This window comes from Coloeus monedula (genome assembly GCF_965178545.1).
Source record: "Coloeus monedula genome assembly, chromosome: 4".
NCBI lineage: Eukaryota > Metazoa > Chordata > Aves > Passeriformes > Corvidae > Coloeus > Coloeus monedula.
Window position 1 is genome coordinate 62,935,901 of NC_138784.1, and position 72,089 is coordinate 63,007,989.

General features: G+C 41.9%; 2 protein-coding genes across 2 annotated transcripts; one reads left to right on the forward strand and one right to left on the reverse strand.

Annotated features, from left to right (window-relative positions):
• Positions 1-1,323: 1,323 nt before the first annotated feature.
• SYPL1 (synaptophysin like 1) lies at positions 1,324-5,592 on the forward strand (the record flags this gene model as incomplete). The annotated part of the gene is made up of 5 exons (XM_082279863.1): positions 1,324-1,395; positions 2,082-2,200; positions 3,364-3,568; positions 4,399-4,587; positions 5,476-5,592. 5 exons carry the CDS (start codon positions 1,324-1,326, stop codon positions 5,590-5,592), a joined length of 702 nt encoding a protein of 233 aa, XP_082135989.1.
• A 14,950-nt stretch (positions 5,593-20,542) lies between these two features.
• CDHR3 (cadherin related family member 3) lies at positions 20,543-55,127 on the reverse strand (the record flags this gene model as incomplete). The annotated part of the gene is made up of 19 exons (XM_082280368.1): positions 20,543-20,856; positions 23,566-23,614; positions 25,015-25,046; positions 26,490-26,503; positions 27,874-28,046; positions 30,605-30,849; positions 32,305-32,476; positions 34,135-34,361; positions 34,966-35,064; positions 35,168-35,309; positions 36,774-36,942; positions 37,208-37,397; positions 38,732-38,880; positions 42,435-42,539; positions 42,644-42,738; positions 44,396-44,481; positions 46,754-46,922; positions 51,597-51,799; positions 55,058-55,127. The coding sequence occupies 19 exons, from the start codon at positions 55,125-55,127 to the stop codon at positions 20,543-20,545; spliced, it is 2,703 nt and encodes a 900-aa protein (XP_082136494.1).
• Positions 55,128-72,089: the final 16,962 nt, after the last annotated feature.

A 72,089-nucleotide genomic window follows, 5' to 3' on the forward strand; every position in this document is an offset into this window, starting at 1 on the left:
ACTTTGCAGCAGCACAGCTCTAGGCCAGCTGAACATTGGCTTTGCTACCGTTCTCACAGGTAGTCCCCAGCCTGGAAGCTTCCCCCTGTATTCCTACCCTAGGCTGGTCTCCCATGTCTTATTCACAGCAATAACATCTGTCACAGAGCAAACTCAGTCAGGCCCCCAGCCTCCATAGCCCTGAGCAGTCCTTCCTTACCTGTCAGTATCAGGTCCATAGAACACCTCAGCTTGTCAGCCCCAGGACTGGAGAGCTGCAATCCCCTCAGCAGTTCCATCTGAGCCAAGGGAGAGCTGATCCTGACAGTGCTGGGACTGGGACCCCCAGCACACCACCACCACCACCACCACAGCTGAGCACACATCTGCTGTCCTGTGGAGGTTACTGGCCCCCTTTGGCACAAGCTGTTGCACCCTCTAACTACAGCCAGGATCTGGACTCAAAGCCAACTCTTCCACTGTCATCTCCTCAGCACCTTCTTCAAGGCTGCCTGGCAGTAATAATGGGGTTCAGGTAGTATGTGGGACCTTTGGCCAGGATCTGCTTGCAGATCTTGCTATAAGTTGCCAGATCAGGTGGATCCTGCAAGAAGCAGCCACAGCCTCCCACAGCCACCCTTTCCCAAGAGCAGCACCAGACACCCTGGGGTTCCTCAGAGGCCCCCAGTAATCCCAGAAGAAGCTCCCAGAATCCTCAAGATTCTGATCTTGAATCAGAGCCAGGAAACTGCAGCAGCAAGTGCTGTGCCCGTGGCCACCTTGGCTATCCATGGTCTCTGGCCAGGGAAGAGAGCAGCCCCTCTTATAGGCCTCAAACCTTCTTCAGCATGAGTTTTAGCTCTTCACTTTTACTGATGATTAATATATCAGTAACAAAGTGCAGTCACAGAAAACAATTAAAACTTAAAAAGTCAAAGGTAATTGATGAGATTTTAGCAAGCACATGGGTTGTCAGGTGCCTGTGCCTTGTTTGCCACCAAATCATCAAGCTCAAGGTATGGCACATATGACTGTCCAAAGTGTGCTGGATGAGGAGAGAGGAAGAGGAAGGGGGTGAGGACAGGGGAGAGGAAGAAATCACTGCTGCCTCACTGCACAAAATGGCCAATGCTGTACCCCCTTGTGACAGTCACTGCATCATTTCCCCATCCCACAGACAAGGCCTGGGACTGAAGAGTCCCAGCTGAGTGTCTGTGGGTGTGTCCATCCCCATCTCCAGGTGATGGGGTGTGGCACAGGGTGCCTCTATATGGAGGTGCCGGGGATGCTGAAGCAGTTGGCTGGTGTTTGTTCTGGTTCCTGCTGGCTGCCTTGGTCTCTCCCATGATGGTGGGCTTGAGGGTGGACTTCAGCATGCTCTTGGAGCCTCTGGGCTTTGTGAAGGTCCTTGAATGGGTGAGTAGAGCTGGAGGGGCATGGGGGGGCTGTTTCCTTTGCTGCCCTAGGCTTGGCTTTGCTCCTGTGCCTGGGCTGGATACCCCTGGAGAGGTGTGAGCTGCTGGGCTGACAGAGCCTGCCCCAGGTTGCTGGTGTTGGGTGCCCAACACTGGGCTGCTCCTCAGCCAAGCCCTTGGATTGCAAATACGTAAGCTTGATGTGTTAATTACAAGTGTGTTACAGCAGCTTGTGATGCTGGGTGTTCTGATGATTGGGGGTTTAGGGTCTGGATAGTGAAAAAAAGGAAAATAAGAGTTATTTATAGAGTCAGGTTGATGTGTGATACTTTGAGCATATACTCTCTAGTTACTTGAATTTATAGTTGTGGATATGCAAGACTGTAAAAATATTTCCTTTATCCACTGCAAGAAATACTATGCTGGCTGTTAGCATTAAAAAAGCCAACAAAATAGAAACCCAAAATTTTTTCTGTTCAAATGAAATTAAACAGAAAGCATTTTCAAGTGGGCTTTGGTTAGCAGTATTGCTTATGCTTTTGGAATTTAGAAACTCAGCATTTTATTCTTGACATCACTTCATACTTCAGCTTTGCTAACTTTGCTGCTATTTCAGCTAAATGTTGAGTTTGCTTCCTTTGAGCTCTAGTGGTGTGCACTAATGTGTCTATGTATTAATTCCTGTAGATTCTTGCCATCTTTGCTTTTGCCACATGTGGAGGCTTTCAAGGTGAAACTACACTTCTGGTTTCCTGCAAAGGTGTGGTAAACAAAACAATTACAGCTGCTTTTGCTTATCCATTCAGGTGAGCATTAGCTCTTCAGTAATTACTTGATAATTATTTATTATTCCCTTTTTCCCCATCTGTCTCCTTATGACTATGTACTTACTCCATAAATGAAGATGGGAAACTTCTGGCTTGCTCTGTAGCAGCAACAAATGAACATTTAGTTGTAATTGTTCAAAGCACTGTAGTTGTTAGTGCCCTATAGGAAGAAGCAGGTAGAAATGGCAGTAGACTGTGTTATGCTCTCTTTGACTCTACCTTACACTCTAGTCTAGCAGTGCATGAATGTTGTAGAAAGTAATTAGTAAGCAAAACAACACAATCAATTTTAGCAGCCTAATTCTTCATCAATTTGTAGCTGCATTGGAGGCCCAGATAAGATTATTTTGAATGCTCCTTTATCCTATTTTTGTTCAAAAACTGAATGGAAAAGTCTTTTCAGTTTATTCCACCCTTATCTTGGTAAGGGTGTTGGGCACAAAAAGCCTAAATACTTCAGTGTCACTGCAGTACTCTTGTAGAGACAAGCTCCTTTCCTGGAGCAGGAAGAAGAAGGCTTCCTCTTTACTCTTGCAGCTGCACACCTATGATGAGTGCAGGGTTGGTGTTCCATACGTGTTCAATAAATGTAAGAACATAAATACAGAAATTGATCCTGTGGCCACCCAGTTAAAACTACTACAACAGTGCAGAATTTGGTCATGAAATCCAGCATTGTAACAGCATTTGGAGGGGAGAATGGGGATCTGAGATAATTCTGTGCTGGTCACAGAGTGGTCACTGCTAGTCACATAGGCTTTATTTATTCAGCTTCAGTGCTTCAATTTTTTTGTAGCTATAATGCCTTTTAAGTCCTGATCACCTTGTTTAACTGCGAGTCTCTAAAACAATATTGTTAAGTCTGCTTCCAAATAGGGGTTTTTTTGTTCAGCTGCTCTAAAAATGAGATTAGGATTCTTCTCCTGAAGGTAATATTGTATATCTCAGTGTAGGATTAGGCACAATCTTCAGGTAGCTTGACAAACCTTTGTGTTGCATAGCTGATTATTTATATGTGTATCTTTCAGAGCAAACTTATACAATCAGACTGCTGAAGCACTGTTACTGTGAAGCATGAAGCATAGTTATATGTGCTTCCCACTGTATAGCAATCTCTGACTACACTGATATAATCTTCACAGGTTGAATACTGTTGTATTTAGTGCACCAGACCCAGAAGGCTGTGGTGGTACTTGGACTGATGCCTACCTCATGGGTAACTTCTCGTCTTCTGCACAGTTCTTTGTTACACTGGCAGCACTGGTGTTCCTCTACTGCCTTACTGCCCTTGTGGTATATATTGGATATAACCACGTGTACCAACAAAATAACAAGTTTCCACTAACTGTAAGTAATACTAAGATATTTGAATGTTTTTACTTTGAAACTACAAAGAGATGAGAAGTATTGTGAATATGAGAATGATTGGTGGATATCCAGTAGTTACAAAAGTTAAATGGAGAGTGAACATAAGTATGTTGGACTGGTTACTATAGCACTCAAGCAGAAAAGGGGACCCAAAGCCCTTGGCTATCCATGGCATCACACCTTATGTGGTTATTGAAGCACTGGAATGAACTTTCACTTTTTCAGGAGAACAGTACCTTCACCACAACTTTTCTTTTATATCATGCATTTGAATATAATATTGTTCCATAGGTGGGACCTCCTCTGTTAATCTGAGAATTTTCTCTGTATACAGCACCTGCTGTAATTGGCAGAGGGAAATAATTACCTTGTGAATTTTAGTCACCTTCAGTATTGAAGCTCTGAATGAGAAATTTCATACCATGCTTGAGAATGGACTTAGTGACCCTTCAAGCCAAATTTTTGCATATCAGACATCCAGATTTAAATCCTCTGCCCCTCTCCCACCACCTTCACTTTAGTTAACTTTTGCTTAAATCCTCATAAAATAGTGCTAGGCATCTGATTTTAGAAACAAACTTCTTACGGAGGTTAAGACTGCCTTTTGCATCTATCAAGCACAAGCATATAGTTTTGTAGCTGGTTATCAACATGGAGTTGTAATTATAACATTGTTAATGATTAAATTTTCTTGTGATCGTTAGCACTGCTACAGTTATCTTGGTGACATAATTGATACTGTCTCTGCCTTGCTCTCATATATATTCTTCCATTTTTCTGACCTATTAATGAGTATTTTTCTTGTGTAGGACTTGGTTATCAGTGTCTTGACAGCCTTTCTGTGGCTGGTCAGTACTTTTGTTTGGGCAAAGGCGCTTGCTGACATCAAGGTGTCCACAGGAGCCAGCATTATTCCAGGAATTGAATCTTGCAAAGCACCAGGGACAACTTGCCACTTTCTTTCTGTGACCAGCATGGGAATTCTGAATGTGTCTGTGGTATGTATGCCTTCCACCATATGGGCACAATAAATGTGTTGAAAAACAACAAATGGTACCTGAGAGTCCTGTTCTACTGATTGCATATGTTGCTGTGTGTTAAGATTTCTTTATGGGTTATTAGTCATTCAGGTCCATTAATACTGTGGTAAAACACTGAGCAAATAATTTCTTGAAGGAAACAAGTTTCCTTCTAAAGAAAATAAAGAGAAAAAACTTGCAGGATCTACCTCTGGAGCTGTTACAGACAGCATTACCAGAAGCATCTGTGTGTCTATTTATGCCTGTAGCCAAGAGCAACTTGAAATATCTTAGTGAGCCACCCAAGTGGTCTGATGACTGATACAAGTAAAGAGGAAATGCTGTGCTGGTGCTGAACCCAGATTTTTAGTTGACTGTGAGCATTTTTACACATCAAATTGAGGTTCCTTGTAACAAAATAGTATGAGGCTCATGTTCATACAAAGAACCCTTCACAGCAGAGCAAATTAGGCTTATTGTATGAACTTCCTAGTGAATCCTGCTTTTCAAAACTCAGGCTGTTATTCTTTGGCCCAATAATAATTACTCATGTGGTCTGAGAGTGCATATGCAGAGATGCTCAGTGACTGGAAAGAATTTGTCTAATTCTGTGCAAAGGAGAGAGTGAGTGACTCTCTGGTTTACAAAGAACTCTGTTAAATGGTTAAAATAGTTTGTAATACTCAGAAGATTGAGAAAATGTATTGTCCAAATGAAAGGGGTGCCAAAGGTAGTGTTTTTCTGGTTTGCCTTGAAGGCATATTCTGGTGGCTTTTAAAAAAAGAAAAACAAAACCCAATCAAATACAACAAATTTCATATTCCCTTTTTCTTCCCCCCCTGCCCTTTTATTTTCTTTACCCTACAGGTATTTGGCTTGCTTAATATGATTTTATGGGCAGGAAATGCTTGGCTTGTATACAAGGACACCAACTTGCACAGCCAATGGAACAGAATTTCTGAAAGTCCAACTGAAAGAGTATAAAAGAAGTTGATATTTTTGAAGTGCTTCCCCTTTCACATCACAACACCAAGAGCATGGAGCCATTAGGATTCATTTCAATAATAACTGATAATTCATTCAAACTTCTATTTTGTGCTATGGTTTGACATAAAGTCTTGGGTAGTCCATCTGAAGTGTTTAATTATCATGAAATATATTATGTCTTTCAAGGTCGTGCAGTATTATATTGCAGTATTTGTAGAGCAAAATTTGGAGGTTATCTGGATGCTGACCTTTTCTGGTTCTTAAATTAGCCTTATAGGAGGGAGGGCTGAGAAGCAACTGTGTCTGGGTTATTACTGCATCATCTTTAGTTCTGACAAGATTTCTCTGAAAAATGGAAAGTAAATTCACCCAGGGTGTGTGAAAATGCAGTTTAGTTTCTTCCCATCACTGATACCTTGCAAGAGTCACCTCAGTAGAATTCATAGCTCTGTCGAAGTTGCAGCCAAGACCTGTCAGTTTCCAGATAGTCCTTTCAGATCATTGTATCAAATCTGCTGCTGGCCCTGTCAGGAAGGACATTACTTCTATGTTTAATATGTTGTTACTCTTTAATGGCTTGGGCCAATCTCTGAACAAGGAGATTTGTTGAATGAATTCACAGCTTCTAGTCTCACTAATATGAGAGCTTATATATGTGTGCAATAGATGATTTAAATGCTTGAAGGAGGTGGGGGAGGAAGGAAAAATAAAGTATGGCCCAAAACACTTAAAAATACTCTAGAAATCAAAGTTGATATATTCTGCTACTGCTTGGGCTTCTTTGTATTACTTTTGGGGTGCATGAATGAAGTTTGTGTGTGAAAGGAGGTAAGGTGGGATGTCTGAATATGACAAATTCTTGATTGATGTTGTTGAGCTCATTCACTGGGAACAATATTTGGGTCTTCTCACGTGGACTCCTTTATTAAGGTGTCTGACTCTCTGTGAATTGCCCAGAACAAATGTTTTGACAAACCTAGTAAGAAAGCTGTTCAGGTTTTTTGTTTTTTTAAACTGTTTATGATGAAAATAGACATATGTATATAATGCAAATTGTAATTGTTCAGTGTGCCAGAGCTATTGATCTTCTGATAGTAAACTTTAGTCTCAAAGGGTATAATAAACTCAGTATGACTGCTGCTGAAAGAATGTGCCTTGGGTCTTTGCTGCTGTAGTGGTGGATGCAACTGCATTGGCTGTGTAGCTTCTGGGGCATGGCTTTAGCTGTTGCTGCCTGTGCTGGCTGAAGGAGTTATCTGTGCTACAGGAGGGGCTTTTACACTGGGGCCCTGTGGTTTTTGTAAAAAGGACTATGTATCACTCCTGTAGGCTACTGCTGCCTGGTGCTGCTCACACTTCTTTCTGCCAGCTCAGAGAAGGGGCATTTATAACTTGTAACTATCCAGAATTTCATTTGAATTACCTTTTGGAAGAGGTAATAGGCGCAATTTTCACTTGTTTGCATCACTGTGCATGTTGATTTCTTTAAAAACACATTTCATCCTAAAATCTAAAACTCCTACTTTCATATTGTCTAAGAAAAAAAAATGGTAATTACACCTTAGGTTTTTCAATCTTTGGGATTTAAGGTCACACATGATGTGGCTAAAATATTTTTTTATTAATCTTTAATATTTTTAACAGAACCATATTCCTGTCTATTTCTTATGTGCTTATCTACTTTATCTCATACAGACCTGCTAGTCATTGGCACAGCCTAGTTATAAAATGGTAATTGTGAGTAATTGTGAGTAATTTTGCATATGCAAAGTGCATATGCAGTAATGGATTAGATCAGCATAGGCTTCATTGATGGCTGAGGTCTAGATAACAAGTGAAACTGTGCTGGAAATCTTAGCACACTTGACTGACTGTTTCAACAAAACCTTAAGTTTCCTATGCACTCAAAGACATCCCTAGTCTCCTTAGGGCTGAAACTTACCCTCATGCTTTTTGTAGGAGAAACACGTGCATCCCATCCCCAGAGTGCTTTCCTTTAAAAGACAAGGAGATGGAACATGGCAGGCAGGACTATAGCTAGCAAAATAGAGACTCACAAGTAAGTGGTTGTGTTTTGTCAGACACACAAGGCAGCCTGAATTTCTACAGAGCTAAATGCAGAGCCAGGTTGCTGTTAACAGGCCAAGGTAAGTGTGATGTGTAGTCCACAGCAAGCAAGATTTTAAAAAAGGAAAAGTAACCCCATGTGCGCTTCTGGTTCATTAGAGTAAAGCTTGTTTCCCTTTGCAGGGGGGAGGGATTGATGCAGAATACTGCAGGCTTTGATGGCTGCTCGAGTCCTGCAGCTGAGATGAAATGGAAAGCATCATGCAGCAGGAGCAAGCAGCTGCTCTCATTTACCCTGGACTCCCACAAAGGGCTGAGCAGTCTTTGCCTTTGAATTAACATTATATTTGTGCTGGCAGCACCAAAACATTCAGTATCTTATTTACTCATGGCAGGGGAGGGGGAAGACTGTCTGATTTACCAGCTTTATCTTGGCTGCACAAGAATCACCATTGCTATCAGGAGATACAGTTTGCTTGATCCCTCTGTACTGAGGGAACAAAGGGCCTGGATCTCTGCCAGCTCTCTACAGGTAAGTAATCCTCAGCTGGCAGCAATTTTTCTTGCAGCCATCAGTGGAGCAAGCTCACAAAAATCCTCTCATACTGCAGGAATTATTCTGGTAGCAGGCTATAGTTATGCAGCCCTAGCAAGTCAAGTGCTGTATGATCCCTGGTGTGATGCTAGAGAGGGGGATTTTGATCAGAAACCCATGGTGGGAAGAAAGGCTGTAAGGTGGCTGTGAAGGAAAATAAAGCTGAGGGGTCAGCATGGGGTAGCAATAAAGAACTCCTCAGTGAAGAATAGAATCCATTAGCATTAGGAGGTGTTTAAGGAAGCAAGTATGTTGTGGTTTAGGCTGCTGTGACCAGTGATGTGATGGTCAGGCCTCTGTGACAATGCCGAGAAATGTATATTCTGTGTGTGTTAACTCCCAGGAGGGTCCCTGCTGTGGGAGCTGGTGTGGTGTCAGTGTTGGCTGACAGCTCTGCCACCAACCTGCAGGAAAAGCAGTAGGAAATCAAATCCAAGAGAGATCTGGCAACATCAAATCCCCAAGAGCCAGTGCTGACAGTGCAGAATGGAGTTGCTCTGGGGACTGTGTCCCTTAGGCCCTGTCACCCCAGTGAGCAAACCCATCTGCAGCACAGGCTGGGGCTGGGACACTGAAACAGCAGCTGACAGGCCAGCAGCACTGCTAGATTTGATTGTACTGGAGCCAAACAGTGCTTTGTGATGGGTGGTGAATTCCTCAAGGCTCTGGCTCTGCAGCACACTTGGCTAGCAGTGGAAGCTGTGGATGTGGAGTTCTCACTGAAGGGGAGAAAGAAGACAGATGCCACTTAGACGCGAAGAGCTGTAAGACTGTGGGTTCATCACGTGCTCATGGACACAGGGTAGCTGCAGCCTGTTCATTTTTCCCCTTTGCCTAGAACTGAGCAGCCCATAAGGCTGGGACCATGGCAAATAGTGGGGGGTGTATTTGGACTGTGGTTCTCTGTGGTGGTTTGGCTGCCTGCTCTGCTGCAAACTCCTGGGGAGCTGGTAGGGTACCTCACGCTTGGAAACTGCCTGAAGATGGTCCCTGATGCTTCCACAAAGACCCACTCTTAAGCAAGTCATGACAGAAAATCAAACACGGGTCATGGATCATCTACTTATATTCTTGTGGCAGTATTTTGTATGTGTTCATTCCTAACATATTTGCTGTACTGCCTAAAGCAAAGTTGTTACAGAGACCAGAATCAGAAGCTAGATTTTGCTGCTTAATCACCTTGAAATACTAAGCTGAATAATTAATTAATCAGAAGAATTCTACAACGTGGGAGTGCATCCCCATCCCTTAAATACTAGGGGATGAGGGAGGCTTCTTCAAGTGTAGGATCCAGTCCATGTACATTAGCAACACTATAGAGTTGTGTTTTAGAGGCTGACTGAAATGTGGAATTCACTTCTGTGATGTCAAGTGAATCCAGGTGTACCCTTATAAACACTGCCTTCCTACAAACTCTACGTATTTAGACCAGGGAAAAAGAAAGGAAAAATTCAGACTTGTGTTTTTTACAAATATTCCTTATAATTTTCAGTTGCAGTTTCCAGAAACTTGCCTGTACTCAGTAGCACTCGTCTTCCCTGGTTATTTTTTTCATCTCAAGTTTGGAAGGCAGGAATATAGAGCTGTGTTGTGCTATCCTTAAAATTTGTGCCCACATGGACACAGTCAAAGGTTTTGCCCTTTGTTCCAGGACAAGTGCTCTAGGTGTTAGGGAAATATGTGCCAACACTGACCATATTTTTCTTTCCTTCTTTCCTTAAGGAAATCTGCCTCTGCCAGCTCCTATTCTCAGCTATCCACGTTTTCAGGTAATGTTTCACTGTGGGTTCTGCTTAGCTGACACTGGAATGCTCCCTCAGGCTTTTTTTTTTTCTTTTTTCTTTTTTTTTTTTTTTTTTTTTTTTTTCCTCCTTACCTCCTGGACCAAACCCACAATAGTAAGAGTATTCTTCTAGCTGTCTAAGTAGGTTCCCTGTCATTCTGCTACATCAGCATTTTTTGCAAATAGTGGGGGTGTATTTGGACAGCTGGTTGTGATGCCTTAAGAGGCCTCCTAGAAAACAGAGACTAGATAGGAGTAAGGGAATAAAAGAGGTATTTATTTGAAAGGCCTTCAAAGGTACACCCTGGGAAGCCTGAAGCTATTCTCAAAATGGACCCCAAGATGGACAACAGGTCATGAGTTCTTCCCCCTTTTATAGGTTTGGTTCATTTGCATAGCAGGGTTAATTCTCCAATTAAAGCTTCAGTTTGCCCCTCAGCTTACTCCCCCCTTAGTGGCTCTTTGTTTTATACTTTTGGCCTAGGACAGTCTTGGTGTCCTTGGAAAGCAGGGCTGGAGAGGCTTTGTTATGTCTACCTAGCATGAGAGAGCAGAAATTATCAGGCTACAAGAAACTTCAGAGTCACACACCAAGCAGTACAGAATTTGAAAAATACACAGGCTAAAACCTAAGGCGTCAGTTTTCATAATCCATCAGGCCCATGGAATCTGGTTGATTTTTGTTGCTGCCAGGAGATTGTACCTGTTGCTTGCAGGTACCTGTGCCCTAGCAGCAATGGGTGGTTTCTACTCACTGTTAAATCCTGCCAACAATTGAGCAACTCTTCATTTATTCATAAAACATGCTCTGTCTTTTCTTGGCTTGTGACTTCATGTTATCGCTGCCAGCTGTGTTTCCTCCTTACCTGTCTGTGCAGCCATTTGGCTTAATGCAGTCATGGAGGAGGCTGTATGCTGGCACTTCACTCACAATCTGAGTAAAAACTGGTATTAGCACAAGCTTTAATCAATTCACCTGTTTCATTTCAATTTAATTCAAAGTTTGAGGTAGCCCACACTCAACTCCAGAGTTGTTGCTTTCTGTGGCCTAAGATTAGTAGCTGAATCCTCTGGGTTATTTCTTGTCATGTGAAGCAGTAGTCATTTTATGTGCTGTGCCCCCCTGTCTTGGGATGGTATTCTATCTGTTATTATACGCGCTGCTCTTCTCAGCTTCTTTTTATTCTCTCATTTATACATAACAGCCCCTAAATCATCTTCCTCTAGTGACTTCAAATCTAACTCTCCACCACTTTCTTCAGATACAGCAGCTATTTTTAATTTTTGCATCCCAATCTGCTTTTGCAAGCATCTAATTTTAGCTTCACATTTAATATGATCAGGTTCCCTTAGAGCTCTCCTTTGCTTTGGGGTGAATGGCTGCACTGTGCATGCTAATCCTTCTGCTGGATTCTCCTGCTTTATGCTTCTGTGGCTTTTCTTTCCCTTTTTCTGAGCTGGAAATACTACATTTCACTATTACCTTTATGAGCCACTAGACTGTACTCCTTTCCAAGTTTTGTAGAATTTTCTTTTTAAACAGCTTTCAGATCAGAGAAATTATTTTCTGCTTTTACACTGGCTCTAGCAGAACAAAATCTTGTAGCTGCTGCTTCAACAGTCACATTAATACAGGAATTGTGTCCTCAGGTTTCATTTCATAATGACTCTAAAGTAGCTAGAGAACACTTATTCTGTATTGTGCCTGATTCTATGAGCTGAAATGGCACACCTCTTCTTCCACAGGGAGGTGGCTGTAGCAATGGAAGATCTCGGGGTTGTTTTTTTGTAGATTCTCTTATATTGCTCAGATTTTCAGTTGGCATCTGGGTGGCATTAGTGGCTCGTCGAGGTCTCTGCCTGCAGTGACATAAAGATTGCTGTCCAGCAAAGAAACAAAAGACTGTGCAAACTGTAAAGGACAGATGCTGAAAAAAAATCTTTTTCTGGTACTATGAACCAGCTTAGTCTGCACACAGCAAAAGGAGATTATGATGCCTTGAGACTGAGTTTGACCTACTCTTACAGATGGGCTTCATGGAATATTGCATTGGGAGATTTTCCTCTCTTCAAAAGGGCCAGTGTTGGCTCTGGGCCCTTTACTGGCATGGTGAACTTCTACTGCCCTGGAACAGATCCTGTTTACACCATGGAAACAGCTAGCAGCTCAACTGGACATTTCACTTTGAGCTGACCGGCAAACAAAAGATCCCTGATCACAAGCAGAAGAGGAGAGAAAAAGACACAATATTCTAATAATGAGTCCAAAGGAGAAAAACTGTGATAGAGTTCTTCAAGATGCAGCAGCTCAGAGCCAAACTTGGGGTTTTCAGAGGTTCCTAGTAGTGACTGTGGCACTTAAGGCATCTTTATGACAGTGTACAAGCCATGATCCCAGGCACTGCACCAGCAGTACCCCTGGAGAGGACTCATACAGAAATTGGCATGGTACTGGAAAGGTTTCTTCCTAGAAGATCATGAATGCAGGTAGATCAAGCAATTATGGTTAGAGAATAAAATAGTATGTGCTAGTAGAGGAGATGAGAGTGATTATTTTTAGCTTTAGTTTCCACAGAGACTGTGCATCAAAAGTAATGAGAAAGGACTGGCAGACACCGGAGGCTTTTTGCATTCAGCTCCACGAAGAGCATCTCAAGAATGAACCTAGACCAAGAAATGAATTTGAGAAATACTTTGCTGAAGTAAAAAAGCCAAAGGGCATGTATTTCCTTCTTGTCCTGAGGCCCTGAAAGCTCTTAATCAAGGAAGTAATTTAATTTTGAACTTTACTTATTGTCTTGTTTAATATGTGGGCACTTCAGAGCTTTCAACATTTTCTTGCTGGAAATAGAGCAGGACTGTGGGAAGCTTGGAAGATCTCTTCTTTCTTCTTCAAGAGACCATGAACTTATTTTTCCATGAGCTGAGTAGTTACTTGTATGGATTTACAGCAAGTGCAATAGGCCTCCAGGCTGGAACGATGGAGTTTTACTGGCCACGCATATGCGCTGGTGCCCCAGAATGGGGAGGAAGGATCAGTCCCTTATGGATTAACCCCTTGAGCTACCATTTGGTTGCAACCCCCTGTCATGACCTACAGCTAACAAAGCTGAAAGGACAGTGAATCTTTCATGCAAGAAGAGCCAGCAGAGTGATTACAGCCAAGTTCTGGCTGGAGGCACTCTGGGGCTGGCTGCTGCTTTGTTTTGTTAAGCGGGTAAGTTCATGCTCTTTTAACTCTTTGGGAAAAGCTTCTGGTTCAGTGATGGGGCAGGATCTCTTCAGGAGCATGTAAGAACATGGTATTGATTCAACACTGGCTCTGCATCAGGAAATCCCTGTCCTGACTTAAGTGTCAGAACAACACTGAAGTGCTGTCCTGAACTGTTACTTTAGTTCTTTGTTGATCATCTGAGCTGGCTCCCTCACTCCATGTGCAGCAGTGGTAGGGAGGGGACAAAAGGGTATAAGGTACAAGCTGCAGCTCTGCTGGTCCTGGAGGGTGCACTGAAGTGCGTTAGCTGTCAGCTGTCCCACGGACACCATCCACCCTGTGCGGACAGACAGGGAGAGCTACACCAGTGCTCTGCTCACTTCCGCCTTCTCTCTCATTCCCTCCAGCACTAGTGGGGTTGGTAGGATGCCAAAATGCATCCTGGCATCAGGCAAAGTAGTTTAGGAAATTCCTCACTGAGGTTTGTATATCACTGAGGTTTGTATACCACTGAGCTTGACATGTTGCTGTTGGACATTGGTGGGACTCTGGGCAGGCTCAAATGGGGTGTTCAGATATTCGGGGAGGCTTTTGGGGTAGTGATTGACAGAACAAGGTGTCAAACTTCTTCAGACACTTTCAGGGCTGGGTAGTGGCTGAATAGGTGAGGTTTCATGTCTGGATCTTAGTCCTCACCTTTTAATATTTCATAGCAAGCAAATACTCCTGTATTTTGGTATAGGGACCAGGAAGTACCCTTTGGCAGAAGGTCACTGGGGGAAACTGGTGTCCATTTTGATCTCTTTGAATGCTGTCACTTTCCTAAACTGCTTCCCCCCCCCCCCCCCCCCCCCCCCGGAAATTTTGGGGGTGTCTGATTTCATAGATGCTTCTGCCACAGGCTGCATGCTTTTACATCTGTAAGGCTGTTTCAGAGTAAGTGTATTAAACAGCCAGCCCTCGTGCTAGTAGTTAACAGAGAAACCTCAGCCTCCTCTCTAGGTGTCAGTGTGGTTATACTGCTTGCATGAAGTGGGAAGATGTGATCAGGCTGGATATTGCAGGGAGGAGTGTTTAGAAATTCAGTGTGAGAATGGATTGAATATGGTTCCCTCTTGCTTTGGTGTCCATGGCTGTGCAGAGAACTGCCAGAGCATTCTTCCTTGCCTGCCGGTTGCATCCAGTCTGTGCAGATGTAAAAGAGTAGGTGATGAAGTACAGGAGCATCCATTCTGTGTCTCAGATAAACAGCAAGGAACGGGTCCAGTTCAGTGTGGCAAGGGGAAGAGCTCAAAGCAAACAGAAAATAGGTCATTTGATCGTTCCTGGAGTGACCCAATGTGCTCTGCAACGGATTGATCCTGTAAGGGGATCATCTCTTTCTGGATACGGCTGCATTGCTATGGTGCCTTAGGCTCCGGCTCTTTCCCCTCCCTTTTCTCAAATTTACTCTTCCTTCTGCCTCACCCTGTCTCACGGGCCCTGCAGCCGCCGCCCCTCCGCTGCCCGGGCCCTGTGCCGGTGCGGGGCAGCCCGAGAGGAGCCCCGGGGCCCGGAGCTGCCTGTCCCGGCCGAGCGCTGGGCTCGGTGTTTCCGCGGAGCTGCGGCAGCGCCGGGGCGGCTCCCAGGGCCGGGGGAGCCCAGGCAGGGAGCGGGGCTCAGCGGGGCTGCTCGCACACCCCGCAGCCGCGCTGCCGCGGGGGGAACGCCCCGCCTCCGCTTCCCCGTCTCAAGTGGTCCATCTCCTGCCTCCCCTCTTTGCCAGCAGCGCCCGGAGAGAGTTTCAGCTGACCAGTCACTGTCCGGACGGCACAGAGCCCTTATCTGCCATCGCTTTCAGAACCTGAAGGAAAGGAGAGATGGCTGGAGGGAACTGGGACCAGGCCAGCGAAGGGGGTGGTGGGGCTTCTCCTCCCCCTGGGGCCGGTGTGGCCAGGGGTACTCATGTTGTTACAGAATCGCAGAATAATTAGGGTTGGAAGAGACTTTTGGAGAACATCTAGTCCAACCCCCTTGCCAAGGCAGGATCACCAAAATCAGGTTACACAGGAACATGTCCCGGTGGGTTCTGAATGTCTCCAGACGGGGATTCCATGACATCCCTGGACAGCCTGTTCCAGTGCTCTGCCACCCTCAACATAAAGAAGTTCTTCCTAATTTTGAGGCGGAATTTCTTGTGTTTTTTTATAGCCATTGTTCCTCTTCCTGTCACTGGCACCACTGAAAATAGTCTGGCACATCCTCTTAGCATCGGCCTTTGAGATATTTATGCTGAGATTCCCCTCTCAATCTTCTCTAGATTAAGCAGGTCCAGCTCCTGCAGTCTCTCCTCATGAGAGGTGGTCCAGACCCCTCATTGTCTTTGTTGCCCTTTGCTGGACCCTCTCCAGCAGCTCCCCGTCTTTCCACCCTCTCCCCTCACACAGTGCTGTGCCCAGAGCTGTGCTATATGTGCAGATACAGCAGCTTGTGTGTCCACCAGCCCTGCTGCCTACATGGACAGGAACCAGCCTGCAGACCCTCCCTGGGTGAGGTTCATGTGCACTGGGATACACACAGCCCCTCTGGAAGCAGCTGGCTGTCACGGCTGCCCAGCAGGCAGTGCTGGGCACAGTGGGGCCAATCTAGGTGTGCCCTCTGCAAACACAGAACTGCTGCTCCAGTCTGCATGGCCCCAGCTGGTATCCACAGGGGAAGGGATTGAAAATGAAGCACAACTGCATGGCCAGACCAAGCCATGCCTTGCCCATATCATTCACCTACTGCTCTTCTCAAGATTCAGAATTTAAGCACGGACCCTGCCCCAAAATCAAATCCCAGGCATCTATTGATGCACAGCAGCTGGAGTTTGGTAGCAGAGAACTGCAGAGTGGTACCATCCTTTAATACAATTCAGAATAAGATGTATTTATCTATTTGGTTTGCAGGTGTGTCTTTCACTCAATAACACAGAGCCTGCTGCAGAAACTTTCTGAAAGCTTGTGTTTGTCTTCTTTAATCTCCTGGCCAGGCCCATGCTTTTCTACTGGGCTGCTTCCATGCACATCTCGTGATATCTGCTTCCAGGGGAAGAATTACCCCAAGATAGGTCCCAGAAAGCATCCTGCAGACCTTGGAGCACTAACAAAGCGTGGGTGGTGCCCCATCTCCTGGGATCTGAGCAGGCAGCAGCAGAACCTGGCTGACCTCCATGCTCAGTATTTCCCTCATTTTCATCTTTCTCAGGCACTGGTGCAGTGGCACAGACCTGCCCTCACCTGAACAACCTGGGCTGAGACTCAGCTGATTTACCTTTGTGTGTACTCTGTAGGCATTGATATCTGATCTAGGCATCCAGAAAGAGCTGCTTTCAGGGCACAGTTCATCTGATCTATTCTAGATGTCTGCTTTTTAATAAGTCACTCCTAATGTCTCTTTCTCCCCTGTGAGAACATGGAGAGCTTGCAGGGACTAGTTCAGACAAGGCATGTGCAGAGGGAGCACAGTGGAGGCTGAGCCTGTGTTCAGCTGGAGCTTTGTTGTGGCTGGGGGTGTCAGACTGCTAATCAGCTGGGCCATGTGCAATATGCAGTTGTGGCTGCTTGCTGTTAAAATGTTAGTTACATTATGGTGTTGCAATCTGGGTCTCATAAAATAATCTAGCAGCCAGATTCTCTGCTCAGGAGGAGAAGGATTGCTCCCCCTGTATGACCCTCCTCCGAGGGGATCCAAGCACCATCTCTTGTTCCTAGTGAGCAGTCACAAAGTGGCAGCCTCCTGGGCGGACACTCTCCATCTCTGCAGCTGAAGTTGTTCTCATGTGTAGGTCTCTTTGAGACCATGAAAAAATACAGTATCAGCACTTTTATACTCCTTGGTATAAATGAAGTTACATTGCCAGAAGCTGAGACTTCTGATGTTTATTGCAAGTGCTATTTATGACACCAGCATGAAAGCAGAGCATTTATGCATTAGAAGTACATTCACTTAGGAGAAAAGCACAAAAACCCCAGTAATGTGATCACACATAAACTGCTTTGGGGAATTAGACCCTGTCAGGAAAAGTGACCTGTGCTCTTTCCTAATCTCTCTTGAGACTTTCAGAGCAATGTCAATCCAGAGGTCTGGAAGCACTTCAGAGATGTGTAATAGGTGGAGACACAGCAATAAACAGCTGTGGCAGAACTCACACTGATTTTTGTAGACTTCAGATAAAATTATCGCATAATGTGCAATAAGCAGCCGTAGGTCAGGAACTGTTGCCCCCAGCCACTCTGCTTGAACCACCAGGTGCCTTTCTTCCTCTTCTTGTCTCAGCTTATCAGTGTCATCACTCTAAAATAAATGGCACCAAAGTTCACACCTTCTATCTGTGTTCACACAGACTAACAGAGCTGTTGAAGAATAGAGAGGCTGTTCCCACCATCTAGTCTGACTCTCTACAGCACACAGCAGCTGTTCTTGACTTCTGAAGGCTCCAAATGATGGAAAGGGCCCATGGTCTTAGCTAATTATTCCAATAATCAAATGCTTTTATTGTGTAGTGCTGCACTTAATCTTTGCTCTCCGTCCATCTAGTGGCAGTTCTAGACACTGACTCTGTGTTCTCAAAAGACACTTCTGAATAAAAAGAGCACAAAAGCTCATCTGACAATTAGGAGAGGTTTCTAACATTTAAAGCTGCGCTGCACAGTGTATTATAATCTCTATTTTATGAAAATATATATGTTGCTTTTACATATATTCAAAGTATCTTTTCACATGTTATAATATGTAACAAGTGTACATCTGGGTCAGTCAGTTCTACCTTCTCTGCTTTTGTCCTACCAAAGACAAGCCAGAGACATAGATGGATGTGCTTTGGCTCAATGAGACCTGAATTCATTCTTGATTCCTTCACAGGGAGGAACATCGATAGTAGTAGGGGCAGCTGATAGGAAAATGGTGCCATTTTAGCATAAAGCTAATGCTCGTATAAAACCTTGTTATTCCTTGATTTTGTAGATCCCAAGCAAGGAAAGTAGCCCTATGCATGTCCAAAATAAGGTTTTATAGGGAAGGTCAGGATGAAGAATGAGTTGGAGCTGGAGATCAGCATTATGCATATGGAAGCAACAGTGTAAGGAAGGATGAAGCTGTGCTCTGTGGTCAGCACACTTGATCCCTCATGCAGAGAGCTGCATGGGGCTTGCAGGGTGCTTCATCTTGCTTAAACCTGCCCCTCCAAATGCTGAGTACACCAGCTAAACCCACCAGGTGCAATCATTCTGAGCAGTGTTAGTGCTTGGATCTGGCATCTCTTGTATCCATGGTTCCTCTGTTCAACTGTCCGGTTTTCTGAGGCTGGAGTATGTGAGCACCACTACATGAACAGCTGGTTTTCACCCAGCTGTTGCACAAGCAGCACTGGCCATGACACTGCGTTTGCATACATGGAGTTCAGAGCTTGCTGTGGTACCAGGTTATGCTGCTGTTGGGGTTTTTTCCTAAGAAGGAAGGAAATAAGTGTGTGCAGTTCAGCAGCAGGAACAGTAGTAAAGAAAGTCAAGTACTATCTCTTCGCCAGTTTCCTGGCCGAAACCACAGCCTGTCTCTGCCTTCCCTTAAAAAAAAAAAAAAGTATTTATCTATTAATCACCGAGGTAGAATGAGAATAACCAAGGAAGCAAAGCAGCTGCCGTAGATAAATGCACAGGAAAGTAAATACAAAAACCTGTGTGTCTTCCTGTCATGAAAATAATGCAGTTAACTTCTTCAAGTAACAAAATTTAATGTCTGGAGGTGCCTTGGTGTCAGAGTGCTAGGAAGATCAGAGTTACAACAGCACTACCAGTTACTGCGCAGTTTCTCTGTCACAGGAAAACCACATGCATAGAAATTTAATGTGTTAAATTTACAGCTGACAAATGCAAACAATGGTGGGTTGGGCCACTGAATGTGTGGCTGGCCCTGTTGGTGCTGGAGGGTCAAACAATGCTATGACGACGGCCATGGACACACTAAACTGATAACGTGCTCAGAGAGTGTAAATCACTCTTTCCTATCTGTATCATTGTGGTGTTCATTACACGCTGGGTTTCTGACTGCGCAATGAAATTGGACTCAAGATCATTTGTGTTTGTTAGGGAAGTTGCTCCTGAGTCAAGACACTCCTTTGGAGTACAGCAAAGAGCCACAGCACCATGATGGGTGCTTTTTTGAAGTGTAGGATCCTTGGTGAAATTACTGTGGATTTCTCCATCCAAGTCCTTCGTTGTATGACAAAAAACAATGTATGTGAGAGACTGAATAAAATCTTCATGGACCACCCCTGCCCAACTTAAACCAAGATTTTCTTTTGCCAACTGATAACAGTCCCTCATTGTCAAAAAACTTTTTTGCAATCAGGAAAGAAAACAAGGCAAGACATGGAGTATTAAGTCATCGTTTATAATTGTTTTTCTTCAGATTAAAATAATTTTATAAAAGCTGGTCAGGTTTGCTTATTTTATATGAGATTCTTAGACAGAACTTACATTATACATGCTCACACTCAGAAAAGATTATTTCACCCCGTGTATTTACTGTCATTATTCTTTTGAATATGTTCCACTTGATTCTGTAAAGCATTAAATGTGCCAGAGGAAATATCAAAGGTGAAGATATTGAATGCTGCTAGTGTTACAAAAGATAAATAAGCTGAAAGTGTTGACATGACAGCCTGAGATACCACAAGAAGCTGTGGGTTTTCTCTACTCCAGAACTGCTTTCAAGCCATGGTCTTTCCTACAGCAAGATGGGAGGGCAAGAAAGGGCTGAAATAAAATACTGAATGAAAAGAAAATATTTTCAGCTTTTACCAGCAAACATTTCTACCCTGATGTGCTTTTCACTCATTTGGTTGCTCAGCAGGGACAGGAGATCTCATTCACTGGTGAGAAAGCACATCTGTGTATGCTGCCATTCCCAAAGGCGCTCAGAGGATGTGACCATGTCTGCTGGAGGTGCAGAACTCTTCTAGGGGAAAACTACCACTGGAGGAGGCAGTGGGCACTGAATGCTTCTGTCTATGACTCTGCTTTGTTTCCTCTTCTTCTCTCCTGCTCTTACATGCACCTGCCAAAGGTACATCCAGATTCATCCTGCCTTTGGGTCCGGTTTGCACACCTTATGGCCACCTTTTGTTTTACAGCTGAGATAGAGCGAAAAATCTCATCTGACTATTTGGCTGTTCAAATCAGGGGTCAGTTGGGAGGCACCTTGGAGTCTCATGCACTCTGGCTTAACAGCAAAGCAGAGTTCATTTTGGGAGATGAAGTCAGCTCCTGCCTTAAGGGGCTGGTGAAGATAATCCCCTGTCCTCAGACTCCTCTTTCTGCTTTTGCAATCTCAGCCCAGCCTGGCCTGGTGTTTCTGATTGCCATGCTGAGGGCTTGGCAGCCGGTTTTGTTGCTGCAGTCAGCTCTTTCCTCTTCTCTGAAGGCTCTTTTTTGCTTGGTGCCTCTGGTCTCTCTGTCCCTTGGCCACTATTGTCTGTGGCACTGGATGTTACCTGCATAGCTAGCATTGGCTGAAGGGGCTCGTTGCTCTTCTTCCACCTCCGGGCCCCCGACTGTGTATTGAACTCGTACATTCTGCCAGTAACTTGCAAGAACAAAAAGACAACAGGTTAAAATCACATGGCCATTCTCAGCATGGGGTTGAACTGAGAAATGTGAAGCACTTGGAATTCAGCCAAGCTGGGGAGGTGGCCCTGAAAGGGAAAGCGTCATTTCTATGGGGACCTGGGTGTCGCAGTGGCTGCTTAGAGGAGACGTTGGCTGTTCTGCCGCTATAAGAATTGTCTCTGCAGTTCGGGGAACAGAGATATTTAAAACATTCCCATTTCAAAAAACCCCTCAACTTTCTTATCACCCTATGTCCAAGTTCCAGCTACCAAGGATTAACATGGGCAGTGTAACAAACACATCCATAGTCGTGAGGACTATCTTTGGCCATACTGAGCACGACCATTATATATGTCTGTGCCTATTTTGTCACGTAGAGTTGCCTACCAGAGGCAGTAAAACCTGCTTAGGAGCACAATATGCCACATACATCTTCAGCTCATCCGGACTGACCCAGGATTTGGAGATCCAGTGAGTCTTGGCTGCATGCATTCCTTCTCCATTTGCACAAAATGCTTTCCTCCAGGCTTGCCATGCGCATTGCCGTTAATAGAGTGAAGCACTGTGTGTTTTGTACAAGTACATATTCTCTCATTCATAAAAAATATTGTTAAATTTGTGTTGTTTAGCACACATGTCTACCTTTGCTTGTCAGAAAGATTTCTGTCTCTATTGAGGGTTTATGGCTAATTTCTACTTGCACATTAAAAGCAAATATATCTTCTCCTTCAGTTCATTGCTACTAGAGATAAGTCGAAAAATTGCTGTGTGTCCTGTGTGATTGCCTCACAGTCTAAAGCACTGTATCTTGCTAAACAGAGAATCAGGAGCTATAATGGCACTTTCTGTAAACATTAGTAATAGGAGACAAACAAAAGACCACTAAGGCTTGGAAAGAAACAGTGGCTACGTGTTACTACATGTTGCAGTTTGTATCAGAATTAATGATTTATGACGCATTAACACAATTTGAGCAACTCAAGATGAAACTGGATCTCTTTACATGTTATTTTTTTCTGACTGCTTACAAGGCAGACATGTTAAAGCAGCCCAGATCAGGAAACAGCTTCTGACCATCCCTCTTAATCATATTCAACCGATGATGTCCTGGGAATTATTAAATCTCATTTCCAAACAAGCAACCTTTGATCCTCTAGGGTTTGGGATGAGCTGTGGAGAAGAGAGGGGAGGAGTGGGGAGCACACATTTCCCTGCTGCCCCCACAGAGCTGTGTTGCAGCTTAATGCTTGTGTCAGGCACGACACGAATGCTGTGGCTCTGCATGACAGTTTGGATGGGCTCAGACATCCTTAAGTCCAGTATGGTCAGATTTGTTGAGAAAGGGAGCCCCAACTATCCTGCAAGAGCACTGTAAAGCAGCTCTTGCAGTAGCCTAGAGACTATCCATTTTTAGTATGTTACAAATGCAGTTACTCAGGGAAAAAGCAGGGATTTTGGAGCCCATTCCTCCAGATCTCTATAAATAGCAGGTGAGCTTGGACCTGGATCAAACTGGCCTTGAGCAGCCTTGTGGATGGGCTTAATTGCACAGTAGGGTCCCACTTGTTTGCCCAAACTGTGCTTCAGTCTCCATGCCTAGTGTTTCCCATTAGCTCAAGGCGTCCAACAGCCCTGAGCCAGCTAATAAGAAACACAAGTTACAGGCACTTGGGTGGAAATTGGCCAGATGAATCCAAGCCTTGAAACAAGCCTGCCTTCTGGGTGATTTCTAGACCTATTGTTTTAGACCTATTTTCAGATCTATTTGTTAAAAACCTATTTTGACTGATTGTCACATTTTACCAGCTCCCCATCTTTATGCTGGGGCCATCAGCCATTAGGGACAGGGCTGGGCACCCTAATTCCAGGCCAAGCATCAAACTAAGGGGCTCAGGCAGGGGCTGTGTTTCAGGGCAAAGAGGTAAGCCAGATCAACCCTTAGGAAAACAAAAATATTTTTCCTGCAATGAGCTCTGCTGCAGAGCAGTGGCTGTCACCTGGGGAGCTGGATAAGCACACACCTCCCAGATCATCCTGAGGTTTGTAGCTTTTGCCTTATTTTCGCTTTTCCCAGCTGGTTAATCAGATATGCTCAGAGTCAGCACAGCTGGAGCCTGGTGACACAATCAGTAGCTGTTGCCAGCTGATGGCCTTCCCTTTTCTCCCCAACAAGCGATGCCTGAGTCTTGGATAAACAGCAGCAATGCACTGTTGCTGCAAGGGAAGAGGTTTGTGCAGGAGCCAGTAACTCACCCACCCACCCACCCTGCATCCAGGGAAAGGTTTAGGAGACGAAGGCACTACTTCTGCAGTGACATTAACCTCCTGGCTATTTCCCAGACATGAGAAGAGTGAGACCACGTATGACAGCACCAGAACAAGAGACTTGCAGCAAATTCCTCCTCCTCTCCCACCTTCCTATACCACATCCATATATGCCAGTTTAGCAGAGGAGTAGTGAACAGTCTGACCATCAGATGTGTGCTTTCAAGGACCATAAGTTTCTACCATTATGAATGCTACTAAGGCACTGTCTTGATTCTCACTATCTGTGAGATATAGCTCCCATTCCTTGGAAACAGCTAACCTGAAATATGAAAAGCCAATGTTGAACCATATTTAAATCAACTAATCCAGTTTGTTTCCAGCCTAATATTCATATTCCCTGTTAATTGCTTTTTATTACCTGGGTCTATGGCTTCTCCATCAAAGACAGTGTTTAGTTTTGTCATTGTCTGTGAAGAAACACAAAATGTGAAATGAAACCTGTGAATTCGTCAAGTCAGAAGGAGGAGCAGTGACTTGAAAATGGTGACCTACGTGAATGGAGGTAGATTTGTATGACTTGTATATTGCATTCCTTTAGGATGGGTTTAATCTAAACTGGCAACAAGGGCCATTTGTGGTGTAGGGTTTCTCCACTAGATGTTCAAAGGAGAATTAATAAGACATGCTAAATGCCTCCACGTGTGTAGCCACAAGAGGGTCTCCTCCTGTAGATACAAAAATGCTGCTAGCAAGGATTTTCTTGCTATTTTCTAAGTCCGTGAGAGACTTTTCTCTCTCACAGAAGAGGTAGCTGAGTTCTGTAAACAGCCAAACACCTGCAACCTTGAAAAGTCTTGTTTATGGTACAGTAGAAAAATATTTTGACAATGGATGTTTTAGGATTTTAGCCAATCACCCCAAGGGGTGGCTGATCCTTTGTCCAATTAGACTATGAAGAAAAAAGTCTACAAAAGAGTTTGTAAAATAATTAAATAAATCAATCTTGCTGCACAATTCCTGCCTGCTGGATCTTCTCTCCTCCTCCTCCCTATGGCTGCGGGACACGGTGATACACCCTAGGGCCCAGGCCTGCGGTAATATTTGGTGGGGTAATATCCTCCACCCAGAGTGGGCTTGGGAATCCCCTCTCTGAAAAACTTGGGGGGAGGGAGTTCACTAATCAAAGTGCCTTGCATAGATTCACAGAATATCCTGAGTTGGAAGGGACCCACAAGGATCATCAAAGTCCAGCTGCTGGACCTGCAAAGGACCACTCCAGGAATCACACCACATGCCTGAGAGCATGACAGCCTTTGTGCAATAATGTCTATGAAAAGCAAGGAGCCCCAAGATCCAGGAGCAAAGAAACATCTCCAACAGTGGAAACATCTATGATGTTTTGCTGCAAACAGCTTATCAAGGCCAAACTCTTTACAGTTTGGGTATGCTGGCATACCTTACTGGTTGCACTCAGGTGGGTCAGAGTTGGCTGCACAGGTCAGTGGTATCTCAGCAGTGCACCACTGCCATCAGTGAAGCTGGGGCACTTGTCATCCCACCTCTGCAGCGAGTCTCCCTGTCCCTGTTGTGGGCACAGCCTGCCTGACCTCCCAAGTACAGCATTTTGGCACTTGGAAGCAAAGGGGCCCCAGGGCAGGTGAGCACCCCTCACACCCCATGTTGTTTCCAAACACAGAGGCCAGTTGGGACAATGAAATGTTTTGCACTTGAGGGCAATCCTTTTTTCCTTGTCTATCATTTTTATATTCTCTGGAAAACAGACACCTTTCATAGAAAGGGTCCTATGATCGTATTGCATGATGAGGCTGGCAAAACTGGGGTTTGTTTTGAGGCCAGCAGTACTTACCACAACCACTTCTTTCTTAGGCTTCTTCTTTTCTACAGAAAGGAAAATGCACATTATTAATAACCAGAATTTTCTGATGATGACTATAGACACTAAAGCCAAGATATCCTCAAAGAAATAGACATTCTTGCTACTCAAATGCTGAGACATCTTAAATGAGCCTTACTTCTTTTCAAATGCTGAGTGACAATCCACAGTTGCCAGTGACTAATCAAAAGTCTAGCCTTGAAAAGTCAGTAATGAATGAATAACAGTGGTTTATTAAACAGGTTTCCATTTCTAAATAATACAAACAAATACAGAAATTCACCTTTGGGAATATCTGAACAAGAAATGTAGATTATTGTTTTCCATGAACGTTTGTAGTTGCAAAGCTTGTGTCAAATATCAGCTTGGAGACAAAACATGGAAGAGCTGCATTTTCAGTCAAGTAAAACTCGGATTGAAGAACAGTTTGGTTGTGTGTCAATTTGCCACACTATTAACTCATCCCACATGCAAACAAACACAGCACCAGTGCCATGGGCATCTCGACAGCACGGATTTGTGGATGATACCCAACTACTTGCTATGATTTCTTCTTGCTCACTCCTTGCCAATTTGTTTAATGGCCTTTCTTTGGAGAACTGTGGCTGACCACAAATGTGCTTTGTGGCCAGGTGTGCAAAACTCTGAGGTGCTGCATGTGGATCTCAACCTGAGCATTGATGGGAAACCTGTTCTGTATGGCCTTTGCTGCCCAGCATCTGGGAACCAGTTTTTCAGAAAGCAAAAAGAATCATTTTTTGGAAACCAGCCAACACTGAAATGTCTCAAATTGGGCAACCAAGAGAACAGTTAATTTTGTGGGGTTTGTTAGTCCTGTGTTTTTTCCAGTTGGGAGACACTGACTGAGGAAAGGGGGAATTACAAAACCAAGGTCCTACTGAGCCCATACGAGCAATGCTCTCTATCAGAAACGTAATGGGACTAAAAGGAGCAAGACTCCTTAAAAAAAACATGCTTTTCCATGTGAAATTTATCTCCCTGCTAAGTTATACAACCCCTTTAAAAGGACCAATACTTCAAAATAAATCTTTATGTACATGAAGTAATGGTGTCAAGGGAGCAAATGAAGGGATCAGAGAACATGGAATTAGAGTGGAGAGGACTTTTGAAGGTGCTATAGAGGGATGAGATTATTTTTTAACAGCGTATAAATTGTGTGTGAAAAATACAGTAATTCTTTAGCATCTGTGCCAGAATACCAGACTGGGTATTCTGAATCTGGGTTTTGCCTAATAGCTGATAGATTTGAAGACTAAAAGGGCCATGAAATCACTTTGTCAGGCCTCACATAATTGGCCAGGATTATCTAATCTCAGTACCCTTCTACTGTGTCAATTTTTTATCTAGAAATTAATTTACATATTTTACACTGAATCAAAAACAAGGTCTTGTTTTGAAGCATTAAAATATAGAAAAGAGGTACACACCTGGAGCGTTTATCCTGTAATGAAAAGAAGATTAAGAGTGTAGTTAACAAATGTCATAGTTTTGCCTACACAAAAAAATCATAGTTTTTGTTCTCTTTCACTTGGCAAGAAGGATGTGTTTCCTCAAATTCTGGGATTTGCTTGATTTGTTTGGTTTCTGGTTTTGCTTTCACAGAAAGCCTGTATCATTTAATGCTGCTCTCAAACAAGAAAACAGCCCTGAGCATTGCTCTAACAGTCCTTCAAGAAGGAATGCTATTAAAATAATAAAGTCTTATTGATGATAGCATAATGGGTTTATGTAAGCTGGGAAAATATATTTTCAGATATTGTCATTTTTTCCATTCTTGGAGGAAGGTCAATTTTTCAGATCTGATGTGCTCAGAGAATACCTTTTAAAATATTTGAAAGGTTGTAAATGTTTTTGAAAACATAGAAATTGCTTTTTAATGGGAGAGCCCAGCTTCCAATAAATCATTTCCCCAATTAAAAAATAATAGCAGTATCTTAGATGCATTTGTCATTTTTTTTTACAAGCTGGTAAATGCTTTGCACACACGATTTGAACTATAGTCACAGTCATATAGTACCTCTTTACATTTAATCTAACTTCTAAATTGTTGTCCAGATCCTGAGAATACTTCTAGAAATCCCTTTTTTTTTTTTTAATTCCAGCCAGTTAAAGGACTGCTTATCTTTGTTTTGTGAAGAACAAAGTCAATTTAGAGGCAGCCAGGTTCCAGCCCACTGAGAAGGCAGCAAGCAGGGATCTCTGCGCTTCCCACAGTGACTCAGAGCTGATCCCAGGTGCTTCCATGCCTTTTGCCAAGCATGAACGCTTAGAGGTACTGTGAAGCTTTATGGGCCAGAGCCTTGTAACTGGCTTGGGTAAAACTCCCGGAAATCAGCAGAAGTTTTGCCAGAACAACAAATCTGGCATGAGAACCAGTATTTGCAAGGAACACTGGGATCTGTAGCTGAGAGGGAGGAAAATGCATCCAGTAACTACCTAGATAGGAGCTCCCTTGGAGTGGGAGTCAAATACAAACCAAAATATTTGTGGTCAGCAGAGTCTGGCACAGGCTCTGACTGAGGCTCACGAGCATAGTTGCCTTTAGAGGTCATAATTACTAATTCCACTTCCACCTTCTGCTAACGTTAATGTTACTAAACCATGAAAAAAATGCCATGGACACATTTCCTGGATTTCATAACATTAACACAAATATCACTGTAGCTTGTATTAGCATTTACTGCAGCACAGGGCATACCGCTATAAAAGATTTAAATCATCGATATCATCATGGCTGAAAGGCCTGAGCCATTTCTGTCATTGCCAGGTGCTGCTGGGGACTTCCCCAGGGTGACACGCAAGAGGACTCACAGAGGCGCTCTCCCTGCCGGAGGGCAGCGGGTGCGGAGCCGCGTCAGCAGCAGGAGCCCCAGGTAGCCCAGCAGCCCGAGGAGCAGCAAACTGCCGAGGGTGATGACGAACGGCACGTACCACGCCGACGGAGAGTAGAGGTTTTCCCTTTTTGTCACAACAGTGAAGCCAGGCTTTTAAAACAAGACAGGAAGAGTTCCTCAAGGCTGCGTACCGACACCAACAGCACCTTTCATCTGGCTGAACTTCTGCACTGACGCACCCGGCCCGAGCTTGCCCTGGGGCTCTGCAGATGATGGGCAGAAGGAGATGGAGGGAGACAGTGATTCATCCTATGTGCCTGCCTGCTGACTGCCAAGGCAGCTCAGATGGCTGGGGTGGACCACTGAGCTCCTGGGGCAACCAAAGGCAGGTGAAATGGAGCCCACCCACAAGGCAAAGGGGAGGTTCCAGATCATGTTTCAATATCTTATATTAACACAAGCACGTCATGGAGAAGTTTAAAAGCCTGAGAGGCAGCCTGTAAGCACACTGTTGGAGGGTGGGCAAGTTCAGGGAATACTACCATTACTGAGATAATGTTTTCTTGTTATCTAAGGCAAAACTGGAAGTAGGTCATCTTCACAGCAGTGGTCATCCAGTCTGCTTTGTAAGAGTTGAACCCTAAGGAACTGGGTTATTGTATAAAAAGAAATGAAACTCCTTCTTTTTTACCCAGTCACTTGTTCCAGAAAGGAAAAGCGCACTTCCTGAGCAGTTGCAATCTCCCACATCTTCCTGAGTGTCAGGAGACACATCTCTGAGCTGGCATATCACTTGGTGCTAGCAACCCATTCATTAAGGTCCCATCATGAAACTATCCTCACACATTTCAGACATTACTCATTTGCTCTACCTGGTTCATTACCTAGTGTGGTACTATTAGTTTTGATCACCTACTGAAGTTTTTATGTAATTTTCTGTAAGACGTTTGTAATAACAATGAGTATGAAACTGAGCAGGCTATCTATTTTCTTTCTAGTTTAATTTTGAAATAACCTACTTAGTCTTGTCAAAAAAAGATACATCCAATGCTTAGAGAAACTCTCAAATAATGTCACCACCACCACCACTTTGTTCTCATTTGGACTAAAGTCACAAGTGACTTTTTGTGACGGGGTTTCTTTTCTACACTACCAGCTTTCCAGTATCTGACTCATTGAGTCGCTGCACTGAACACATGTAAAGGGTAGTGATGGGAGAACTTGCTCTAATGGAAGTGTTCTTCTGGAAAATAGCCTGAAAGTGGAAGGCTGATATCTCTAGGGAGACAGATTTAATGCTGTGGTATGTGGTTGAGACTGTTTGTATTTGTGGTAAAGCATGGGAAAGAAATACAGAATAAGTTTATTCAGCTTAACTTTTCATTTCCACATCAAGTAGGGGGAGTAGAAGGCAGTGAAAAAATCATTTATTCCTTCCCAAAAGAGCATTAGATAATAACAGGGTTATTAATCAGTCTGAAAATTTGGATCTAAGCATTTTCATAGCAAAGCAACCAGACTTGCATGTGCCGTTAGCAGGATTCTTTGGTTCTGGCTCAGTTACCAGTAGCCTCTAGAAGATCCAGACCATTTTACTGCAAAAGGGTCTTTTACTACTTCACTTGGAAACTCATATTTTCATTCCTGCATGCAAGAGAGAAAAGGGAAATGCCATCTGCAGGCAGGCAGGGAATGGATGGACTCTGGGTGATGGAAGATGGTGCAGCCAGGCCTGAAGGGGTGATTGCTACAAGGATAGGGACAGAGTGGTCGGTACCCTGAGGCTGTGTTACATCTACAGGCAAGACAAAAGCAAGCTCTCTTCACATCATGCACCAGCCTGATGGAAATCAGCTTCAAAATTAAACTGGTAAGCCAGAGCTCAACTGGGATGGCTGTGCAGAGAAGTGAATTCTATTGCTGGAACACAGGCCCACACCTCCACAGGCTGTGCAAGGTTAGATCCCACTCGGGCTGCCAAAAGCTGTGCAGGCTTCCTCAGCTCAGCTATGGACCACCATATGGGCAGGGAGCTCAGGAAAGACCCATCCCACTCCTCTGGATTTGCTGTCTGAAACCCGCTGAAAACTCAGTGACACTCTGAGGCTGTGCACAACTGCGTCAGTTCTTGACATGCTGCTCGAAGTTTTACACGACAGTGACCTCAGGGATGGGAAAAGGACCCTTTCAAGTGATGAGGATTTCTTCTTGTTGTTGTCTGTTTCAACTTTGGTAGGCACAGATTAATGTGCTCCAATGATAAAGAAGCACAAAGAACTGCAAGGCAGCTGGGGGAGTGAATAGCTATGAATAAAAAAAGAGGTAGTGCAAAATGCATGAGGTAATTTTAAGGTTCCAGACAAAGGTTAATCCCTGCTCTTTTCTTATTAATAAAGCTGCCAAAATCTTTAACTTTCCAGTTGCATGGTAATGGCAGCATGCCCGGTCCTTTGGCTTCCTGCCCTTTTTGTTTTAGAAACTGAAATACAAAACACGTTATGATGCTGTACCTGGGACTAATCCTTCATCACTAAGCATCAACCATCTCTGGCTTCATCATAAGAGCACAGGGCTCAGAACCTCCCAGGACTAGATGTACTCTAGGTTTTTGCTTTCCTTTTGCATACATCTATCCTCTTTTTTCCACTCCTGTGGAGATTAGTCCATAAAAGAAATGCAGAACTGGACAAAAGTTTTAGTGAACTTACTGTAGTGGTAGTGACAGTAGTTGGGTTTGGGATAACTCTGATGCTTAAAGTCACTGTTCCAGTTTTAATTGAGTGTGTACTTTTGTCCCTGGCAGATACTAAATTGTCATCTGTTATGTGGACGCGCAGACTGTAAATCCAGTTTGTATCAAGCCCACTCTCATAGTCAAACTTTGATGCGAGAATCAGACGAGATGTGTTGGAGCCAGCACTTGGTGAAAAGATGAAATGATTGTTCTTATTGCCTGCAAAAAGGTAACACCAATATGCAAAAATATTTACTTTAATTCCACATTAATGTGTGTAACAAATGGTGAAGTGTGGTGAAATGTCAATCGCAAGAAGGGTTCCTTGAGCTGCCTTGTACCATATAAAATAATTTAAAACAATGCAGTCACAAAAGCATTACAATATAGAGTAAGACCCTCTATGGGAACATAGCAGAGAGGAGGCTGTGGAAATACTTCAGAGCCATAGGGCACACAAGAGGTCACCTGAATGACCTGAACTTACAGCCTGGGGAGCACCCAACAACAGCCAGCTGGGGTGAGGACCCTGCACTGTGGCAGGGGTCATTCTGCTACTGGGGTGTTCCTGGAGTGTAGCTCCAGCCTCTCTCCATGGCTTCTCCATCTTCCCAGAGGCAGTGGCCTTTGAAGAGGTCCCCCAGAAGAGAGTTCATGACTCAGTGACATTGGTTGCCTCCAGTGCTTTGTCAGCAGCATGGGGCAGGGAGGAGAGTTCAGAAATACTGGCTCCCCACCCCTTGCTTTCTGTCCATTGTAGCTGGAGAGCTGCTCATGGCCTGGGCTGCAGGCAGACTTGACCTTGAAGGCCATGCCTATTTTACAGTGCCTATTTTACAGGCATGAGATGCTCTGTGGCTCAGAGGCCAATGCATGACACAGCTCAGGTCTGTAGCACCAGGACACCTGTGTGGTCAGACACTGATTTATCAACATAGCCATTGTATGGATTCATGTGTCAATACTATGTCCACAGAGCTCCTTCTGTGGCATCAAGGGACTGCAATAGGACAGATTCTCTCTTTTGATGCTCACAGCTTTTTACTGACACCTGGACATTCTGCTCCCTTCTTCACAGCAGTCACCTCAGCAGCAAAAGGAGGAATTGCCCCAAGACAGTGCATTCCCATTTTTGTGAAGCTGAGTGTCATCCCATACCACTGCAGTTTTCCAAGTGGATGCAGCTGACCATGAAGTTCAAACAAGGATTCTTAAAATGAGGGTTTATTGCATATAGCATGGACCTATGACATGCAGGTTTGAGCAGTTATTTTCAACAGTGCACCAGCATCTAGAGGTGAGATATGCAGAGAAATAGAACTTTCCATCATTTCTCAAGATTTACTCAGCAGTAGTTGGAAGAGAAATTTGACACTGCACACCCTTCCAGCTCATTCTTCCCAAGTTCTTTTCAACTGTGTAATTAATAGCCGATTAATTAATGTGGCATGCAATCCAGCCTTGCAAGGGAGTGGTTTTAGCTGCTACCACCAGTAGTACCAGTAGCCAGCTTGTGCAGAGAGCAGCAATGTAATGATGTGCAAAATTTGTGGATCACAGCTAGCTCACCATGAAAAGTAGCACACAAACTATATTAGACTTTTGTTTATAAATGTGAGTGAAGCATCTGCATTCAGTATTTTTTTTCACTGCTCCCACACTGTGACACAGTACCTTCATTAATGAAGTAACGGAAAGACCTGGGATCAGAATCACGATCTTGACATTCAATCCTGAAGCCATTAATATTGGTCCCAACAGCTAAGCTGACTGGGATTTGAAGTGAGAAGAAATTGGGTGAACAAATTGGTTCTTCATCATTTACTTCCAAAACATTCACAGTTACCTGGAAGAAAAGAGGAATAGCAAGCTGAAGCTGCTTCCATGTGCTGAGACAGAATTTTATTCATTTCAGAAACTGTTTGGCTTTGCCCATTTTGTTCTTTTGATCAACAGCTTTTGAAGAGCACTGAAGTCCCCTTTCAACCTAGTTCCTGCCAGAAAATGTCTGTGATTCAATTCTTCTTGTGATCAGCACTCTTATGGGATCATGTTCCTTAACCTGAACCATCTTTCAAAAGTGAGGGGTTTTCAAGCTGATATGTCTGACTGTTTGAATAACCTGAATTGTGTTATTGTTAAAATGAGAAATAACAATAGTACCACATAATCATTAAACTCCCTTCCAAAACTCTCAATTTGCTTAACAATCATTAGTTAGGCTTCTTAACATATTTAATAACCATTCAGAGCATGATCCATGGAAGGAAGAGTGTTTATAGACTGTTCCCAGTGAGAGAGAAATGCTGGTAATGGCCTCCTGCATGGCTGAGAGCACCCACAGAAGCACCAGATGTGTTTGATGTCATCTGTGATTAGCTAGCTAAAAGAAAGTTACCCTTCTTAAAGTCCTTTCTTCTAATGTCTGTTAGTTAGGCAACAGACAAGCTTGACATTGTTAAAAGCTTCTGATGCTGAATTGTCATTTACCATCACCTTGAAGCATTACACATGATAAAGAGATTAAGCATCTCCTAGCTAGCAACTCTATGGGTGGTGCTTGGCTGGAATGAAAAGCAAGCCTAGTACCTGTGTCACCCCAAGAGATGTGCAAAAATCAAATGTAAAGCAGTCATGAGGGGGAAAATGTGTAAAGAAGTAAAAGTGAGTCTGTCTGTGAAGGACACTGGCATTGTTTGAAAGAAGTAACTATAAAATACCTTTGTGGATATACCATCTGTAATTTTTCTTCTGAATAAAATAGGTCTGGGCAGAAAACCTAAGCACAACCCTGCTGTTTAAAGTTATCTTGGTACCTGGCATGGTCTTAGCTCCTGCCAGATAGCACCATTAGGGAAAAAAATTGATCATGGTCAGGGCAAGGTACAACTCCAGCAGGCCAAGCAGACACAACTCTACTGGGCTGGCCCTCTGACATTAACCCAAGAGGCTGCCCAAGCCCTCCTCCCATCCACATCCTCTTTGTACTGCTCCATCAAAACACAACTCTGATACACTGCAACACAATTCTCACATGGACACTTTGCAGGGAAAGAAAAATCACAGACAAAATCAAATGTGTATTTGAGGGCCAAGAGACACTACACAGGTTCCAAAAAGGATTTGCCACTAAACATGGCTACAACTAGGTTGTGCTACCTGGCTTCAAGACCCTGTCCTTTTTCTATTTTCTAGTACCTCTGTATCCATAAAGAGTAACTTAAGTTGTCTAGGGCACAAAAAACAATTTCACTGCCAAGATAAAATAAGAAAAAAGTCTGAGAAGCAATCACAGTCAAAAAGATTAAAATATTATTTTATCCTTTTTGTAAGAATTAAGCCAACACTGAGTGAAAAACACCTCTTTCGTCTGAGTGATATGACTGGGAAAGGTTGGACTTGCCTTTTACAGACCAAAGTGCTCTGTCCAATGTCTTACTGTTCTTACCAGGAAGAAGAGAGAAAGTGTAGATAAAGGGGAAGAAGTAGAGTGGGTTTACTCACTGATGCTGTTGTAGACTTCTCTTGGTCTGAGGCCTGTACTGTGAACATATGTTTCTGAGTTGTTTCATAGTCTAATCCAGCTAAAATCCTCACATCTCCTTTCGTTGGGCTGATCCAGAAGATATTTGTGTAATCCCTGGTGCCTGCTCCAGCCACAATGGAGTAAGTGATGACATTAGGTGGCCAGTCCTTGTCTGTGGCATGTACTCTTCCAATGCTAGATCCAGCTGAGAGACAGAAAATCCATATTTCACTAACATTTAAAGTAACAGAAGATACAGATGAAACTGAACTAATGATTTGGTTTAGAGTTTTTCACCCAAGAAAATTAAAGCAACAGCATGAGAAGCACTATTTCACTATGGTGTGCTATGGCTTCCCTGTGCATGGGCTGGTAGCAGCAAATACCAAAACACAAGAGTCTGTAGAGAACCTCAGAAGAAGTGCTCTGTGGCTGGGCCAAGGGAGTCCTCACTCATCTGTGTCAGTCTATAAAGGTTTCTTTGCACCACCACAGTCCCTCCAAAGGGCTAATTTAGCAAGAGCGGAAAGACAGTCTAAAACAAGACATCTGAGTTCAGTTCCTGGCACTGTCACAGATTTCTTGTGCAATTGCTGAATTTGTCTGTGTCTCAGCTTCCATCTGTACAATTGGAGTTTTTGCCAGTTTAGTCTATTTAAGGGTAGTAGGTGGTTGCATGGTGAGACCCTAGTTGAACTGGAACTTTGAGCCATTTGCCTTATTTACATATATGAAAATTCATTTAGAGCAAAAAGGCACTTAACAAAATGACAACATTATTTCTATCATGTAGGTGCTACTTACTGTACCTTTAGTAATCTCTGAAACACTAAATACATAAGATAAATTACTGAAGACTGGAAAAAATTCATTCACTGGCTTTATCCTGATGTAAATGTAGATGATATCTGGAAATATAACAGAAGATTAAATCATAGTTAAGTATGGCTGTGAAATTTTCTCATGCATATATTCAAAATACATATGGTATTCCTCTCTCCATGCTGTTACAGCACAGAAAACTATGAAAAGAAATGTAAAAGGGATACTTGCTTGAGTAGTTAGGCTGGGCAATATCTTGCACCCTGACAGTCAAAGTATAAACTTCAACTCCTGGATTAGCTGGACTTTCTAAATCAATAGTTCCAGTCATCTAAGTTAGAAAGGAACACAATTGTATTTATACTTCCATACATGAAATCACAGTACACATGATGACAATTGCTATTTTTAGCATTCTGTAAGTGTGATCTGCCCCTTGGATATATAGAACTGTTCCATAGGAATAACACAGGCTATTAGTCAATTCCAGGATTGAATTCCAGGCTTTTCCTACATGCTCACACTTCTGCCAACAAATTTCTTCCCCTTAAGTGCAGAAAGTTTTATCATTTGGATCATAAGGTCTTGACCTTTACCTAGTCAATTCAAAGCATGTGTAAAGAGCTGGCTATTTACCCTGCCCTTTGTTGGCTCAACAAGGATCTGTGATTGCTAAACAGTAATAGTTACTCCTTGAGCTCATGCCTGCAGACATTAAGCAAAGGTATCAGGTCCAGCCACAAGTGCTTGTCCAGGAACCAAATTATCACTAAATGGTGGCTCACACAGATTTAAATCCTAATCTCCCGAGCTCTCTGTCTCGCTGTAGAAGCCTCATAAACTTTGGGGCAGTAGGACTAACACAGAGGCACCCACTGCTGGTTGTCTCTGCAGGGAAATTCCTGGAGGAACAGGTTACTTCACATACTCTGTACATTGTGCATACACAGTGATCAAAGGCTTGATTGACAACAGTCATACCCTGTGCAGCAAGGAAAGTGCTTTTTATGTTGACAGACGAAGCAGCTAAGGGCAGTGCTTATTGACAAGGAAACCTCAGATCCAAAATTAAAGTAAACCATACAAAGCCATTTTACTGTTCCTGTAGCACTCTTGTCTTTTAGACAGAATGCCTATTTTTTGTTGTTTCCCTTTTTCTGCAGTTGCCCACAGTTCTTTCTAAAGCAACAAAACAACCACCATTGCACATGTCCAGGAACTGGTGGGGTTCTGGCCAATGCAAGTTTGCCAGCAGCTATCAGCATAAGGAATTCATATTTTGACATGCAAAATCACAGAAGTGCAAATCCCACCACACTTTTTGTGAAAATTTGCCACTCAAAGTGATTTTACAATTCTGACCAATTACTGAGTTACTGAGTGTGAGATTTCTCAAGTATTTAAATTCTTCATGCTGAGTAGCAAGGATCTTCCACAGTCTGTCATGAGTAAATGCATATGAAATGGCATCAAATTTCTTTGTTTATCCATATCAAAGTTGGTACTTCACACTCCCTAAAAAAGAATATTTTTTTCAATCATATCTAGCACATTTATTTAAAACTGGAGGAAACAGTCTCTGTTCACTAAATTCTGTAGAATCCTTAGAAAGCATCCTATCAAGGGGTATATAGTTCACAACTAGTCAAAACAGTCATTCTCCACATCATACCTACTGTGAAATGGATGACAGTAATTCTTTTTTCTTGTACAATGAATTTTAAAAACCCTTATAATATTTCATAACTTAACTTTTGTAATGGGGTAATCTAACATAAAGCCACAAATGACTGACCACAAGTCTTCCAGACACAGTGGAATCCAGAGAAAAGTTATTGCTTCCAAAACCAGATAATTCAGTGAAACTAAATTGGTTGTTTGACGGATCAACATCAATATCTTTACAGTAATTTCTAAGATCAACAAGAAGTGTCCCAGGAGCCGTATTTTCATTTGCTTCTTTCCTGTTTAAAACAAAAACATTTCCCGTCAAAGTAACTTGTATTTCTCCTTTTGAACTCTTCATATATCACTGGCCAAAACATTGATTTATTTTCTAAGTGAAATCCTAGATCAAAATGTGCAACAATGGAGGAAGCAACCCAGAATCTGACCCATATGTTGTGATGGACAACAGCCCTGCAGAATGGGCAGGCTAACAATAAATGTCCATCTGCACACTGGTCTGGGGCAGCAAGGCAGCACCAAGGCAAGGGAGAGGCTCCATACCTGAAGGCAGAAGGATTGCATTCTGGTGGGTTGTCATTGATATCGTCAACAATGATTATGACCTCCATTTCACTGGCATGGCCACTGCTGGGGCTGTCCTCTACCCGGATTATCAGTGAGAGGTTAGGATGGAGCCGCAGCGGAAGCGCATCCCGGTCAATTCTCCCAGTCACCTGCAACACTCCAGTTGCTGTCAGAGAACAGCCAGAAGTCAGATATTCACCATGGGGGGAAGAAACAAACAGTCATGGTGCATGTGCAAGAGGACAGGGCAGTTCAACAGACAGGTAGCAGAATAAAAAGTCTTCTGTTGTGTGCAAATCATGGCTGGTTTAGTTATTTTTTTAAAGTGGTACAAAATGGCTCTGAACATTCTGGGTAAGATTAATGGCTAGATACCATTGCTCAAAAATACACCTTAGGAGGCCTCAGCAGAGGGTTTGTAAAGCATTTAGGTTTCCCTTACTCTCAAGCTTCTAGTGCAAGCCAGAGTCGAGTGCCTTCACAGAGCAAGGACAATGAGCTGCTAATGCCTGTCCTTGCTCCCTAGCTAGTAAGACAGCTTCACTTTCCACTGTTATCATTTAAGCATCCTTCAGCACCTCCAAATCTACTCATACATCAACAGAGCTGCTGTTAGCTGTGACAGACTGCGCCAAGTGCTCTGGTCAGCCATGCACTTAATACTTTTTTTCACTCCTGTTAGCCTCTGTTCAAAAAGAGAAGGTTTTTATGGCACAGTACAAGTAGTATTCTCAGAGCACAGAGTTGAAAGAACAGTGCATATATCCTCTGCCTTTTATAGTGTAATTGAGGAGGAAGGTGGCAATACAAGGCCAAAAGGCATAGGGAATTCAAAGCATTTAAGGATCATCCTGATCCCCCACAGCACTGTGTTTTGTGGCACTTCTTATAACTGTCATAGGCAGTTCTAAAGCAATAGCAGACAAGGAGCAAAGCCATCACTGAATGCCAGCCCTGGAGCAAAAACCTCTGGGGAACAGATGTACAGATCCCAGACAGTATGAAGAAGATAGGATCACCACGAGAAAGAGGCCTCTTTTGGATGGTCTTGCCTGAGCAGGGTCGTGAATAGAGCAATGAACCTGAGATGTAGATTTGCTGTGCACTTAAATGCTAGAGAGGATTTCAGGCAGGAGGGAGGACTTTATGGTCTAACTACCTGAAGCTGTTTCAAGAACCCCAGAAGGGTCACTGCAGTCCTCAAATATTAGAAAGAAGTCAGCAATCTTAATTCTGCCCAAGGAACCATTACCCTCAAGCCACAAGTCAATATTTGTCAAGAAGTCACCTTTGGTCTACTTTCTTCAAGATATCTTGCCAAGTCTTGGTCAGCTGACCAAAGAATTTGACCTTTATAAGGGACTGAGCATTCCTTTTTGTTACAAGGAGCCACAAAATAAAGTAAGTCTATTTAAAACTAAGTCAAGAATAATTTCTCCAAAGTAGATGGTCTTTTTTTTTTTTTTCAGATGTCAGAAGTCACATTTTTCTTTGTCTTACCTGGATTTATGGAGAAATGTCTGTCAGATGACTGGATGCTGTAGAAAAGTCTGCTGGGAGAGTCTTCATCATCAGGATCTTTAGCTGTTATATTGGCAACAATGGTGCCCGGGTTTTGCTCCTCTGGAATCCTGTAGATTCTTTGTTTTCTACAAGATAAAATTCAGCAAAGAGTGCGTCTTGTTTGCAAGGGCAGCTGATTACAGATTTAGCTGAGCAGCCAGTTGTGGCAGCAGAGCCATGGCCATGCTGGGTTCAGAGATGGCTATTTGCATGTCTGGATAAATACCCCAGGCATTGGTTCTGCCAGCTGGGCATGTAGAAGTAGCTGAACTGGCATGTGCTCATAAACCATGACACAGCCACACAAGTAAGTGTTCTTTCCTTACAACTTTTCCACAGTAAAAGCAATTTGTCTTTCACAGAACCATGGAAGTTGAAGAGGTAAGGGGCTGTTAAGTCATGCCATCCATCTCCCTACAGAGCTGCCAGCTCATAAAGCCATTTGCTTTAATTTCTTCATTTTGCAACAGAAAAGCAAAAATACAACAAGTAATGTAGTCAATCATCTTTTGGAATGAATGCTGGAGCCTTCTGGGGGGCAACAGTATTACAGAAAAGCTGAGTTGTCCCTGCAGTAGGTGAAGGCAGGAAGGAGCACTCTTCTGGGTGCCCAACAGATGAATGTGCCTCACACTCCCAGCAGCATCTGTCTGTCTGATGCATTTTACATTGGGAAAATGGTTCTCTACTGCTGCTGTTTGGTATGCCAGTGCTCCCAAATTTCCCATGATTTTAGTTTTATAGGTCAGATATGGTCTGGCAGGCAATTGTGCAGGATTCCTTACAGTGGTTGCAGTTTAATGTTCACGTGGGTACTCAGGTGGACAATTACAGTACTTGAACCACATGCAAAAATAGGCATGGGCCAGAACCCAAAAATGGTGCAAGGAATTTCAGAAGACTGGTTTATATTACTGAAACCCACATGAACACACACACATCTTCTGATTCTAGAACTCAAGGAGAGTTGAAGGTCCTCAAGAGTTAAAAAAAGCATTAGAAGTGTGTTTCAAGACTAAACCCTTTTTGCCCTTTTTAAACATCCTATGCTGCCACTTAGGTAATTGACTGGTCTGTAGTTCCCAGTACAGGAGAACATGAGTCCTTTGTTGTTCTCTGAAGACACACATCATAGGGCACTTAGCAACTGGAGCAGAGAATTGCAGACACAGAACAGAAGATGTCATGTCTCAAGGCCTCCACTTGCAATTTTTAAAATGGTTAAGAAGACACACTATCTTCAGCTCTTCTGTCAGATCATATGAAAAGAGGCAAGCATACAGGAGAGAAATCACACAGGATTTTCCCAGTAAAAACACCTAACTTACAGCCAGATGAAAACAAGGAGTTTATGAAATCTGTTGTGTCAGTGTATTTACAAACTTTCTGTATCAGTCTTGGCACTGGATCTCTTCACTCCTTGTTCTCCTGTTGCTTCCTGAGCCATGAAGAAAGAAACAGATCCCATTCACTCCCACAGGTCTAACTGGTTTTGGCCCAAAGTAGGAAACTCCCTAGGCCCACTGGAACCCCAACTCCAACTTCTCTGTGAACAGCAAACTCACCCCAGCTCCACCCTCACAGCCCTACCAACCCTTCTGCACCCTGCACTGGTTGTTATCCCATCCCCACTAGACCTTTTGGGAAGAAGCAGGACATTACCAAGCACATCCCCATAACACAAAGCACCAGGACAGCTGGAAAGGAGTTAGGGGCTACCTCCTACACAACTACATCTGGGAAGTGTCACGTTGTCCATCTGTCTGCCACCTGCCAGTAGCTTTTCACAGGATGGTTCAAGCAGATATATTAGTCACTGCAATGTAATTGCAAAGGAAACGTATGTTTGTTTTCTTGCCTTCTCCTTTGTTTTCCTGACTCCACAATTTTCCATTGATTTTAACAGCCACAATTTCAAAAGGCTGAATGCCAATATAGTGTTGTGAACACCAAAACCAGATGTGCTTGCATATACTATGGGAACAATTTTAAAAACCCTTTGAAACTCTATCTTGACATCTATGATCAGGGTAAAATAAAGGAGGTTTGCTAACTCGTCAAGTTTCCTCGGCTCCCATACCAGCACTAATTATTACAGTGTCAGGAAGTACTTAGCCCCAGCATGCAGCTCACATTGTAGCAGGAGACAGGCCATACATGTGCATATTAAGGATAGATCATGAAGTGCAATTTAATCTAAAATTCTTTGCAAACAGAACTGCTCTTTCTGGTCAGTAATGTCAATCTAAAAGGGAGAAGATTCAAACAAGTACCAGACTCTATTTGTGCCATATGAGTCTTGGAACTTAGGTGTTACAGATTCTCAAGTCACTGCAGACTTCACTGATTCAAACAAGCAGATAAACATTTTGAAAAGTTCTTTTAGCATTCCAGACACAAGGATGAATACACAGAAATGCCAACATTAGGAGGGAATAATCAGTCTAGAACGCAATATGCAGATGTTGGCACTGGGAAGAGGATTCCTCCTGCTTTCAGAAGTACAGTAACATGGAATGAGCTGTTAATGTTATTGTTTATTGCAGGCATGAGGTTCAAGTATTAAATAGATAGCAACAACAACAGCAACAACAGTTCATGCCTATTTCTAGCATTTAATTCTTGTGTCTTCAGATTCTTCACCCCTTTAACCATTAAGGTCCAGATCCTTGGTCTCAGCCCAGGATCTGTCTCAAGAATGCTCTGGCTCGAGAAAACACCCAGAAGATTATTCCAAACAAGTGGTTGGAACCTCCTGGTGTGGCCCCAGGTGCTATCTTGTCTTCACTTGTGCAGAGATGGCAGGAGAGGAGCCATCTTAAATATTCTCAGCAGGGATCTTGTAGAGTCTCACAATCAGGAGACATAACGACAGTGCCTTAAATCCCATCAGTGTCTCATGCAAGTGACAAAGATAGATCAACAACAGAGCAGATCAACTGTAATAATTGTCATGCTCCTGCTTCAGAAACTACCATCCATTGTGCTCTCTTTCCACTGCACAACAGCCTGCTTGTAGCACATGCATATTTGTTCCCATTTTTCCAAATTTTCAATATATCCTGACTCCTTAATCTTCAAAAGCTGTTTCTGACTTGTGTGCTATGACACAATTTCCTGCTTATGACACAGTAAGAGACAACACGTTTCAAAGATCACCAGGATTGTTTACAAGTGTGTCTGGGAAGAAGACTGATCAAAAGGGAGACTTTTTATGTCTAGACATTTCTGCATGAATAAACACCATTATGGTGAAATGCAGACCTGCATAAGGAGCAAATCCTTTATGATTGTATTCACACTGGGTGAAATTAAGCTCCTTGTCTGAACTTGTCCACAGATCTTTGCATAACTTTAACCTCTGTAAATGCTAACAAGTAAAACAAGCTTGTTTGGCTGTTCTTAGCACAAAGGCAGAGCCTCTTTAAACTATTAAGAATACAAATAATAATTAATGAGGGACATTAGGACAAGGCTTTCCAGTATAAGAATAGGAATCATAGCAATATTAAAATACTTTTTTCAGTAGTGTTTTGTTGTCATAGTTATTTGCCCTTATGTTAAACCCTCCCATAGCTGCCAAAGCAGTAAGCCTGAAAAAACACCTACATTTTGAGTGCAATGGAAAATTTTTACTCACGTGGTAAAGTAAGGCCTTTCATCATTGGTATTAATTATATATATATTCACTGTTTTAGTTGAGTTGAGTCCACCTGGATCTGTCACTGTTACATTTAAAAAGTAACTGTTAAATAAGAAAAACAGAACAAGAATAATTCCACGTATGTCAGAAAATATTTCTCTGAATACTATAAGCTAATAGCCCATGAGCATAAAACACATTCTCACCAATGCGGATCTTTCTCATAATCAAATTCTTTTGTGGAAAAAATGTCTCCACTTTCCCTGATCAAGAATGGTACTGTTGCAGGGAGCAGTGAATACTGAAATGAAGAGAGTAAGGAATTAGTCTTTTTACCTTAAAACACCCTTCCATTCATTCCTTGCCTTGTCGAACAGGCCAAGTTACAGTGCAGCATTTGCCCCAAACTGCATAACGAAATGCTGACACACAGATGCCAGCACACCTGCTCACCACACCCTGGTCATAAGTGCTTTGCTTACAGCCCATGGAGAGTCACAGGCACTGAGCTACATTAGCACCCACTCTGTTTTCTACCTCTGTGGACTCCAGGTCTGCAATGAGAATTTCCCAGAGAGGGCAGCCAGCAGGACCACAGTGCTGCAGGCAAAAATCAGCTTTGTGGTGGCAGTGGCCTGCATGCACAAAGGAGAAGTGAGAGAAGGGGCAAGGCTGGATTTGGCTGGATATAAGAGCTGGAGGAGGAAATTAAGTTTGGGACTCCAGATGACTGAAGAGGGCAATGAGGGGAGAGTGGACTTTCCCAGAGTACATGAGGGTGTAAGGCTGAAGGGTGTTCACAACAGCCTAGTGCTAAAAGAGGTAGGACACAGCATCAGCCACTTTGTGCATTGCAGAGGATACCCACACTATACACAGGAGTCAAAATGCAGCACTGTGCTCCCTGTGGCCGCGAGGTAGCTACTACACACCCACCATGTCCTCCCCTCTATCTTTCACATGCCAAGGCAGCACAAATAAGCCCTCAAGGACATTTCCTTTACTAGTCCAGGCATTACTAATACACATACAGTCTGAAGTACGCAAAACAGAGGGTCATGCACCATGCAAATAACCTGCAAATGCCACTGAGCAGACCTGCCCAAGGACGTAACAGCATTTCTTCAATTGCAGCTTCTTACGCCTCAGATGTTTTAGGGGTTAGAAGGCACATGGAACTCACTGTCATTGCTTTCAAACACAAAGCAGAACTAAACCCCCACAGCTCTGCTTTACTTCTCACCATCTCAGTCTGACTGGGCAATGACTGAGGACAGACTTCAAGCTAATTGCTTTCTTGAATATCGCTAAATATTGAAATAGCATCTTTCTGTTCAGTCCTTGAATGTGCTGTATTTTATAAAGCCAAAGTCAATAAAGCAAAGATACAACACAATTCCTAGGTAAGTGCACTTACTTTTTCCCAGCTACCAACTTATCACTTTCCAGAAGTGTTTCTGAATACCAAGAGTATTTTTAGATCAGCCAACACATTTTCCCAACTGAAGATCACAGTTTGTCCTGGGATTGTCAAAAACCTGAGATTTGTTTGCCTTGTAAGCAATTTCTTTACTGTTTCATTTAAAAGAATTTACATTGTGATACAGAAGGTTGAAAATTTTATTTGCTTTTAGTCACTCTCATCTACAACAAACATTTTGCGAGCTTTTTTTTTTTATTTTAAATTCACAATTTCTACTGTCTCTCTGATTAACTATATCAAAATCTGCCTTCAATATCCCTTAATTTTGGAAGACTGAGAACTTAAAATAGAGTTTGTGTCCAGGCATTAAGGCTGTTTTTTCTTAGTTTAGTATTGAGAATGCTTCTTTTTTTCCAGATTAAACCTTTTACTGTGTTTCTGATAAGGAAGGAAGTTGTTGAAAGATGATGGTAATTCACATTTCAGATACAGTGGATTATATAATCTCTGGGGTTTTTTGTTTAATACAACTTACTTTGAGTTTTGCATTTTCAGGATCAGCTGCATCAACTTGGTAAATGCGTCCTGGAGGTATCCCTTCCAACATATAGATAGTCACAGCTGCATGGATAAAAGTGTACTGGGTAAAAGTAAAGGACACAGCAGCAAAGAGACTGATGCACTGAAACTGTCAGGACATATTACTGCCTGCTGCATCTCCTCACTCCACAAGTGTAATTCCAAAATCATCACAAAGATCACAAATAATCAAAAGATAAAAAGAGACTAATTACATATCTGTAAACAGGCAACCATCACTGCAAGTTTCAATATGAATTGTCCCTTCAGGGGAAAGACTGATCTTTCCCTTGAGCTGTTCACAGGTTATGGAGTAAAATTATGCATTTGGGCTACATCTGTAGGGTTTTTTACTAAGCAGATGGGGAGAACAGAGTCCTGTCCTAGGTCCTCATCACCATCCCCTTCCTGTCCACATCCTGTGCCCTGCCAGGAGAGCTCAGAGCCTTTCCTCTTCATTTCTGCTTTTGCTTTACACCTGTGAGGCAAATAAGTAGTGGATGGTCTGCACTGACTTACATGTTTGCTTTACTAAGGGTGATAATTCAGCACAAGGTACATTTCTTTCCATGCCAGGGATTCTCACAGCTGGGCTATCCCATACTGGACCACTGGCAACAGGCTTATCTCTCGTTGGGCAGAGCAATTAACAGGACAACAGATCTTTAGATCACATTATTTGCTTTATGCCCTTTTGTGTCTGCTGGATCTGCTCTTTCTGGACTATTAATTTCCACTGTGACCCCTACTGCCTGCTGCTTCTCATCAGAGCAGTGGGAATCCCAGAGCAGCATAATGAGTTGTTCCCAGAGGACAACAATATGAATATAAAGTTTAATGAGAGGGAGATGCTTTTTCATAAACAGCAAATGTGCAATTAGTGTCTAATTGTGGCTGGTACTGTTAACTAAAGCCACACAGTTAGACAGATCAGACATCTGTGCTCACCAATTTATGTCAGCTCTAGCTGAGAGTTAAGCTGATGCATTTATTTGTAACAAGCTCCCACGTAGTGTGTTTCATGCTGTGTCGATCCCCTGAAGTGTCACATTTAATTATTATTAGATTCCAGTGGCACCCATGATATGCAAGACACCAACTATAGCAAGAAGATGACACAGCCTCTTCCCTGGGGGAAGCTAATTTGCTTTACAAACTAAGTATTGTATGGAATCGGGGATGTCGGTGTGCTCAAGAGGCATCAGTGAGGAGGGCTGGGTGTGAGCAGGCTCTGAACCCCTCCGTGTGGAGCAGGCAAAAGTCAGGCTGCAGCTGTGCTGCACTGCTCCAGTGTGGTCAGTCCAGACCTGGGGGGTCAGCAGCCAGCTCTGAATACCTGCCACAAAGGGATCCCAGTTTAGGTTTCAGATTTTTTAAAACTGCATATTGAAGTGTGCTTGGCCATACAGTCCTGTTAGGACAGCCAGTCTTCGAACAGACTCTCAGTACTTTATGGAATAAACTGAACCGTTCTGTCTGCTTGTGAACATATAATAAATAAATCATTATATTCTGTTGCATCTGGTACAACTTTTGCAGGTCTTCTTCATTAGTACACAAGCAAGATAAGATCTCTCAGAGAGTAACACAGTTACTTCCTATCCTTTCTATTGATGGCAGTGTCACTTGCATCAGGTGATGACCTCACAGCATGAGGTGCAAAGCCTGCACTGGCCACAGCTGCAGCCCAGGCTCTCCAGCCTCATTCCTAAGGCTACTGCACATTCTTCCCATTGCATCTTTGCCCCTGGTCTAAAAGTAAACTCGGTTAACATCAACTGCCCCATGCAGGAGAAAAAACTCTCTACCTCTTTTCATTTGCACCACCATAGATCACAATCTCTGAGGTCTCACTCTTAAGACTAATTTTCCACTTAATTTCTCATGTGAAGGTGCAAATGCAATGTGCAGATATAAAACATCTGCAAAGCAATGTTTTTATGGTTTTCCCACAGAAATTCTTGCACATACAATATACACTTGTTGAAATTTATCTTGCTTGTCCACATGCATATTTATTGGTATCATTTTTTTTCTTTTAATTCTTCAGGTGCTTCAAAATGGTTAAATAATTTTTAAACAAAATTTCAAGAAAAATAAAAGGACATTTCCAGAGATGAAGCATACCAACACTTGGTGTAAAGCAAAGCTCTGACAAAAACATTGTCCTGTTCCTCTCTTGCTTTCCTAAAGGAAAATGCTTAGACTACTTTAGCTAAAGGCACTGTATGAACTCAGGTTGGTTTTTTTTTTAAGCTGATGACAATGTCATCTTTCCAAGTATGGTTCTTTTCAAATTCTACTATTATCTTACTTTGAATTGCGATATTTCCTCGAAATACAGGATGTTCATTTTTATCTGTTACTTGAATAGTCAATATGTTAAGGTCAGTCCTTCCATTTGCATCTTCAACAAAAATCTGCAAATCAAAGCTTTTTGGCATCGTTTCATAATCTAGGACAGGGTTTCCAGTGGTAACAACCTGAAAATAAAAGATTATTATTAGCACGTGATGCAAGAGATGAAAGTTATAGTCCAAATGAGTGAATACAAATAAAGGGAAACTTTCAATCAGTAAAGACTGAATGTTTTAGATAGTCTTTTACTTGTTGGCACATTTCTCGTCAGTGGCAAAAATGTGACAGAAAGAGAGTGAAGAGACCAAAATGTTGTGGCTTCATGGAGTAACTCAAAGATTTTTTGTGTGAGGAGCACTTTGGAGAGGAGAAAGCCTGGAAGGAGCTGCCCTGCCCCACAGGCAATGCTTTGTCTTCAAGTTCAGGACTACATCTTGCAGGTACGTGTCTGTGCCAAGTGTTTTCCTTTCCACACCAAGCTCCTGGAGCAGTAAAGGCGTGAGACTGAGAATTCTGAGGAAGCCTTGCAAGACACAAGGGCAGCTTCACTTTTTCTGTGAGTGAGGAGCATGAGGAGGAAGATCTTTTACTTGAAATCAGGAGTGTGGAGGCAGGAGATCGTATAGTCTAGCAGGTACCAGAACCTTTCTTGTGTACCCTGTATATGGGAGAAGACCTGCAGGAAAACCACAGAAGAAGGGAGCTGTTGGGGTCTCCCCCTGCCATGGGGTCCTGGGAGAGGGGCCCTGAGGGCACAGACACGGGGTTTCCCTGCCCCTGGTCAGCCTCGTTCCCCGTTGGTTGTTTTGTGTTCCCTGCACGGGCAGAAGGACCCTCGGGTCCTGTGATTGCCTCAGTTCCTCGGCAGATCCCGGCCATGCGGCTGGAGAAATAAACATCTCTGAAACAGCTATCAAGAATCGGTCCATAGATATTTCTTTTCCACAGGCCTTGTTGTCTGATACACGTGTTACAGTATCCGCACTGTAAGAGGGAGCTTCATGGGTACGTTGTCTGAGAGAGACATCAGAACTGTTTGGGGAAAACTCTGAACTAATAGAAAAAAAATACTTTAGGCCTTGAGTTTTGCAAGACTGATATGGCAAACATTTGCTTTTTTTTGTTTTCATGTTTTTTATTTCAAAGGCTTCCGGCTCTGCATATTGCCTCTTAACACAGAATATGTACAAGCACAAGACTGACATTCTACGAAAAAACATTAAATGCAATCATTCTGGATTTAGGATGAGTCCAGAGCAACAGGAGGATGCTGAAAGTTGTATGCCTTAATCTTCACTGCTGCAGTCAATAATAAAACAAGACCTTTCCTTTCTTGGACAAGAAACAACAAGGTGACAGTTAAGTTTTTTGTGTAGCTAAAAAACTGTGAAACTTGAACACAGAAGCAGGGTGCTGTGGAACTGGAGAAGGAGAACAGTTGGGGTTCATGAGTGTGTGTGAGGAGTAGCCTGTCAGTGTATTACAACACTTCAGAATAAAGGGGACTGAAGAGGATGCAGAATGAGGACAGTGAAATAAATCCTTGGGTTTAGATGCGATGCTGTCAGCCGGAGGACAAACACAAAAGTGATGTCAGCACAGTTCGAAGACAGAAGTCAAAATAGAGCCAATTGACAAAAACAGTTGGAGGAGAGTGAACAGAAGCACAAATGTTTTGTGCCTTCTGGTACATAAAACAGCTGCTGTCTGGAACCTCCTGGATCTTTCTGTTACAATACTGCAGGAGAAAATAACTGTGTCCTGGATGGTGTCCTTTCCTCCTATACTGTACAGATACAAGTTTCCCATACAAGTGATGCCAACACAGAAGAAACATTATAAAAATCTTGTCACACCAGTGGAAAGGTTGATGTCCAAAATGAATATTTGATGGAGATCTAAATACAGTAAACACATGCAATTAATTCAACATTTTAAATTGCCCAGTTCTAAGCAGAAATTATATCCTCTGAAGATTATCCCTCCGGTTCACAGCCAAATATTTTCATTGGTGTTGTAACTACAGCCCAGATAAATACACCCTCCCTTTTAAAGGCCTTGGAAGTGAAGATGTGAATCTAAATGGTCTCTTTCTAGGTTGCTTTTGAACCTTTTTGGAAACAGCATGCCACTGGCATAGGCTGTGAGCCACTATTCACCTTTCCTTCAGGCAGGAGCAGAGCTTACTGATGAAGGCAGGACTGCACACACTTGAAGAAGATGCAGGCTTCATGAAAGGCTATCCAGAGTCACTCCTAAACTGTCTATCACTCATCCCACATTAGAATTTCATGGCTCCCTGCTCCCCGCTCCACCACCAATATATTCAGAGTGCACCACTAAGAGCATCCAAGTAGTTTCAAGCAATAGCAGGTTTTCATGCATTCCACACATCTTCTGCTCTTGAGAACCTTCAAACAGGAGTAAGGTGAGGAAGAATGGACAGGACTCAGATCTCAGAAACTGTGACTTTCTCAGAAATCTCAAAATATATCAAGAAATGTGATATTGCTTTCTGTTGCTGCAACAGGACTAAATGTGCTTCATAAATACTGAAGAGCCTGTCCTAGCAGGTACTTAGCTCATCTGAAAATCCCATAATTCATTCATTAAATACTGCCTTTTTCTATATCTTAGCAAAGATTTAATGGCAGTAGATAGGGCTGAGGTATCTGGTTTTGGATCACATAACTTTTGTGAAATATTGTACAGATCTGCTACAACATAGCATAAGTAATTAAAAGTAGCAATCTTCAAATAAATTCACTAAGAACACCTGTGTATTTATCCTTGCTCTGTGACTTGTAATTAGCACTCGTCTGCTAATTTGCAGAATTTGTATGTAGCTTGCTGTATGATTTTTTCATGACTGATATTCACTAGCTCAGATTCTTTGTTCTAGTCCTCCAAGTGACTTAGGAAATGTTGAAAAAAGCTACAGTTCAAGCAGAACATAGAAAGGTTCACAGGCCATTCTGGTAATGTGGTATGAAATGGATACAAACTGGCACTTTGGACGAAGCAGTTTCCAGTCTACAGCTTTTTTGGCCATCCATTTTCATCCTTGTGTCACCCCGCACTGTGCTAGAAGAAGAATTTCTCCATTATCCTTGCCATGAAAAAAAACAAGAAGGACTTTTTGTCTATTATTTTTCCTCCAGATGAACTTCTCAGTCCCACTCAACAAGCAGCAATATAAATTCTTGTGCATCATAACATAAAGATGATATGGGACAGGAGGAAGCAGGTATAAAAAAGGACTATGTTTTGTTTTGCAGCAGAAGGGACTGCTTTAATTCAAAATGCCAAAATAAAGCTTAGGGAGGGAGTCCTACATTATGGGTTCTCTGTCAGCAGAGACAGTTTAAGGGATGTATCCATTTCCTTCTGACTGTTACACAGGAATCAAGGAAAGAGCATGAAGCAGAGTTAGGGGAGGTTTAGGTTAGACATCACCCAGAAAGTGGCTGGACACTGGAACAGGCTGCCCAGGGAAGTGGTCACAGCAGCAAGCCTGGCAGAGTTAAAGAAGCATTTGGACAATGCTCTCAGGCATCTGATGTGACTCTTGGGATGTCCTACATAGAGCCAGAAGCTGGATTTGATAATCCTGAAGGGACCCTTCCAACTCACCGTATTCTATAATTCTATGATTTCTTCAGATGAGCCAGTCCATGTGTTTGTCCAGACACACCCTATGCTTCACAGGTGAAAGAGGGCTTTTTTGAGAGGTTTTTTAACCATTTCACTGACCTGGCTGGGAGGCAGTAAAGAGCCAGCAGAGCTGGCACAAGTGATCTTTGTACTCTGTTGGGAAGCTGGAGCATGGGAGCCACAGCAGCTCCCCACAGGCACATCAGATCCATGAGCCAATACCACCCAGGGCCACAGACTTACTATTCCCAAATTTTCTCCCAGAAACACCAGCAAAGAGAACAAGAAAATAGCTCTTGTATCAGTTCTGTGAAAACCTGAACTTCCTTCCAAACACTCAGAAAAGGATATTCAAATCACCTTTTTAAGACTCTGCACCATTTCTATCTGTATCTATTAAAGCCACTCTTCAGTGTCACTGTTCAGGCTCAAACATACAAGCAAATTGCAATGGAATGACAAGTTATCATGCATCTGAACACTCATTGCCCATGACAAATGTGAACTAATACTTGCTAATTTATGCAACAATGAAAATCAGCCTGAAGTAATGGAAATTTCTCTGCATTTGCCATAGGACAGGAGGGTGCAATGGATAGAAACAGGTCATAGATGTGTGGAAGGGTGATAACTTCTTACCTCAAGATAACTTCCTCATGTGTCACAGCCTTTGTTCAGAATTAAAAATTACCTGATTCAGCTTCACTTATTTTGGAAATGAGACAAATTAAATTCAATTCTTGGTGAGAGTGGCCAAATGGAAGCTGTATGTGGTTTATCAAATCCCCTTTCAATTCACAGTGACTTCAAACATATTAAGCTGAAAAACTATGGATAAAACCTCAAAACAGAAGCAGGTCCTCCATGTCCTTCTTCACCTCTTTTTTTCTAAAAATAACATTTTTTCTATCACACAAGTAATGGAATTGTTGTAATGAGTGATTTTTCCTAGATGCAATTAAAAATCATAATCACTATTGCTATTAATCTGTCATATCTATTGCAGCATTTTCAAATACTACCACAGTCTGCATTTAAAACACTTTTCTGATTAAAAAATGAGACACTGTGCACTTTCAGTGCTCAGTAATACAGGAAACATCAGCCTACAACTGAAAATTGCTCAAGCTAAACTTAAAACTCACACTGTATTCAAGACCTCCTTTTGATTCAATGTCAAAAGCTTCTGTAAGTGGATTTGAATTTACTATGGTAGGAAGAATTGCAACACCTCCAGAAGCCAATGGAGAAACAGTTACATTAAAGCTATAGACTAAAACACCAGCTGCTGAGTTTTCTTCAACAGTGCTTGTTGCAGGTAAGCCCTTAAGCAACTGGATTCTTCTTCCTGCAAGATGGAAAGGAATGTAAAATTACTTCTGGGAATCTTGGGCTAGCAAGCACAGCTTTTGTCACGTAATGAACACAAAATGCCCTGACTCTCTTTTCACATATGAGTGGGGGCATTGCATGGTAGTAAATCCAGTGTTAATGGCAAAAGAATCAATCTTTTCTGTAATTCAGTCCTATAATGTTGTCATCTAGTGTGGCTATTGTTAAAGTATTATTGTTACTGCCTCATTTGCCTTCATATATGTCTTTATACAGAAGCAAAGAAGTCAAAAATGTTTCTATTTTTACATTTTGCTCCCTACACCAATTGCTGCCTCGGTTCACTATCCCATCAAAAAGTACCTTGAATCACACAGACCCAGATACTAAAGAAGCAATGTTTTTTTGTAGACTACAGTATCTGCAGCACCTATTCACTCCGTTTTCTGTCTTCTAACTCTTTCTATGGCAGCTGTGTGCGAGCCTGGCTCTTCAGTAGTGTGAGTTAGTAACAATTTCAGGGCTGGTACTGTCATGTCTCCTGCTTTGAGCAAGGAAGAGCAACCTGGAGTCTCTGGAGAAGATGCAGGGCCACAAAAGCACCCTATGGTTCAAAACTGCACAGAAGCTGCACATACTGGTGAGGCATACAACAGATTTGCAAAAGCTCCTTGCTTGTCCAGACCTCTGGACTCCCCAAACCAAACTTCTCACTTTTTCTGTCATTTAGCTTCTAGTGTTTGCTATTTTTGACAAAGGCCTGTTGTGCTTTATCTTATGAAGAGTGTCTAGAAAATACAAATCAGGACTGCTTTTGATGCCCTGAAACAACACCTTAGTAATCTCACATCCCTGAACCGGCAATGTACCTCAACACTTGGCTATGGTAGGCCTGACTGTTGCTTGGGGATGCTTCACTGGCTCATCCAAAACACTCTCCAAGCAAGCTGGCTGTGTTCAGCCAAACTTCCTACACATGGTGTGTGCCAAGAGGGAGACAGATACTGCCCACTCAAGGGTGTGGACAGACTGTTCATACACTAGCAATTACTGCGCAAAAGCCCCATTGAAGCCATGATGATTTTTCGCCTTTTCTTTTATATAGCTTTTATATATCCTCAGTGCTCTTAGCATGCATACTTCTAATTCCTTAAATCCAGTAACTTAGCATAGTCCTAATATTCTGTTAAGCTAGGAGACCAAACATCCTGGAGGCCTCGCAGTTGGAGGCCAGAAAGCCCTATGCTATCCTGAGAAACCAAGGTCCTCTCTAGAACACATCCTGTAAACTAAGATAGGCCCATCCAGGTGGAATTCCTTGGGATGGGGGGATATCACGATAACCATTCAAGCCTCTCATTGGGGAATCTTTAGATATGATATATGCTCATTTGCAAGGTCTATAAATTGTATACATGATCTATCGTGTGTGTGCATTTCAGTGCATTCCACCTTGGTGAAGTGGTGTACCATAAGGATCCTTATTAAATACCGAGATAAAAACCCTTTCTTCCCTTAACCATGTCTGGCTCTTAATTTTTAAGACCAGGAAGAGGCATCACCATGAAGTCTTTATTTTTGCTGCAGAGCTGCAAGGTAAAAAGCTGCTACAGGAACTAGTCTGAGACCACTAGGGCTGCAGCCTAAGGGTCTCTCCACAGCTGCATGGAGATTCCCATGATCCCACACTGTAGATCATGGTTCATGGGTCATGTAGCAGGTTCATGAGTCACTGATCTGGCTGGGATTACTCTGGCATTTGTGGAAAAAACGGTGTTGGAGATACTCTACAGGTACAGGCTGGGATGTGGGAAATGCTGAGGTGGGAACTGCCTGGAAGAGTTAATCTGAGCAGGTCATACTGACACCCTGGTAGGACTGAGTTCAGCTGAGCTGTTACTGATTTATGTCAGCAGGAGCAAGACGCAGTGAAGGACTAAGTTTTTATTTCTGTTCTTAAAGATTCTGGAAATTATCAACAAAAATCACCCATGCAAATGAGGCTGGGTTGACAGGGGCTTCTGGAGATACCGTAAGTGGAGCTGAACTTTGAATGTAATCTCCTGTGGACAGTACTTGATGAATTCAGTTCACTCATCAAGCCACAGTTCATTAATGGAAACCATTTATAAAAGCAATGAAATCATTTACAGCATTTAGAAATTTAGAAAGGAGTTGCTGTTTTTGTATTATCTCCAAAGATTTCATTCACTGTTTATTCGGAGTATGTCTTTCTAAATCAAAGTTCTTACTTCTTGCTCTTCATTTTGAACTGAAATTTTAGATGCTGCATCTAAATGGCTTCTTTTTCCAACCAATTTTATAAAAGCTCTCCTTCCATATTTACAAGTTCTTGCTTACCTCTTTACTTTGCAGAATGAAATATTTCTGAAGCAATTTAATTTTTTTTCAGAATTATCAATGTCAATCATTGACAAATGCTAAGTCCAAGACAAAGCAATAATGAAACTAGTTTGGAGAAGTTTATGCATATTTAAGACTTATTTATCTGTGATGTGCTAGTCTTTAGAGTGTGCTTCAAGATTTTCTCTACCCACAACCACACAGGTTAGAAAAATGCTATTTTTCAAAGAAAGACAAAATTGGCAGGTAGTGTCCTAATCACAGTTTGGGGAACATCAGGAAAACCACCAAATACTGACAGGTTCCTGAGGGATGGCAGAAGTCTTACAGTTTCTTGAGAGCAAAGTGACCCTACCTGAGCAGGCAGCTTGCAGCAATACCAGTGCTTTGTGTGTCACGCAGACTTCAGACAGTTTGAAGATCTACTAAGTTGCTAATGTGCAAATACTCATATTGGCAAATCTCCCATGTATTTACACCAATCAATGTTAGTGATGTTATCCTCCTAATATTCTTCACAAATTTCTTTCTGTTTGGTCCCATTTGGTTGCTTGTTTTACTTTATCAAAGAAAAATGTTACCAATATTTGAAAGGGGGATACTGGACTATAATTACTAGTTATTGCTTCTTGGAGAGCTGGCCTCCTTTCCCACTCCAGTGCTGTCACACTGAGCAGTGGCTATTAGAAATGAAGTGCCTCATCCAACAAAGTGTTTTAGCAAAAAGTCATATTCTCTTCATTATACTGCTATAACCACAGAGCCCAATCTATTTCAGTAGGAAAATAGTTGTTACTTGATTTTTCCCATCCATGTCTGATTCCTAAATATGTATTATAAAGTTCCCAAGAGAAAGTATAACAGCCAACAGCATTCTAATTTTAGTAGCATAATGAAATCATGTTCTTACCAGATACTACTCCTAGCAAAATTAGGAAAAGGAGCATGGTCTTCATTGTCTTTACGACACTGTCCTTCATGTTCCCAGGCTGCAAAACGAAGGAAGATCATGGTATCTTTTCCTCAGTTTACTTCAGCTCCATCTAAATTCTTCCTCTTTTTCATGTTGTGCAGTGAGAAATGAAACAAAGGACCTGTGTCTCTAAGGGAGTTTCCAAACACTGTCAGCCTGTTTGCTTGTCAGGGAACTGCTCCTTGCTGACACTTCATTCACAGCCCTGGTCTGTACTTGGGAAAACAGCCATTAATTGTCCTTTCACTATAATCATCTTATTCAATGAAGCATTATGAAGAGAACCTAGTATGTTTTAAATCTGGAAATACCATGCTGCTTTCACCACTCTGGCAATGAGGTGCTCTCTTCACACACCAAAATAAAATACTCATGTTTTTTAACTCAAACCAAGAACCTGAAGTTTTCCTATTTCTCTATCAGAGAATCTTTCAGACCACACACACTGAATACTTGGAGGTGCAGCATGTGTACATGATGAAGTTTGTACATGATGCAGCTTTGCTGTAGCTGTCTCAGGAACAGCATGAACCCCCATAGAAATGCACTGGCTCCCTTAGATTAGGCATTTAACTTGCTAGCCCACAATACAACCAACTTTTTTTAAGCTAAGGGCAGTCCTAGCATTATTTCATGCAGCATAGTAGAGAAGTGACACTAATACTGGAAGTGGATGCAATATATAGGTGCATTAGAATCAACTCTTGGAATAATTTAGGCTGGAAGGGACCTCTGGAGGTCATCTAGTCAAACATCCTGCTCAAAGCATTAAACCAGGTTGCTCAGGGATTCATCTAGTTGATTCTCAACACCTCTGCACAAACTTAGCAGCTCTGCTAAGAGCCAGAATTTTGAGATTCAGATTTAACACAGCTGTGGAGAAACCTGACTGATTTGTGACCTAAGCTGGCATTTCTAGATGTTTCTGCATGACCCTCCGTGGTTGTTCCACTGAAAGCTGACAGTAGCTCAGAAAGTTCTGTCCCATGCTTCTGCGTTTTGTGTAGCATGAACGCGTTAATTGAACACGCTAAACACGAGCAGCCAGTTTAAGACTGGGGCAGGCATTGCTTATGCTTGCTGCATTCACACCTTAGACTATGTGCCCCAGAGAATGCTGCTGATACAATGGACCTGGAAAAGATCAGGAAAACCTACCGACTGGAACTGACCCATACCTACGTATCAGATACTGATTGGGCGAGTCATGAGAAATACTCATGTGATGGCTAATCTGCATCTATTTTAAAGTGCTGCTAGGACTTCGTGATGGTTTAATGTGGATGTGGCCACAACATATCATCTGGGAATACAGCCTGTAGTACTGAGGAAGCTGATCCTCCTTTGCCCCAGGAAATGTGTGCCTAGACTCGATGTTAGTAAAAAAAGCATATGGAAAATCTCACTCTTAAATGACCTAGTTATATTGATAATAATGTAAAGATGTTTATATTGGCAAAAAATTCTAACCTGTTCCTTTACCTACCAGGTCTTTGCCCATCCCTTCATATGCATTTCCTGAGTTCACAAAGAAGCTTTTGATCTGACTAGATATCTCACAAAGATGAGGTCTGTGTGCACAGGCATGAACCAGACTTGTACAATGTGATGTCTTGTACAGCGATCTTCTAGTAATTAACAGAACACTGTAAAACTGCTGCTAGCTTTATTCCCTCCTTTTAGTTGCAATATATAACCTATCCCATTATAAGGCTGTTTTTTTAAGCCTTGAAAAAACTATAGAAATATCTGGGATTTGTTTTAAAGTCTTTCAGATGCATTTCTAAATTTGTTTTGTATCTGCTTTGAGTGATAGGACTGATTCCATCCTACACTCTGAATAGCCAAGCCTTCTCCAGAACTCAGAGGTCACAGTTTTATCCTTTATTTTCTTTCTCTTCTTCTTTGGTTGGAGTTTGGTGGGGAGAAGGGAGGATTGGTTTCAGTGTGGTTTGAGGTAGTTTCTTCTTCCTATAAATACATTTCCCAGCTTCTTTATTTTGACCTTCCTTCCTCTGACAATGTACACAGATCTACTTTCAACAAGGGTTCAATGTCCATATACATAAACTGGACATTATTTGATACAGACACTATAGAGAGATACAGGAGACATGTTTGGGAAGGGCATCTGGAACATACACATGCTTGAAATGCTAGCCTTTCCCAAACTTCACCTGGAAATGGAATGGGTAACTATTTCAGGTGCTAGGTGAATACCCATGGAGAATCTCTGCTTCCTCTCTAAAGGCCAGGCCTTTCAAGTAGTTTCTGTTAAGCCTCATGGTTCAAGTATGTTGTGAGAAGAGACTGTAGAGGTGACCATGGAGATGAAGGGAGAGCCAAGTGTAGCACACAGGAAGGAGAGTGTGGAAAGCAGCTCATATGGGTGGAGTAAGGGTGAGCAGAAAGGGCTCTGGCTCTTCTTCCTTGAGTCATTTTCAGTATGTCTCATTACTTCCCTTAGATCACTCATTTCTTACATTCCTGTGAGTAGATTTTTCTGGTTTTCTGATTCAACATGCCAGGTTGTGAGGCATGAAGTGAAAGGGCATCCAGAATTTTTAAAAGAGAGCCCAGAAGGGGTTGAAAATCAAGTAAAAAAAAAAGCATATGAGCTGATTAGGAACAGGTGAATTAGGAAAAGGTGAGCAAGGAAGAAGTTCACTGGCAAGTTTAGCAACAGCAGCACTTACACTGCAAGAAGTTCAGGAATGAGCTTCCTGGGAATATAAAGCAACTAGATGAAGAGAGGTCAAGGCAAAACAAGCAAGAATACAACCAGGGAATTTTCAGGCAAAATAGAGGGAAGATTAATTAGAGAAAATGAAGACATCAAAGTAAAAAAATGGGTTTCAGTAATTCTTCAGTTTTCAAGATGATTTGAAACTTTATTTGGGTACTTTGGAGCAAAAAAAATGCAGTTCTGAAAATAATGTCTTCTGGATAATCAGGTAAAGTGGAGAATACGAGTAAGATGCTACATCTTGCAAGAAATTAAAGAATCCTGAGTCCAAGGAAAAGATCAACCGGTCTTGGGTTGGGATACAGAGAGAAAGAACACAGGAAGTGAGGGATATGAGATGGGAAAGAGCAGAACTTGACATGCAAGCTTTCAATTGCCTGTCCTTAGGAAAGAGAGGGATTTCAACAGAGGCCAGCCTCAGAGTAGTCTACTTGCATAACAAAATGTGCGGGTTCAGGATATTCAGCTGTTTTCTATGCATTTAATTCTCCATCAGCTTCCAGTCTGGCAGCATGAAGGAAATGTTCTCTTACTTTTCAAACACATCAGAAGTTCAAGACATAATTTTCCCATTAATGGTTATTTCAGACAGAGTAGTGGCCCTCTTCTCCTTAGCCAGCTCATGAGAAAGTAGACATTTTGCTCTTACCGTGGTAATTACTCACCAAAAATTAAGCAGCCTAATGAGAATTTTCATGTACCTGATCCAACCTCAGCTGATGATTATTTATTATTTTTATTTCATTAATTAAATTACTGAGACTGTCAGGTTTTATTTTCATCTCCTTTATCTTTAAACATTACAGCTTCTCCATCCACTGCCCTGGTAACCCTTCCTAAAATATTAAAACAGTACGTTAGCCTCCTGCACCAGAAATTATGCACTTTCCTTCAATTTCTCAGCTAAAAGCTTCCTCTGTATCATTTGTGAGTGACAAGAACAACATAAAAGTCATGGACTACTACCATGCTACCTTAATCTCACCTAATGCAATCTCATCCTAGCAAGGTCAGTAACCCACACAATTATCAAAAAGGTCCCAGACAGGTATTTTTCTAGTATTGACTTGTAAACATGTAACCCCCCATTAGTCACTACCTTGATAATTAGCTTGAAGTGTTAAGTGTTTGTTACACAGTGTTCGTATGATTCCATCATGCCTAGTTCTTTTTTGGAGGTCCAAGTTTAAGTAAAGAACAGCCTAAAATCTGGGTGAGTACACACAGAAGGCTGAAAATTATGCTGTTGTCTGTGCTGAAAACAAGTCCTCCCAGGACTCCAGCAGTTACACTCTCGAGAGATGAAAGCATTTTCCAGAGAAGAAGGAATCCTGAGATTCCTTCTGTCTTCTGCAACAAAGATTTTGAGCATTTATTTTAGGACCACTGGGAATATGAAAGGCATTAAGTTAGCAGAGACTGTTCTGATCCTTCCCATTCCCTCTACTCCATCTAGACAAATGGGGACTGAGGCAGACAGATGATTACAAGGACGTGAATTCAAGAAAGCTACAGAGGTACTTGAATCCTCCCTATGTAAAGATCAAGTGACGTCAACAAGGCCACACAGAAACTCCAGAAAAGCCAGAGGCCTTAGTCCCACTCCCAAACTCAATCATGACAACTGTAAGACACTGTGACTGTAAAAAACACATTGCTGCCAAATGTTTTTCTCTTTGAGAAGTTCTTGTGCTGCTTAAAAATACTACATTTTCTTCTGCCTTATCAAAACATGGAAGTCAGTGATAACAGCTTTAATATTCATTCACCCAAGCAAAAGTAGATGTTATCAGCAAGTATTTTGCGTTTTATGGTTTGAGATGAATAATGTGTTGTGGGTAGAACACTTGGTGCCTGCAAGAAATTATGTCATTTGTCCATATCAGACATGTATAACACTCGAATTTTAATCATGTCTTCCAAACTAAGTTCTACTGCCAGTGAAGATATAGTGAAAAATATGTTGAGGCCAATGAAGTCTTCCTCCTGCATTTACTTGTTATTGGATGAGGGCCTGAACCCGTGCAGCAATACTTTGTACTTCATGATACAACATTTCCTGCATATTACACATTCGTTGTTGTAATTGCTTGGCCACCTGAGCTGTTCGGTAAATACATAAACAAGGATGTGAATAGCAAAAGGTACAAATGCAGCAAGAAAAAATGCTCTGGGAAAACATGGGTACACAAAATCTAAGGTTTCTATGTACACAGTGTGATGCACTTCACTTAGTCAAGTATTTACTATATCATCAAGAATTACTTAAACAGGCCTTTGCATCATGAAACATGAAATACATTCCCTGTTTTATCAGCAAAAGGCATTTGATTATTTTTGCAAAAGCAATCTTGCATTTTAGGACAAATAAAATATTTTCTATTGACTTTGAAATAGCAACCCACAGAGAAGTGTGCAACTAATACAAAAGAGCATGGCTGGGCACAGGGTGAGGGCTCAGGTGGTGGAGTTTCACTTGGAGATATATGGGTTTTTACACATAAGTTCCTCCATCCTTTGAGCAAGAGGAGTGAGAGTAATTCACTGCTTCCTAACAGTGTGAAATTTTGTTTATGGTTTCAAGAACTTTGAGATTTTCAACTTGGCTCTGTGGCTCTCCAGGGAACCAGAAGAGGGGTGTGGTATATAAGGAGGGATGTTTCACTCTCCCCCTTTGTTACAGAGTACTTAATTATTGGAAAATCATTAAAATGATCATGGTCTCACAGAAATCAACAACAAGCCTGATTTTGAAAGGAGCAATTTCAATAGACCTGGACCTCAATAAAGTGGTCCAAAGGCAAAAAAATCCTACTCACACAAAGGAGATATGCAATATTCATTGCTGGCCCTGTTCCTTGCTGTCTATAAGCTCTTTGACTAGACAAAACCTCCAGAAATATCACACAGGGAGGGGGTTAAATTCATCTGGGTACAGACACAGAATTACTTTTTTACAGTTGCTGAGTTTAGATTATGCTGATTTTACATGAGAACAAACATGAGTGGAAAAATAATCCACTTACAATTGACATGAGGCAACATTGTATCTGAGTAATGACTTGACTGAATCTGCCACCACATTAATACACAAAAGGCAGCAGGAAATCAGTGCAATATTCCGCCTGTATATAGTTCTTGCCTGTGGATTTGAGCGTCAACACCATGGAACAGCCCAAGACCATAAGAGCTTTCTTAATGAAACAGAAGATCCCACACAGTAAATCTAGTGTCCAATAAATGTTTTGACAGAGAACTGTGAAGCTGTAAAGGTAGGTGGATGAATGCACAGAGATTTTTAAAAAACCCTGCAGCCCAGATTGAGCTTATTCACATAAAACCTGGCTGTTATAATATGAGCTATGTGGGTGATAACAAGGAAACAAGGTCAGGATGTGTCCCGTTACTGTGTATGGCTCCCCTGACCATTGTAGGAGCTGGGGGAATATTGCCATCTAGTGCCACACGGAAATCCAGCTGTCTAAACAGAAAAGAGCCATTTAATTCATGTAGGCAATGGTTACAAAGCATCCTAAAACCCAGGGATATTATGTGCCTGGGACATCATTTTGGTCAGTGTTTTTGCCAGGCTTGTTACTAGAAATGTTATATTTTCTCCTTCTAAAAAATGACTGTGTCGTGGGAGCCAAGTCGTAACACTTTTGAGAAAAGGCCCTGTTCAGTTGTTCTGAGGTTGTGAAAAAAGTGCAAAATATTCTCATAGCAGTTTAGCAAGTAGCTACCAGAATGAACAGGATGCTGCTGAGAATGGGATTTATCTTGCCTGCCTTGAATTTACTAAAACATGGACCTGTATATGTTACTGTTATATGGTCACCCTGGGCTTCTTTTGGAAACAGAGGCACTACTAGGGCACGACTGGTGTGACCAGCTTTAGCTGTTGCTTTTAGGATGGGAAGTGCTGTACTTCTGAAACATCTGTTTCTCTGCAGAGACAATAAGGGGGGTTTGGGATGTCTGGTTCTGATGTTCGGATCCTTTGAACCTTCAATGCCTGTCTCTCCGTACCATTTTTAAACCAGATAGGCAATAATTTCAAGGACCTGTTGGTGGAAAAATAAATACCACTTTTAGACTTCTAAACCCCACGATCTCAGTAGCATGATTCTCATTCAGGTTGTGGGGGACACATGTACTCACACAGAAGCTGCTGCTGGCCTGTAGCAGGGTGCACTTTCTGCTGGGCAGGCGCACTGGGCCATGACACACTTCACATTCACCTCTGCGTGCAGCAGCATTATGAAGTTCCTCCCATTGTCACACCAGAAAAGACCCTTAGGGGTGACAGAGCTGCTCAGTTCCCTTCAGCCAAAACCCCGATGAGCCTGAGTTAAGGAGGTTTTTAATTAGTGCAAATGTCTGAGATACTCTTAAGGAGGCTATCCACTCACTTATCTATGCTACCAAATACGTGCCAAATTACAACAATTTTCAGTCATTGCCCATCTGGAGCAGATTCAACCAGTGGTTGATTTTCAAAAGCAATTTGAAAATCAAAATCAGTTAAGTAATCAAATCTTCCAGCTGCAAATAATGTCCAGATTTTCAAGCCAGCAACATCATGTTTATATATGTTGACTTAAAATTACTTAAAAGTCCCACCAGTACCTCTGAGGTAATTGCCACGTTATTGCTTGTGGTTGTCACTTTTCCACTATTTCTACCCACTAGCCATGTAAAAGAAAGGATTAAATCACAAAGAGAATCAGAGTCAATAATGTAAAAGAATATTGTTTTTCAACCTGAGAAAGTTTTAGACACGCACCACTCCTTTTCTTTTAAATAGCATGAGTGCCAATTAAGCAAGAGGCTGCTAAGTTAATTGGCTTCTATTTTAAAAATCCATTATTTTACATCATCAGATATAAATCCCTACATTAAATATAAGTCCTTTCCTTTCCTATACTGATTTTAAAGATGTTGCAAAAAAATGTATATCTGAAGTTCCTCCAAATGAGGAATTATTTGGGTAATAAAATGTCTCACAATAATAGTAGTGTATAAAGTTACTGATGTCAAACTCTGCCAGGCTTTTTAGGATTATTTTCCTTGCTTTTGTTCATTTGGCAAAGTCCTTGTATGTGGTATTTCAAAAGAAATAGAATATGTGCACTCTCCTGAGTGTCCATAATGTGAATTAAAATTCCATCTAAGAAGGAACCTGAAAAGCAAAGGTGGTAGATTTATAAACACATTTTAAAGCACCTAGAAATGTGACTTTCCAAACCCCCCAGTCTTATAATCTCAGTTCCCCATAACTAAGTTTAGCTAAAAAAATTCTAAGCTAACAGCTTCCAGAAATAAATAGCAAGAAACTGGCAGCAAATTCTGGAATTCCCCCATACCTCTTAGTCCATAGGGACACAGACTGACCTTTCAGATCACAAACCCAACTGATTTCCTCGGCCTTTTGCATGAAATGAAGCCTGACTCAGACAGTTTGGGCGATCTAGGCAGGCAGGAAAGGATTACTAACATTAGCTCAATATCTTAATTGCTGTACTTAAGAGGCTGCATACTGCTGGATCCATCACAGAGAGAATGCTCTCACTGACTTCACAGGGATCTGGATAAGTCTTTTTAAGTTTGAAGGAGCAGGGGAAGTGGCAGGAAAGATGGATGGCAGGTTTTACCTGCTGGTACAAACTGTGTGACTATACTGACATTTGCACCAGCTGACCCTTTACGCCAGGACCTGCAGTTTTATGAAGCTGTGACGTAAAATAGATTCACAAACTGCTTTCCTGTGCTAAGGAGCAGCAGTGAGATGACATGCCAAATCTCTTTAAGAATCAAGAGGCGAACACCCCAAAATGTCCACACACCCAGCAGTCCAGTTGGACGAAGTCTTAATGCAAAGAAGGGTGATGTCCATATAAGTTGAACATCAGCACCTATTAATCTTTTGTTTTAATCAACATTAATGGCAAGCACCAGCGTTTGCCTACTTTGCTTTACTGATATTTGCAAACCTCTGAGATTATTTCCTTGCATAAAACATTTTTCTGGACATGGACATTTTTGTTGATAAAACCAGACTAAGCAGCACAGTCCACTCAGTTGTTTTGTATCAGTCTGGGCTTTGTCAGGCTAATGTACCTGCACAACTGCTGGTGTTACTACACAGAGAACCGGCTCCACGAATTGAGACCAGATAAGAACAGAGCAAGTGGATTACTTATCCAGGAACAAATGGCCAGGAAATAGGGGTCTGGGCAAGAAAATTCCTGTGGAACCACAACCTGAAACATGCCCTTTCTTTATGTTCAGAGGTATGGAGTAATGATGGTCCAGGTTGTGGGATACACCAAGAATGGGTTTTAAAGGTCCTGAAGCCTCTTATGTTGTTGTTGTTTGTGACTACAGAAATTTAGCCTTGCTTCTGTTTAAAAGAAAAAAAAGTGCTAAACATTATAATGTTAGCTTTTTTCTGTTGAATTAAATGCTCTGTGAAATAGCGGAGGGCCAGACACCATGTCCCAGCTAAATGATTTGTTTGTAGCAAATTATTTTCTATTCTTAAGGAAAAAGAATTTAATCAAGTGTCAGAAACAAACTACATCTTGACAGATTAGCAGGGTTGCTGCTGTTAAAATAAATTTGTTGCCAGATTTGTTTACAAAACTTATTTTTTCAGGGATGGTTGAACTTCCTGGAATTTGCCAATCTTTTGAATAAATATTGTGGAGGATTTGTAAAATGAGAATTAATTAAAACTTTTCCTGTCAGTGTCAACCAGACATTTTGCTCAGTGTAAATAAATTGCTTGAAAGCTAAAGGGAAGACTTTGAAGGAGATGGGTGGAGAGGCAAGGAAATTTGAGCACTGTCTTTCATTTTCCAAACAAAATTTGGGATATAGCAACTACGACTAATACAGGAATTATAATTTATATATCAGATTTGATATATCCATTTTTAACTTTCTTCACAGTTCTGAACTGACTTCAAGATATTTGACTTCAACTTTCAAATCCCTCAGAGATTTGTTTATTTTTCTACAAGTCTTTTTGCTTTGGCTGATTCTGTACAATACGTGGCAGATGTGCTCATTTCTGGATGTGGAGCTTTTTGATACTGGCTCCTACATATGATTTGTGTTGCTCTAAAGAAGCCTTTCAGTGTTAGCTTGGATGGGTGGTATCAGACAAAGAGATAAGCTTACTGTCATCATCCATTCATTCTGCTGGGGTAAGGGAAAGAATCAGATAATGAAATGCTTGTCCTATCCAGGGAGAAAACAAGGACAAGTATTTGCATTCCACCTTTTCATTCACTGCAAGTTGGTTTTACTGGTGGGATTTGGGGAATTTTATTATTTTTATAAGTGATCATGACAAAAATATTCTTCACCTAAGAAACAGCAGACAGCAAACCTTCTATTCTTTCATGCATAAAGTCAAGGAAGTGTCACTAAAGATCCTTAGAACGATTCTTCTGTGACTCCATTGGAAAGGAAATCCAAAGATAGATTTTCTAATAAAAACACAAACATTCCTCCCATTTAGACTAAGATTGTTTACTTTTTTTTTTTCCTGGCAGAATGTCCCTAACCTGGGAAATTAATCCGGGACCAAAGCCTTCAATGCTACAATTTGGAATACATTGTTTCTGGCAAAGCCAGGGGCAGATGTCAGTCTGTCAATGGATAGTCTACAAATGGCAGCAACAACTTGAGGGACACCATCACTGTCCAGGCGAATTAAGCACACAGGCCATCAGTAAGTCCTACAAATAAGTTACAAAACAGTTCATGGATTTCACAGAAGACACAGGATTTTAAAACATGTAGTATTCAGGCAAACAGTCTTTCTATGATTCTTTAGGTATCAAATCAGAAGGACTGATTCTTCCCAGTCACCTTTCCCTAAAAAAATTCCAGCTTTTGAAATTACCGTGATTGGTCTTAAAGGTTTGATTGGTTAGAGCTACCACACACTGCTGCTGTACTAATTAAATTAAACTCCTCTGGGTCCATGCTTCCAAAGCCTTGTGCATTTGGGCAGTGTTTCCCACGGTCATATGTATGAAGCTGCATGTTGGCAGGATGGATAAGCATCTCTGCTTTAAAGACAGCCTCAAGCTTTTGCTTAAAGAGGCTAACACTGCCACTGACAACTAGGAAATCCTGGCAGATAGTCCACATGAATATCTCTTTCTATATTTGCACAATGTCAAGCACACTATCAGCACTGAATAAATAATAATCATAGAAACCTGGAGTCAGCCAGGAAATAGCTGTGAATGAGACATTCATGTTTTAAAACCTGAAACTGCAATATTATTGTGTTATGATTCTGGGAAAACTATTCTTCTCCTTTTTCCCTCTTGTTTTCTTTTCCTAAAAGAGAAGAAATGCTAATACTGCTGCTAAAGGTACTTAAAAAAGCTTATTCGGTCCTGTATTACAACATTAAACATCTGAAGTGTTCTGCCTGCTTAATACATAAAACCCCTTTAAAGAGCAAAATGGAGAACAGTCCTGATTTTAAATCCAAAGAATTTATTTCTAAGTGAAAAAAAAATATATAGAGATGGAATACAACTGTATTATATGGGAGAAAAAGGGAGAGTAGCTGAAAAACAGTTTCACAAGGCAATCTTGCTTTTGATAATGTCTTGGCAAAGCTGAAATTTTTTCTAAATTTAATTGAAACTCTCTGTTTAAAAGGATTTACATTAGTCATAAATCTTTAAAACAATGAGCAAAATTCATGAGGAATTCAGTCTCCATCTCTATGGAAATAATAATGAAGAGCAATTCCCTGTAGTAAAACTGGTTGAAATTGGTAACTCTTATTTAATTCAGACTCCTGACAAACATTCAGGGTTACTCCTTCTTCACAAAAGAATAATTTATGTCTCCTTTTCTGTTCAGATGTAGGGCTAAGCATGTTTCAAGACTGTATTTTTATGGTTACAGATGAGAAGAAACAGATTCTTACTTTAAAATCTGATTTTATAGTTGCTGACAGGGATACACACACAGGGGGTTTTTTTTATATATCGGTCACCTTTAACAGAAATACAAAAAGGTCTGAGATCTGAGGGCTGTCTCAGTATAATCAAATTGCAATTAAGTTAGTCCAGAAGCATTTGTCAGAAGATATAATGGCAAGGATTGTAAAGAAGAAGAATAAACTGAAAACACAGAATGCCAAAAATCACCATCTGCTGAGATGATGGGAGTATCACGCTCAAAGCTGTTAAGGTGTTACTAGAGCTGTTGTCTGTTACAACATTAAACAGTTAATTGCAGTTCATGGGTTTTAAGTAAAAGGACTGGGGACCGCTTTTTACCATAGCAACCACAAAAAAGAAATCTCTTCCAGCACGTATGCAACACGCACCAACAAAAAAGCAAAGAAAATAAATATATTTGGAATTCAGCATTTTAACTATAATTATTTGGAGAAATTCTTCTTTCCAAATTCACATTCAGAGCATCCTGGAGAGAATTAGACGCTCATTCCAAATTTACCAAATGTCTTTCCTGAGGGACAAGAAGATGTATCACATTCTGCATCTTTTCCCACTAACAACTGCTGGGATGACTTGTGCTGCTTAGGTAAAAAGTGAAAGAATACAAAGGAAGGAGAACTTTATCATGTCACTAATATGTGGCCACTTGTGCTGCAGGCAGGGCATGGGTATAAACACATCAGTCAAGATCACAGGTGTACCACTGCTTACCTTCTGCCACTCCACCATTTCTGCTGTGTGCTGAGGTCAGCCCACTTGTGATCTTTGAGCATGAGAAACATGTTACAGTGACAACATTTCTGATTGTTTACTCCCAGGTCAGATCAGGTCAAGTTGGAGAGAAGGACAGGAGAAAAGGAAAGTGACAGTGACATCACCATGCATTAAATACTAACAATCATGCCTTAAATACTAACACATAATATTTTGCTGCCAATGGAACTTCTTATCCATGTTACTTTTTGAATAAAATGCTGATGAGTTCAACCATCTTTCCAGACATAGTTCCATTTTGATGGAATAGTTGTTTTGAGGCATGATTTTTCTGAAGCCTTTGCAAAGTCCAGACAACTGAAGAGGCAGCAAATCAGAGAGGCAGCCCAGAAAATTACCAGGAACAGTGACCTAAAAGGTGAGCCAGGCAGGTGAAAAGCAATGAGGAGTGAGAAAGAGGGAGGTCCTGCTGGCTGCAATCCCTAGAGGATGTCCCAAGGGCAGGAGACAGTAAGAAGGATTGTATTTCGCTAGCCTTGAACTAAGTAAAGGTTTGAATATGGAAATATTTTTAAAACATCTATTGTAGCTGCTGAAAACAATTATGTCTGTGGCATCTGCCAACTCTCATAATTATCTGCTGTTGTTTTAAAAATGTGTTTGGGAAATCTTGCAAAATCTAGGACCAATAATCCCATGGCTGACACAGCATGCTCTTAGACTCTTACACCGCAAATGTAGTGTGAGAACTGAACAGAACAGTTGGCTACATTAAGATTCAGATTGACAGACTGACGGGGTTTTGTCAGCTGACATAAAAATTTCCATAGGCAAAAGTATTAAACCCTGAATAAATGGAGAAATTCACCCACATATGAGCACTTTCAGAACCCAGAGATGCCTTTCAAGTTTTCCCTCTACAAATCCAGAAGACACAGGTTCATGGCTCTGTGCACCTGTTAAGTTCTCCAGACAAGACCATTTCTAACCCCTCCAATGTAGACTTATCTCTCAATTTAAATTCATATTGTACTGCTATTAAATATTGTGTTATCAAGGCACTGTTGTTAGGTCTTTTTGCCACCAAATTCATTTTGTTTCCATACAACCTCTAACTTTGTTTATAAGAGCATGACATAAGTTTTGCTCCATTGGTTACAAACAACTTTAGAAATACTCAGAAGTGCCCGACTCTACTGTGACATGAGCACATAATTCAATAAAATGCCACTGCTTATGCTAATAGATTTGAGTGAGTTGTATCAATTGTGCTAATTGTGATGATGTGTGAGAGCACAGAAAAAGGGCTCCACTGCTCCTGTAAACAGAAGAGTAGACATTTCTTTTCATAGAGAACTGACAGTCAATACACACTTAGACAAATAATCTACTGCAAAAATTTTCAGCCCACTATACATAAAACATCCTGATTTTGCTAGCTTTCATATATCACAGGCCACAATTGTAATAATATTTTGAAGTCACCAGTAGCTGCAGTGCCAATACTCTTCTTAGTGCAGAAGGAAACACAGGCATAGTTGTATCAGATTATTAGAGAGTCCTTAAATGTCAATATGAACGCAAGTAAAATTGTAAGAGCTCAGATTTAGCATACACAGAATAAGATTCCAATTCCATACAAGGAGGAAGAGGAGTTTGTGCTTAGTTCATGGTTTGAATTTGAATATTTTCAAATCATCTATTATTATTGTTATATATTATTCAGCAGAATTAAACACAGACAGTGGGAATCCACAGATGCCTGCTGTCTCCTAAAGGAACACCACTTTTTTATCTGTCAATTGAAAGATTTGACAAACAACAGCCAGTTCTGTTTATAATCTTGGATCAAATGGGTATCTGAAGTTGAATTACAAGATTCTCAAATGCTAATTTTGTCATGATTTTTAGTTAATTTTTTTCCCTAAACCACTATTGTTCACTTTTCATCAGTCTTGTAACTTTTGCATATACCAGATGTCACATGCTGAGTATCTACAAGACTTGATTCCATGCACAGATCTGCACCACTGGATGTTATTAGCCAGTTAAAATGTTTGATGGCCATAGATGTACATAGATTCTCTTAATCTGAGCCTGCAAATTTGCAGTCTTAGCTCACAGGCATTTCAGAAATATGCACCCTTCATAAGTAACACGGGATATTTTTAATAATGTCTGAACATTTGTCTTCTTTACCAGCTATGGTTTCCATTTAAACCTGAAGTATTACGAGTAGCATGCTTATACTTGGATTGCTTAAAGGGAATAGTGCCTCAGCAACACTCATCAACCACAGGTTTCCAAAAAATAGACTAGCAAATGACAATGTATTTTTATCATTAAAAGGAGGATTTAATTTAAAAAATTTTTTGATCCGTGAGACTGTAACTGAGGACCATCTAAATCTGGTCTCTGCAACCACATTGCCTTTGTAAAAGGTCTGGTTAAGTCTGATGACAGAAGTTCAAGGTGGCCCATGAGAGGTTTATACAAGTCAATGCTTAAGCATCACACATACTTTTTACTTCGGGTGCCTTTAGCTGTCAAGCACATCACTAACTATACTCCAATTCTTGCTAAGGCCTTTGACTGAGTACAGGACTTGCAGTGCTTATCAGAAGATACCACCTTTAACTCTTCCAGGTGGCAATGGGAATCTTATTAGGACAAAGCCCCTTGCAAAGTTAGCACATTGATGCAAGGAGCTACAAGAGAATTCCCTGTACAATAGATGAGACACAATTGATTTCTGGCACTCCACTTGCAGCCTCAGCCAGAAATACAAGATGAACAGGCTTGCTTTCTTCTGTGATTTCAACATGTCTTCTTCCTGTATGAGCTGGAAGTAGGACATACTGTAACAACAGTAAAAACATTTCAGAACCCCAAGCAAGGTGTGATTGGAGCCAGCTTCTGGAAGCAGCAAGGGCTTGGGGAGCCATGTGAGCAGGCTGGGCCCTCTCTGCTCTCTGCTGATCCACAGACCAAACGTGACCCTACCAAAGGCATAGCAGTGTGACTCTTACTCAAACCTCTTTTCTGGGCGGCCCCAAACTTTCACAGCCAGGCTGAAGGACACTCGAGTGATTCCCAAACACTGAGGGACATCCCTCCCAGGCTGAAATCTTCTGGCAGCCCATGGGTGCCTGCCCTCAGCCCACTCACACATGGCACCTGGCTCTGCCAGAGATGAATCCCTGTTTACAGCGGGGATCAGTGAGCTGCTGGGAGAGGGAGACAGCCAGGGCACCAGCACTTGTGGAAAATGAAGGAAGTAGAGGCAGACCCCTGTGCTGAGGCCAAGGAGCTCCAGCCAGGGCCAGGGCAAGGTTGGGAAGGAGAGCTGGCTGCTGAGAGGAGGGGAGAAGGAAAAGGGACTTGCCCCAAGAGGAGAGGAATCATTTAGAGAGGAAAAGAGGGCAACTCCAAACAGCTTTGTGATGGAAGAGGTAGATCACAGGTGGGAGGGGGAGAGGTGACTCAGGACTGCGAGAAACCTGTACTCCACTGAGGAGGAAAGTCTCCTAACTGCAAATTAGGGGATAAAAACCAAGGCAGTGTAAATTGAAAGACATGGTTGCCTCTGGTGACGCAGCTGGGCCCAAGTGGGAGGGTGGTGAGAGTAGCTGAGAGTGAGAAACAGGCCCCAAACTGGTGTTTCAGTGGAGTAACCTGGCAGGAGATGAAAATGCACCATGCAGGGTTAGCATAAAGTGAGAGAAGTGGGAACAAAATACAGAAAGGGAAGCGTTTGGGAGAAGCAGGGATACAAACAGGACAAATATGGCATCTATGTTGAGAAGGTACAGGAGAAAATTGCTTACAACGCATTGAGGGAAAGGAAGGAAGCTGCTGTTGTGTGCTGCCAACACACACAAATGTGGCTGGTGAATGGAAAGTTATAATATACATTATTCATTGGGGCAAACTTAATTTTTAATGGAAGAATATTTCTATGCCTACCTCACGAGAAATGTGTGAAGATCTTTGGGGACTCATGTTTTGTGGTTTTGGTTATTCACATGGGCATAGTGAGAGAACAAAGCACAGGAAAGCAGCACACTATTTGAATGCAGACTTGATACTGAGGCAAGGTAACTTTCTCCATGCCCAAGTGGTTTTCTATCTCAAAATCTAAAGACTTCACTGTGTCTTTCAAAAATGCAGGGAACTCCTACAAGTTTCTTCCTTTCTGTCTCAACTGGACCATTAAGAGCCTTCCTCTAAAATTTGGATATGGCCTTTGAAAATATTATTGTTACTATTATTTAACAAAAAACCTCTTTCAAATTTAAAAAAAAAACAAAAAACAACCAAACAAAACTGATAAATATTTAGTAAGTATAATACAAGTGATCTGCTGCACCAGTGGTAGATACGTTTAATAAATTTAAGAAACAGTAAGAAACATGCAGTGACGATATTTTAAAATAATTTTTCTGTGATCTTTTCTGAGTACCTGCCAATACAGGCAAACTGAATTTTTAGCCTGTCAAGTACTCTG